This window comes from Anabrus simplex, chromosome 7, assembly GCF_040414725.1.
Source record: "Anabrus simplex isolate iqAnaSimp1 chromosome 7, ASM4041472v1, whole genome shotgun sequence".
Taxonomy (NCBI): domain Eukaryota; kingdom Metazoa; phylum Arthropoda; class Insecta; order Orthoptera; family Tettigoniidae; genus Anabrus; species Anabrus simplex.
This window is the reverse complement of record NC_090271.1, coordinates 63,115,702-63,187,790: the sequence shown is the minus strand read 5'-3', so window position 1 is coordinate 63,187,790 and position 72,089 is coordinate 63,115,702.

Here is a 72,089-nt window from a genome sequence, read left to right as displayed (position 1 = left end):
TGGATCTGAAGGTTGGTTCAAGTCCCACTCAGCCTATATGATTATAATTGAAGAGTTATACGAGAGTGAGATAGCGGCCCCGGTCTAGAAAACCAAGAATAATGGAGCATTCGTCGTGCCAACCATACGACACCTCGTCATCACCTGACCTTCGGGATGAACAGCAGTCGCTTGTTGGTGGGCTCCTGTTGTGCTATAGGATTTGGTTTAATTTTTTCCTGTCTTTTTTTTTTTTTTTTTAGATGCACCGAGTGGATCAGCTACGCCTAGCTTTTCGTAGGCGTATGCAACCTGTTAGAAAGTTAATCTCTCTCAGTCGTATCTTACAATCATTTTATGTACACTTAGCCTGATACAGGCTTAACCGTACAAAAGGCAGTAAGTCAGACCATCTCAAAAACAAAGCAAAATTTTATGTAGAGCGGAGTTCAGTTCTTCACTAATTTTTATGAAATCGTCTTTGCTCCTGCGAAAACCACTATGTGATATTTTTTCCTAGAAATACTGACCCGTAGCACATTGATTACGAAGAGGGCAATATTCGCACAATATTGAACCATAGATGATGGAACTTTACCGGCCTCTATTTCCCCTACTGCTTTTCGCAGGAACAACGACGAAATATTAGTGTACTGTACATCACAAACCATATTCACCCCTATAGTTCTCTCTAGCGAAATGCATACCTGATTGGTCCCAGATGCCATTTTCTTTTGATAGAAAAGGACGGTCGCGGTGTCATAGAGGGTGTGATACGTTGGGCCCAGATTTTTGAATAAGATCAAAATGCGATATATTTACATTAAAATGTAGTGAATATTAGAGAAATATGTAGTTAAATAGTCTGAGTAATATTCATAAAACATGTAATAAATTTGCTAAATTTACAACACAGCTCGTATATTCTCTTTATTAAGAGTTATGGTTCTTATATAAGACAATAACATTGTTTTAAATACCTTCATATTTTATAACAAAGCCTTCGTTGTTGCTGTAGGTAATTTATAGTTTACTGTTTTCTAATTTTGACATTAATAAATAATCAATTTAAACGCATAATCACAATTTTAATGGTAAACAACTTCATAGGATTCACTTTGCAGATGATATTGCATTGATAGCTGATTCAGAGCACAAAATGACTAGGATTCTCGGTATACTAAACAACACGTTAGAGAAGTTCAGGCTAAAAATAAACACAGAGGAAACGTAAATGATGGTTGTTCAAAAGAAGAAGACTGAATTGAAAACAAACATTAAATTAGGCTGTGCAAAAAGAGATCAGGTTAAAGAATTTTGTACCGGGAGAGATGGCCGTGCGCGTAGAGGCGCGCGGCTGTGAGCTTGCATCCGGGAGATAGTAGGTTCGAATCCCACTATCGGCAGCCCTGAAGATGGTTTTCCGTGGTTTCCCATTTTCACACCAGGCAAATGCTGGGGCTGTACCTTAATTAAGGCCACGGCCGCTTCCTTCCAACTCCTAGGCCTTTCCTATCCCATCGTCGCCATAAGACCTATCTGTGTCGGTGCGACGTAAAGCCCCTAGCAAAAAAAAAAAAAAAAAAAAAAGAATTTTGTAATCTAAGCAGTGTTATTACCCATGATAATCAGTGCCTGGCAGAAGTCAAGAGAAGAATTGCTATGGCGAAGCAAGTGTTTCAAAGCAGGAAAAATCTATTGTTAAATAAGCACATAGGAATTGAAACCAGGAAGAATCTTGTTAAAACCTTTGTTTGGATTGTTACGGTTGTGAGACCTGCACTTTGGGAAAACAAGCACAACCAAGACTAGAAGCTACGGAAATGTGGTTCTAGAAAAGACTGACAGGGACTAGTTGGACAGAAAAGGAGACTAATATCCAAATCTTGAATGACGTTAATGAGAAACGGACCTTAATTTATTCAATAGAGCAGAGGAAAGCTAAATTTCTTGGGCACGTCCTACGACATGACACCTTTCTCCAGAATGTCTTCGAAAGCAAGGTCTTAGGGAAGAAGTCGAGAGGAAGACCGCATCTCTCATACCTTAAGAACATAATCACTCAGCTGGGTTTTGCTTCCTATGTCACGATGAAAAGGACTGCTGAAGACCGTGGGATGTGGCTGCAGTGACAATGCTTAGCCTTTAGGTAATGGATGGAATCAAAATACTTCAAATATTTAAAAATAATAATATGCACTGTTAATCCCGGAGTATGTTACAAAATGTTTTGTTGTAGCTAATTATCTGTTGTCTTCATGCCATGAAAATGAAACAAATAAATGTTACTAAATAAAGTTCATATAGAATCTGTCTTTCAACTCTTATTAAGTAACAAACAGTACGGTAACTTTCTTACCATGATGAGCAGTTTGTCACCACACAGGTGTCCGGCTCCATGGTTAAATGGTCAGCGTGCTGGCCTTTGGTACATGGGTCCCGGGTTCGATTCCCGGCCGGGTCGGAGATATTAACCTTAAATGGTTAATTCCCTTGGCTCTGGGACTGGGTGTTTGTGCTGTCCCCAACACCCCTGCAACTCACACACCACACATAACACTATCCTCCACCACAATTACACGCAGTTACCTACACATGGCAGATGCCGTCCAACCTCATCAGTGGGTCTGCATTACAAGGGCTGCACCCGGCTAGAAATAGCCACACGAAATTATTATTATTATCACATAGGTTTTTTGTTTTCATTGTGCTGTTTTGGCACTGATCCGAAGAAATTTATCTTGAAGGCTGAGAAGGACCGTTCGGCATCGCGGTGCAAAGTCCGGCTCGATGGCTTAATGGGCGTGCTGGCCTTTGGACACGGTGGTCCCGAGTTCGATTCCCGGCAGGGTACGGTATTTTAACCATAATTGGTTAATATCGCTAGCACGGGGGCTGGGTGTATGTGTCGTCTTCATCATCATCATTTCATCCTCATCACGACGCGCAGGTCGCCTACGGGAGTCAACTCAAAAGACCTGCATCTGGCGAGCCGAACTTGTCCTCAGACATTCCCGGAACTAAAAGCCATACGCCATTTCATTTCACTTTTTACTGGTACATATTTCAAAAGATAAAACTAGCTGAGTGAAATATCTTTCGGGGGCTCTTCTTGTACGCCATTAATGCTCTTGCAAACAGGTACAGAGCATGAATAACCTAGATTTCGCTTCAAGACTGCAAGGAGTTTATTAGAAACACCAATGAAAGGCACCTAGCCATCCCAGAATCTGAGAACTGATTAGTGATGCTGTGTGCAGTTGAGGCACTCGTATTTAGGCCACGTGCACACCGAGCGCGCTTCGCATAGTGTGTCGCGTGTTGCTCAACGCTAAGCGTCAAGCTAAGCATAACCAGTGCTTTGTTCCTAAGCCAGGTGTTCACACCGTCCGCGCTCTGCTGCGCTGAACGCCTACCTTACAGTTAAGCGAAGCGCCAGACAACGCGCAGTGTTGGTTAATTGCTTAGCGTTACCTAGCTGGTTCTGAAGCTATGCACTGCATGAATAGTGTTTCAAGGAGAAGAAATATGGAACCCAAGACACAAAAACTATAAAAATGTAACTGTTTTGCAAAGTTTTTTTTTTTTTTTGCTAATTGCTTTACGTAGCACCGACACAAATAGGTCTTACGGCGATGATGGGACAGGGACCATCTTCAGGGCTGCCGACAGTGGGGTTCGAACCTACTATCTCCCGAATACTGGATACTGGCCGCACTGAGGCGACTGCAGCTATCGAGCTCGATTTTTGCAAAATAAGTGGACTTAAGAATCTACAACAGTTTTATCGCATTCCTACAGTAAATATATACAGACCGATAGGGCCTATGTACAAACTGTGAGAACTGAAACTCGCCGATATTTTTACTTGTCTTCAAGTAAAGGAATGGAAGGTGTATTACATAAGAATGCGGACCCTAGTGTTATGTTAAGATTGATTACAGACATGTCGAATCACCGCCATTTTGTACAGTCTCGTCACATCTAAATTGATAGAAACATGTTTTTCACATTATTGTATAATTTATGGCACGTAAATACTATACAGCAGATACTTTCGTTAGAGCGTTTAATAAAGGATTAAAGCCGGGCCATAAGACTGTAACACATTAGTATTAACTTTTCGAATCGAAAACTTTCGCTCCTCTCGTGAATACAGAATTATAAGCCTTGAACTGGTACGCTTGAAGTAGTTGCGTGGAATGATGCACAGTGAATATAGAGACTTCATAAAAGTGAGGTCTTGGTATAGGATGGCTACCCGAGTTAAAAGAAACGTGGCATGACTGAAGGACGGTTTGATCCCTTACCGTTCCGAGTATTTGGAAATTATACTAAAATAATTTCCTTCAGTCATGCCACGTTTATTTTTACTTGGGTAGCCATCGTATACGAAGACCTCACTTTTATGAAGTCTCAATTATTGTCGCAATGAATTTATACTAAATAAAGTAGATATAGTATCTAAATTTCGTCAAGTAAGCACTGACTACGGACAAACGCATTATGAATACCACTCTTAACATTATGCTGGCCTCATTCAACCAAGTGGATGCATACTCTACTCGTAGGGAATGGTTGCAACTATCCGGGCTTAAGGGAGACACCCTATGGTGTTTGCAGAAAGGCAAATCTCTCTGCACATTCGAGTCATAGTTCTTGTATAGGAAACCACAATGTATTCGAGAAGCAAGACGTTTGTCGGGCAAACACCAAATGTGTTATCAGATATCTTTTACATGCCGACATCGTAGGACCTGGAGCGTCGAATGCACTTTTTTCCATTCTTAAAAAATACGACTACCTCTGGCGGGTTTGAACCCACTATCGTGGGATCATTACATCACTCACTACTTTAGAATTCCATAAAAAAGTAATATTTCTAAACAGCATTCGTAATTTTAGTTTCGTGTTGATTAGAAGGTCTACCTCTGTGGTGTAGTGGTTAGTGCGATTAGCTGCCACACCCGGAGGCCCGGATTCGATTCCCGGCTCTGCCACGAAATTTGAAAAGTGGCACGAGGGCTGGAACGGGGTCCTGGAGGGTAAACAGATTAGAAAAGAAGAAGAAGAAGTTGATTAGAAGAAAGGTTGCAAGACAATATTAATCACAACTCCATTGTGAAGTGATGCTATATTCAAATTCCAATTATTTTTATTTCCTGGAATTCTTTGAGGCGCTGCCTGGTCGAAGGCTTGCTCGGTTCACCCGGAAGGATGTAGGTTCGATTCCCCGTCAAGAAGTCGAAAAATTTAAGAAACGAGATTTCCACTTCCGAAGATTCACATGGCCCTGAGGTTCACTCATTCTACACCAAAAATGAGTACCAGGTTAATTCCTGAGAGCAAAGGTGGCCGGGCGTAGAGCTAACCAATCTACTCCATCAAGTGCTGAGGTTAAGGATAGCGGAAGCCTTTATCTTTCACCCCTCCAAGGGCCTTCATGACTTAGCTTTGCTTTGCTTCGGAATTCTTTGAGAAGTACTCAATTTTTATTACGTATTTACAAAACTCATATTTACATTAATGCACTATTGAAGACACTTTGCTAATATAGTACATGAACGAGTATTAGAGTAGAAGTCAGAACTGGAAAGGAAAAGTAAATAATCAAAGAAATATAACTTAGTCAAGTGCATTACTTGTGGTTGTAAGTCATCATCACCATCATCATCATCATCTGTTTACCCTCCAGGTTCGACTTTTCCCTCGGACTCAGCGAGGGATCCCACCTCTACCGCCTCAAGGGCAGTGTCCTGGAGCTTCAGACTCTTGGTCGGGGGATACAACTGGGGAGAATGATCAGTATCTCGCCCAGGCGGCCTCACCTGCTATGCTGACGAGGGGCCTTGTGGAGGGATGGGAAGATTGGAAGGGATAGACAAGGAAGAGGGAAGGAAGCGGCCGTGGCCTTAGGTTAGGTACCATCCCTGCATTCGCCTGGAGGAGAAGTGGGAAACCACGGAAAACCACTTCGAGAATGGCTGAGGTGGGAATCGAACCCACCTCTACTCAGTTGACCTTCCGAGGCTGAGTGGACCCCGTTCCAGCCCTCGTACCACTTTTCAAATTTTCGTGGCAGAGCCGGGAATCGAACCCGGACCTCCGGGGGTGGCAGCTAATCACGCTAACCACTACACCACAGAGGTAGACCTTCTAATCAACACGAAACTAAAATTACGAATGCTGTTTAGAAATATTACTTTTTTATGGAATTCTAAAGTAGTGAGTGATGTAATGATCCCACGATAGTGGGTTCAAACCCGCCAGAGGTAGTCGGATTTTTTAAGAATGGAAAAAAGTGCATTCGACGCTCCAGGTCCTACGATGTCGGCATGTAAAAGATATCTGATAACACAGAGGCGGACAGAGGCGGACTACAAATAATTTACACAGCAGTAAAATCGATTCTGTAACATCATAATACTCTGAAAAATTAAATTACAGTGCAGTGAGCTTGTTTTATTTGAATCGTTGATGTAAGTAATACACGGTGTTCGGTAATGGGCATTAAATAAAGATAAGTGAACCATGTGGGAGTTTCACAGGCTAGGCTGCCTAACTACTACACCATTATTGCAAAGCATTTCATGTCTTTCTATGCATATTAAAAGATCGCATAAGTAAGCTTTGAATGAGCGCAAGTTTAATAAATTGACATCTTTAAGTGGACTGTTACCGAGCTCGTTAGCTGCAGTCGCTTAAGTGCGGCCAGTATCCAGTATTCGGGAGATAGTGGGTTCGAACCCCACTGTCGACAGCCCTGAAAATGGTTTTCCGTGGTTTCCCATTTTCACACCAGGCAAATGGTGGGGCTGTACCTTAATTAAGGCCACGACCGCTTCCTTCCCACTCCTAGCCCTTTCCTTTCCCATCGTCGCCGTAAGACCTAACTGTGTCGGTGCGACATAAAACAAGTAGCAAAAAAAAAAAAAAAAAAAAAAAAAAAAAAGAAAGAGTTGACTGTTAGGATATATACGTAGGCTACATGTCTACACGCAATTCTGTAAACATTAGACGTGCATAATCCACACCACTATTTGTCTCGAAATCGAATTTGGCATATCACTGTCATGATAATTATACTAAAGGCAAGGTCTTGTAGCTGAAGCCATATTTATTTTATTAATTTACATTCACTTATGACTGTTAATGCCAGGAGTGTCCGAGGACATGTTCGGCTTGCCTGGTACAGGTATTTCTATTTGTATGAGATGATGATAATGAGGTAGGGAGAGGGTGAATCTCGGTGTTGATTAACACCAAGGAGTCTGCTCAAAGTTTTAACGTCTCCATCCATCGGGCGAATCGTCATCAACAGCGCCATATACCCTCACTTCGTAGATATATTGAACTCAGGCTTTTGGCATGCAATCTAGAGATTGGAAATTGTATAGGATGCAGATACCTCTATTACCGACCTCCACCATGGCAATATAGCCCTGAAGGGCCTTGGCCTACCAAGCGACCGCTGCTCAGCCTGAAGATCTACAAATTACGAGCTGTCGTGTGGTCAGCACGATGAACCCCTCGGCCATTATTTTTGGCTTTCTAGACCGGGCCGCTATCTCACCGTAAGATAGCTCCTCAATTCTACTCACGTAGACTGAGTGGACTTCGAACCAGCCCTCAGTTCCAGGTAAAAATCCCTGACCTGGCCGGGAATCAAACACGGGGCCTCCGGGTAAGAGGAAGGCACGCTGCCCCTACACCGTGGGGCCGGCTCTACTACTCTGCCACCCAACATTCTGATGGTGAAAGTTTTTTCTGTCAACGGGACTCGAACCAGCTAACTACGGTGCCGGACCATATAGACTTGATGCGGATTGCTGCAGCCGTAGATTTCTGTCTTGAGCTGGTCTTTTCAACTGATCATGAGACTTGCAGGTCATCCTCTTCAATACCTTAATAAATTAAGACATTCTCAGCCGTATCGCTACCTCTCATATCAACCAGATCTGCTGGACTCCGAGTGTAGTCATCCCATTCCAGACCTCAGTCCGGGAGTCAAGTTCTGAGACTGGACGGGAATCGAACTTCGGGCCACTGGATAACATGCAAACACGATACCTTTTGTTAATTACAGGACTGATGAAATGTCGGGAAACTTAGACTGCATTATCTCACTATAAAGTTTTGTACTAATTTAATTGTGTAATTATTTCAAAGTCCGCCTCTGTGGTGTAGTGGTTAGTGTGATTAGCTGCCACTCCCGGAGTCTGGGTTCGATTCTCGGCTCTGCCGCCCAGTTTGAAAAGTGGTACAAGGGATGGAACAGGGTCTACACAGCCTCGGGAGGTCAGGTGAGTAGAGTGGATTCGATTCCCTCCTCAGCCATCCTCGAACGCTTTTCCGGAGTTTCCCACTTCTCCTCCATGCAAATGTTGGGATGGTAGCTAACTTAAGGCTCCACCCGCTTCCTTCCCTCTTCCTTGCCTATGCCTTCCAATTTTCTCCTCTCCTCGCACGCTCCCCCTTCCACCAAGATTCCTGATCAGCATAGCATGCGAGACCACCTGGGTGAGGTACCCAGTTGTAACCCTACCGAATATCTCAAGCTCCATGATACTGTCCTTCAGACGATAGATGTGGGATACCTCACTGAGTCCTGGGGAAAAACAACCCTGGAGAGTAAACGGATTAAATAAATAAATAAATAAATAAATAAATAAATAAATAAATAAATAAATAAATAAATAAATAAATAAATAAATAAATAAATAAATAAATAAATAAATATTCCAGGATTAAAATTTAAATATGTAAATAATAACAATAATAATAAGGGAAAATATTAATTCGTAATAAAGTGAAAATCCAAATGTTCCTATTTCCACTTTTGAAATGTACATTTCCAACAAAGTTATAGGCTAAGCTCAAGTGCAAGATAACGTAATTTTGAAGAAAACAAAAACTTGAATGTTCCATCAGGTGTAGGCCTATATAGAAGTCAAGATTAGAAGTAAGCAGTTATTATGAAAGCGTATGACAATAAGATTTAAGATATGAATCAAAAGCATTATATTGAACTACAAGGATGCTAATAAGAATGTAATCTGTAACACTAGCAATGGAGGGAATACAAATGGCAATGTCACAAAGAATATCATTAGTATCTGTGACACCACTCACTATTTAGCGAAAACTCGCATTGTAATAAATTGGAGAAGAAATTAATATGAATATACCTCAATAACCGACATTTTACGCTCTCGAAGGGAAATTGATAAGGTTACGCATTGAATCGTTAGAAAGGAACACGAATGCGATTTTTCTCCTTTGTTGTTATACGAATTTTAAAACAAATTGTAGCCTATAAAGTTTGTAGGAGACATTAACGTATTTGGGGGTAGATAGCTTCAGACAGATATCTTCTACGTTATTTTACACTAAATATACAATCATAGAAATAACGAGTTGCTTTGTTCAAAAATCTGAAGCAGTTGTGGTCATAAATACGCCTGTCGTAAAGTGCCCTTACACCCCATGCAAGAACAAATATAGTCCTAGCAACGTTTTTCTAAGGAATTTCAAATTGGAAGCAAATAGGCTCACGCAATCGTCCACTCCTTTGATGTTTTAATTCTACCTTTACGATGTACCATAAAACTTGTGCTAGCTACTGAGCTATGTAACTTCATTATACCTTGTTTATTCAGAGAATTGAGAACCACCCGAGGGGATGAACCGTCCTTTGTCTGGGGGTTGTTCGGAGGCCTTGTATAAGATGTAAATATGGCCGTCGTGCGTGTTCGTTGTCGATAGTGACCAACAGAGTGAAGCACCAGCGCGGGTTTAATTGTTTTACAGCCCGCCGAGCTCTCGTGTGGCACGCTGCACTACACTGGAACACGAGAGCGACTAATTGAGTCCAAACGTTTGTTCACTTTGCCGTACTTCACAGCTCTCTGGTTCTCATTTATTCGTCCTTGGTTCTCTTTGGCATATGTTTACACAATATGGCCTATTTTGAGCGAGTGCAATGGCGAGGTGTGGGGTGTTAGCAAATGTAAGAGTTTTACGATACTGATTGCTAATTAGCTTTCTTCTTCCTCTTTACAACCTTCTTCTTCTTACTAAACTTCTATGATTTTCTTGATAACAGACGTTTTCTTTTCCGGTACATTCTTAGAAGCATAATTACACGGTTAAATAATCAGGCTATCAAAGGCAATAATACTTGAATACCTATATAACTTCTTCTTCTTCTTCTTCTTCTTCTTCTTCTTCTTCTTCTTCTTCTAACCGAAAGTTCTCCAGTTAGGGAAGGAATATGATGTAGATTTAGCCTAGTATTACGGCCGCATGCCCTTCCCGAAAACAATCCTAACTTATATGGAGGGACGTTTTCACTATTGCATGTTTCTGTAATGGTTGGTAGTGTGGTGTATTGTATATAAATGGATAAAATTGTATGATCCTAAGGAATTAACTATTCACAGTTAAAATCGTCGTCTCAGCCGAGAGTCGAACCGGGGTACTTTGAATAGATAGCCAGTACGCTGACCATTCCGCCAATAAGTCGGCGACGCGTGACATTTTGAAAAAGTGTTACCACACTCCTCCTTGAGGGGATATTGTCGCTCGCACCTTCTTTCTGTACTCTATTCTGAACCTTCCGAACTGAATCATATTGGCAACAGTGTTGATGAGTGCTTGAGACACTTCATGGCGTCTCTTTAAAACTCTGAAACTATATAAATTCTCCATACCGTCGGTTTTCCAAGCATTCATTCCTGAGGAAAATGGAACACACGGCCAACAATACAGTTTATTCATTTTTGCATTACCAAATGAGCAATGCAGATCTCTGTACCACGAGTCATGAAGATATCGTACTGTTCTTTTCGATTCCTTGATTAAATTCTTAAGAGAAGGCGTGGGTCTAACTTTTTTCAATTATTTTTCCTTTATCTTCAAAGTTTCCTAAGGAAATGGGTGTGTTCATTAAACTTTTTATTATACATGAGCATTCTGGTTTCAACAACACACTTAGTTTCGAGGTGGAAGTGACAGCACTCGTTTTAACGTTTAATAAGTTGTGCAGTACTATATGCTATTTTTACCTAAGACAAATTAAATATAAATTCACACTTTAACGAGAACAATTACGTCGTATTATATCGAAAACAATAATTAACGCAAATTATAACACTGCACTTTTGAGCGCGGTGGAAAGAACAGCCAGAACTGCTCAGCACCAGCGTTTTAAATATTCGTTACCACTTTGCATTGTGGTAACATGACGAGAGAACGTACGAGGGTACATCTCAGTGTCGGGGGGAGAGGGGCTTTGCTTGGCGCAGGCGCAGTAATACTCGCCTAGTTGTTAGAAGAGTTTCAATGCGTATCCACTGCCTGGAGTTGGTAACAGTCTCTCTCTCAGCTTTGACAGTGGCTATCTACTGCAATAGAGTTCTCGCGACATGTTTCGGCGAAGAAACAAATATATTAATATTAAAGAGTACTACATTTTTGTATTTTCAGCACGCTTCGCCACTGCTTAAATACCTGTAACCATAGATTGTTTTATATATCACCGTAGAACATTCCCATGATTCTGCAGGTGCTGAATATCTCCAGTCGGTTAGATGGTTAGCTGAAGTTTCTTCAACGAATATTGCTCCGTTAATAACTGGTACGAGCGACTTGATCATGCCGTTTGGGTCACGTAGCTGTGAGCTTGCATTCGGGAGTTGGTGGGTTATAATTCCACCGTTGGCAGCCCTTAAGATGGTCTTACGTGGTTTCCTATTTTTACTTCACGCAAATATTGTTTTCATTCCTCCCCTGAAGGGGGAAGCGGGCCTCTTAGACGGTGACGCCGTCTCTCAGTCCAGGGGATTTGTGGTGGTAATGGAGATGTGTGGAAAAGGTGAGAGGGTTGACGGCCGTGCCCTATAAGCCCTACTAGGAACTGACCTGGCAATCGCCCTAGTTCAGGAGAATGGAAAACCACGGAAAACCATTCTCAGAACTGCCGACGATGGGGACCAACCCCTCTCCGTCTTCCGAATTGTGAAGTGTAGAGCCACCTGCTCGGTTGGTCGGTCGGAGTGCAGAGCTGTCGGACCAGCCGAAGCCCACTCTGCAACCGCCGACCACATCGGAAAGCTTCTTACGTTCTATTATTTGTACGCTAGAAACAAGTAACCGGGAAGGTGGACGAAGTCGTGTAGGGTAATGTTGTATTTGGAAGGTACTGGGTTTGAACCCTTCGTTAACAGTCTTCCATTGTTTCCTGTCTTCATTCAATCAAAGTGCCGAGGCGGTACTTCCGTTAATGCCACGGCCAAATACCTTCCCAGACCGATCACATCTTTGAAAAAAAGCGCCCTCTGTGGAACAGAGGTAGAGTGTCGGCCTCCGAATTGCAAGATCGCGGGTTCAAACACAACAGAGGCAATCAAATTCTTAAGAATGAAAGAAAGTCTATTCGACACTCCATGCCGTACGATGTCGGCATGTAAATGATTTCTGGTGAAACATTTGGTGTTTACGCAGCAAAATTAAGCATAATTCAACCATAGATGGTCCAAGAGCGATCCGGTTTACCATACCATCCGCTAGCAACGTCAAAATTGGCAAGCAAGCAGTCTAGAATGTGTCACGTCAAAATGTCTGACATGGAAGTTGAGGGTATACCATTATTATTATTATTGTTTTATTAAATAATTTGACCAATTATAGACGAATTGCAACCTAAGACTATGGTACAGTATTTTTATTTTCTTCCCAGAACTTCTTTATACGTCGGCTGATCGCCTGCCTCTGCTCCTGTATAACACTCTTCGAGGTTGACGTCGAATTTGCCAAAGCAAAAAATCGCGGAAGTGATCTGTCGCCGGAAGTCCACTCTGTTAGTTAAGATGTAATTTGCGATTTTCAGTCTTTGTAAATCCCTTTGTATCTCTTCCAGTCAGCCGTTAATGTGTTTTAGTTTGGAGATGTAATCAAAAATCTTCTTAGCCTGTCGTTTTTCATTTGTAAAGGCGACCATAAAACTGTAGTCTTCGTCTTTTAATTGTTTCTGTAATGTAATCTATTATTATTATTATTATTATTATTATTATTATTATTATTATTATTATTATTATTTAGTGTGACTGTTTCTAGCCTGGTGCAGTCCTTGTAGTAAAGACCCTCCGAAGAGGGTGAGCGGCATCTGCCGTGTATAGGAACCATGTTTTATTGTAGTGGAGGATAGTGTGGTGTGTGAGTTGTAGGGATGTTCGGGGCAGTACAAATGCCCATTCCTCGAGCCAGGGGCATTAACCATTTAACTTTCAAATCTCTGACCCGGCCGGGAATCGAACCCGTGGTCTTTTGAACCGAAGGCTACCATTCAGCCAAGGAGCCGATTAAACCCGTTCTTCTTCTTTTTCTTCTTCTTATTATTATTCGGTCGAAAACTTTGTGTTAGTGCAACATTAAATATCTAGCACAAAAGCAAAGAATCCTGTGATTAAAGGAAGGGCTCAGACGATAGAGCGTTGGTTTTCTGAGCTGAAGTTGATGGTTTATTCCTTGGTATTTGAAGCTGCTCAGATAAGACAAGCTCGTGTCGACAGATTTACTCATGTGAAACAAAATTTCCGGTACCCTGACTTCTCCGAAAATCGTGCAAGCAGAATTAATATTTTTACAATGATTAGTGATACTGCCGTCTAAAAAGCATGGTATTTTCCAAGAATAATAGCTCAAAAATTCAAGAAAAATGAGTCTCAGTGTGTTTCCTAACCCAGTGCATTTGTAAGTAGAAGGTCGCATCTAATGATGACGTGTTACCATGTCTAATAACAGACATATTTTCAATATGAACTGAGGACTGATTGGGGAGCCTTAGGGACATTTTACGAAGCTGGTTGTTACCAGCCGAGCTGTAGGCTGATTAGTCTCACATGTACAATCAAAACGTACAAAGACGATTCAAATCGAATTGCCTTTTCTAATGGTCTCTAATGCTGTGTTTCCTTCTGCGCAATTAACGACAGGATTAAACGACGCAGTCGATGAGCAAAAATTTTCGATTCGCAAAGCTCGGAATGCACCATCACATTTGGTTATTGATTGTAATAAGCACTTGTTAGAGCCTCCAGGGATATTCGTTTTCTTTTGGAGTCCATTTGGCTGTGGAATTTGTTTCCTTTAAGAAGTCCCAGCCATTCCATCAAATTCATTAAAAGAAGTACAGTTTTCAAACCCTGGATCTATGAAAATAACCAACATGTGGACCAGTGGTGAGAATGTTGAGCTCCTGCGGATTTTTTAAAATAGAAAATTCTTTTATTTCCTATGGCAAAGAAAAGGTTAAATAAATACATTGATGCTTAAACTCGTCATGTTACAAATAAACATCAGACACAACAACTACAGTCAACTAATCTTCAGAGATGCACGACCAATAAGGATATCCATGTTTTAAAAAAATCACATGTGATTTATCACTTTAAAATAAAGAACAGAAAGGCCATTTAGCTTCTCCTGTGTTCTATAACTATCGTACAATTTCATCGTTAAATTGTCCGACTCGTTGGCTGAATGGTCAGCGTACTGGCCTTCGGTTCAGAGGGTCCCGGGTTCGATTCCCGGTCGGGTCGGGGATTTTAACCTTAATTGGTGTTTGTGTTGTCCCCAACATTCCTGCAACTCACACACCACACATAACACCACAACACACCACCACAATAACACGCAGTTACCTATACATGGCAGATGCCGCCCACCCTCATCGGAGGGTCTGCCTTACAAAGGCTGCACTCGGCTAGAATAGCCACACGACATTAATTAATTAATCGTTAAATTAAATTAAATGAAGAAACAAATTAATAGTATTTACGCGCGCTCTATCATCACAAGTTAAGAACAGAAAGTCCATTGAGTTTCTCCTGCGCTCCTGTAGAACTACAAATGCCTTTTTTGCCTTGCTGAGAAACTGCCTAAAACATTGTACAGAGCATCTATCTTTGGTCTGCGCATAATGAAGAAAGCCCATTGTTAGCCATACTAGGGCGAACTTGTTTTGTTCAGACCCTGCTCAGATAGATAATTTTTTAGAAGGATAGAGAAAAGTCCGTTTGACACTCAGTGTCGAACGGTACCGGCATGTAAAAGATCTCTAGTGATATATTTGGTAATTTCCCGACAAACTTCACCCATCTCTCTCTCATAGTTTCCTCTATTCTGAAGATCGTAATCCCCAAGGAGGCTATTGCCCAGTCTTCTCCATCTCTTACAGTCCTCGGCCAGACGTGCTACACCAAAGAGTCCAGTTATATTCTTGAAAATCTTCGACCATCGAGTGGGAACTCTTCCACGAATTCTTTTGCCGGGAACTTTCAATTTAAGTTCAGTTTTTCAATGCTGTCATCCTCACGTCGCATAGGGTGTCCAAAGAATTTTAAAACTCTTTACTGTCCAAGGTATTCACAACATTCTTCGCCAGCACCACATTTCAAAATAATGTATTTTCTTCACATCTGTAGCACGAAGGATCCACGTCTCGCTCCATAGAGGAAAACTGATAATACCAGACTGAATACTACTCTCATCTCAATAATAATAATAATAATAATAATAATAATAATAATAATAATAATAATAATAATAATAATTGTGTTAGACAGATCTAAGTTCAGAAAATTAGTCCACAATCAACGCTTTGCACGGCATCCAAGTTCTACCACCATGGAAACGTGGTTAGAAGATCGCAAGAACAGCCACAGAGAAAAGGTGAAGAGATTTTGGGAGAATTTTGGGAGAAGGAAAAAGGCAAACATCAGATGAATCGCGCTTCTTTGTCGGGCTTAACATAGAAAGAAGGAGAAGATTGAAAGAGTGATAGTCTATTAATTTGACCAAGTTGGAATCGTTACTGTAAGACAGGAATTAATTGTTTGTGTGGTAGCAGTATGACTTAGAAGTTTCCTTCGTTGGTTCTTTGTTTTCACAAACAGGCCAATTTCGTTATGATTGTAATATAACTTGAAATAATTGGCATTGGAATAAATGGAATCCACCAGGGGGTATCTGCCCGAAAGTAATGAATATGTCGGATATCATTGTTTAAATTCAATGAAAATTAATTAAATATATTTTTAAAAGTTTGAACCTTCGTGTTTCCCTAGTATTAGGGCAGCTATCTGCAGTTTTCCTCTCTGCATGATGTTAAACGAAAAATAAAAATCCACAACTTGTTTCTAGTTACAACCGGGTCAGGAATGGAAAGAATGAAGATCCAATCTACCGGCGAGGGTAGGAAATGTGCCGGCTACCGAAGCCTGTCGCACCCCCTCTGGGGCAATGATTAGTGACCGATAGATGAAATTAAATTTTATTGGAGAGTGTCGCTGGAATGAGAGATGACAGGGAAAACCGGAGTACCCGGAGAAAACCCTGTCTGCCACCGCTTACTCCAGCACAAATCTCACATGGAGTGACCGGGATTTGAATATAGAACCCAGCGGTGAGAGATCGACGCGCTGCCGCCTGAGCTACGGAGGCCGAATATGGCGTTTAATGCAAAGGAAATATATAACGACCTTTTCATTTATGGCTTCATAAGCCAAACTCAATATTTTGAAGAAAAAAGTACTGATGACTATCTGAAAATGTATAATTAAAGTGATTCCTTTAAAGCTGGCCGTCTAAAGACGTAACATATTTCTGTAACTTGCGAGTTATCCGGGCAAAGAGAACTACTGGGGAAGGGAAGCGATCTCGTTGAAAGCGAAACCACGTATTTCCCGTCCACTTTGCTACTGTGAATGCTGCTCCATTACAAGACCTGTCATTGCCGTCACATCGCCAGCTCACGGGTGGTCCTCACATCTCAACTAGCTTCTCACTGCCACCAGAAGTTGCCAGCAAGCTCACATGTTTTACGTCATCCAGAAAAGAGGCCAGATTTTCTTCCGTATTATTATAAGCTACTTCTGTTATGAGACTCTTGATAACATTAGTGAAAGTGAAAACAAAAATGGCAATACCATTAACGGTTAATAAGTTGTTTGAGCCGGACAACTGAGCTGAATAAATCTGTATAGATGATCAAAATTTCACACTACATACTGTGATATTTTAGCTTCCATCACAAACGATTCAGAAGCATAAAAACCCTAATATTGTGATATTTTGCCGTGTTAGAAAATAGGTTTGTTGAACAGAAGATTCTGTTCACGTTATCAAAATTTCATTTTTGATATAAAGTGTTCTAATTTATAAGTAGAACTATCTGTATATTTTCTGCAATGCACAAATCATCATCGGATTTCTGTCGGCCACGAAGCTAATTTTCCGCAATCACTAATGAAACTAGCGTTGTTTTAACGGCAAACTGATTATTGCATTTAAATTAGGGCTATTCTTATTGTCCATTCACAGAAGTTTCATTAAAATATATCCGGTAGAATTTAAGCAGTTCATTTTGAGTTAATTCCTCTCCCTAACCCTCGCCACTTATGAATATCGATGAAACTTCTAAAATCTCTATCCCCCAGTGTTCTTCCTATCCATTATTCTCCTTAAGGGTGGTCACACCTCCCAGCCACGTTATGATATGCAGTCCATCAGAACAATTTTCGTTGTGTGTGTGCTTAAACGGAAAGGAAAATGAACCTTAAACACAGTATACTGTAGTAGTGCGTAATTACTCCACGCAAACATACATTCCTATAGTACAATACGGTGTTCATTTTCGTTTACACATCAGCATAGGAAAATAAACACACCGAAAATGGTTCTGATGGATTGCATATCCACATGTGGCTGGGAGGCGTGACCAGTCTTAAGAAAAATAATGGATATACAGATTTCACCCAGAGAACCAGTCGTGATGTAAAAATAAGCACGTGCTTGGGTTAACGTTTATTGGTTAGTGCTGCCGCAGGACACCTACGCGGAGACATTAAACTAGTTCGTTAGCCACATCATGGCTAATGCGATCCTAGGTGCAAAATGTCCGGAATATAATTCCTCAAATAATTTAAGTCAGAGAAATATACAAAAAACTATTTGTATTCAACGTTATTTAATATAAACAAGCATTTCAAATTGAAGAGCACGAGGGACGCATTCGCTCATGCTTGACCCGCCATTTTGTTAAGCTGTGAGCTTAGGAAGCAAGCAGTACAGTGCGTGAGTGAGTGAGTGAGACATTACTTGTTCTTGTGCAATGTGGATCACCGAGTTGAGTTCGTTAAGCATCGCAAAGGGAAACCTTTGAAAAGTGGCGAGAAGGCAATTGCATTGAATGTGTTTCATAAATGTTGTAAGAAATACCCGACTTTAGCTTTAAAGGATTTGCGAAGTTGACATCCGAGTTCACTTGTGTTTCGGAATGGAGCATTAATACCGCGCGCAGCGAACGACTGCACCTAGGATTGGTAAGAACACCTGGGAAATCGAAGAAGCGCTTACTTGGAAGGCGTTCGTCCTTTATCATATTCTGATTAGGTAAAGTACCGGTACTGTACTTTTTATTGTTTTAATATTGCCTCTTCTAAGTTCCTCGCTAGAATTTTACTTGATTAGAATATTAAATGTGTGAAGTTTTACTTATATGCGCTGTTATGATTGATTTATTATGTATTTATGTTTCGGCCATAAATTCAAATCTACCTTTCTTTTCTGATATGTTGAATATCGAGATGCCATTTATCATTCATTGTTGTTTATTTTTCACGGACAGTGAGTATAATTTGTGCCGTAATCCGCATCACAATTGCCTGTCAACTACTGAACATGTTGACGTCAGTGGTATCCGGCAACAGTCTATGTAGAGTTAATCCTGATTTAATCGCTGCAATCAAGCGAAGTAACGACAGTTTCAAGACTGCCCACGTGGTTCCTGTCATGTGTCCGGGAGTAGCCCAGCGATTCTCCAATCAGCGTTTAGACCACGGATGGATACATACGGATACATATTTTTCTTTGTTTACATCAGGTTCGGTTCTCTCGGTGATGACATTCGAGTTTCTGTTTCTCCCACTTTGCTAGGGTCAGCACTTGATGCTGATTTGATCCTCTTTTACGACCGGATGCCAGGAAGTGCCTCATTAATTCTTATTCTTCTTCCTCTTCTTCTCCTTCTTGATCTTTTCCAAACTTACTAGGGTCAGCACTTGATGCTGATTTGACCCGCTTTTACGACCGGATGGCAGGAAGTGCCTCATTAATTCTTCTTCGTCCTCTTCTTCTCCTTCTTGGTCTTTTCCAAACTTACTAGGGTCAGCACTTGATGCTGATTTGACCCACTTTTACGACCGGATGGCAGGAAGTGCCTCGTTAATTCTTCTTCTTCTTCCTCTTCTTCTCCTTCTTGGTCTTTTCCCAACTTACTAGAGTCAGCACTTGATGCTGATTTGACCCGCTTTTACGACCGGATGCCAGGAAGTGCCTCATTAATTCTTATTCTTCTTCGTCCTCTTCTTCTCCATCTTGATCTTTTCCAAACTTACTAGAGTCAGCACTTGATGCTGATTTGATCCACTTTTACGAACGGATGGCAGGAAGTGCCTCATTAATTCTTCTTCTTCTTCCTTCATCTTCTCCTTCTTGGTCTTTTCCAAACTTACTAGGGTCAGCACTTGATGCTGATTTGATCCACTTTTACGACCGGATGGCAGGAAGTGCCTCGTTAATTCTTCTTCTTCCTCTTCTTCTCTTTCTTGGTCTTTTCCCAACTTACTAGGGTCAGCACTTGATGCTGATTTGACCCGCTTTTACGACCGGATGGCAGGAAGTGCCTCATTAATTCTTCTTCGTCCTCTTCTTCTCCTTCTTGGTCTTTTCCACACTTACTAGGGTCAGCAGTTGATGCTGATTTGACCCACTTTTACGACCGGATGGCAGGAAGTGCCTCGTTAATTCTTCTTCTTCTTCCTCTTCTTCTCTTTCTTGGTCTTTTCCCAACTTACTAGGATCAGTACTTGATGCTGATTTGACCCACTTTTACGACCGGATGGCAGGAAGTGCCTCGTTAATTCTTCTTCTTGCTCCTCTTCTCCTGTTTGGTCTTTTCCCAACTTACTAGAGTCAGCACTTGATGCCGATTTGATCCACTTTTACGAACGGATGGCAGGAAGTGCCTCGTTAATTCTTCTTCTTCTTCCTCTTCTTCTCCTTCTTGGTCTTTTCCCAACTTACTAGAGTCAGCACTTGATGCTGATTTGATGCACTTTTACGAACGGATGGCAGGAAGTGCCTCATTAATTCTTCTTCTTCCTTTACACAACAGCATCACCTTAAATACATTATACTGTAGGAGTGCTTAAATTCACCGTGCAAGCAACTTCCCTACAGTACTGTACGGTAGACTAAGTCTCATTTCTCTTTACACACTCGCATAGGAAAATGAACACAACAAAAATTGTTCCGATGGATTGCATATCAATATGTGGCTGAGAGGCGTGACCAGACTTAAGACATATACTGCAATAGATATGAAGAACATTGCCAGATATGACCCTTTGCCCGCCAAACTGAACAGGTGCCTGCGCGGTTTGAATCACGTAGCGATCAGCTTGCATTCGGGAGATAGCGGGTTCGAACCCCACTATCGGCATCCCTGAAGATTGTTTTTCGTTGTTTCTCATCTTCACACCAGGCAAGTGTTGTACCTTCATTAGGCCCACGACTACTTCATTCCCACTCCTAGCCTTTACTATCCCATCATGCCATAATACCTACCTGTGTCGGTGCGACATAAAGTAAATTGTGAGAGAGCAGTGAAGGTACCTGTTCTTCCTCCACGTTCGAGGAAGATCGCTTGCTCAGTCTCCACCCCACAGCGCCCTCCTGTACAAGTCACGCGTAGGAGGGTTGTGTCAGGATAACCCGTTTTAATAGCGGTAAAACACAGTTCGTGTAATTGCGGCGGAGAAGGACAAAAACGAGATGAATGTTCTTTTGTCTCTAAACGTACGTTTTACACGATTACATGTTGAGTAATCAAAATGTTATTTGTGTGATGAAATTGGGTCCTCGTGGACCACAAAAAGCGCGCGGCTAGCCTTTGAAACGAGCGGCTGTCATCTTGTCGCCCGCCAGGTGGTGAAAGCGACCAACTAGGAGCAGAGTGGGAAATTAATACCGAACAGGACACCCTATTCTATGCCGGAGAGTGTCTGACGATTGTTACAACGTTGCTAGAGTGCGTCTGGCATTTGTTACAGCAAGAGGCCACGGTGATGGACGTCTAGTTTCGTATGTCTTGTGAACACTTCATGAAATAACAACCTACACTCGTCTTACTGTTCTTTAGTAAGGTAAGGGTGCATTCTGCCCGAAGGCAGGTCCGAACCTCCGCAGAGGTGTGCCTGAGCCGGAGTTTACGTACGGTAGGGTGGCAAGTTCCTTTCCGCTCCTCCATTCCCTTAACCCCCCTCCCCCCCACCAACAACGCGTGGCAACCCATCCAAATCTTGACCACACCCAATGTTGCTTAACTTCGGAGATCTCACGGGATCCGGTGTTTCAACTCGGCTATGGCCTTTGGTTCTGTGCTTAAAAAATATTAAATTAATACTTGGTTTTTATTAGCATACGTCCATCTCGGGTTAATTTTAATTTTGTCTGTCTACGTGTTCGATACAACTGGGTGCAATTTTATGAAACTTCTATTTTTAAGTATTTTCTTAATTTTTCAATTTGTTTTACGTCGCACCGACACAGATAGCTCTTATGATGACGATGGGATAGGAAAGGGCTAGGAGTGGCAAGGAAGCAGACGTGGCCTTTATTAAGGTACAGTCCCATCATTTGCTTTATATGAAAATAGGAAACCATGAAAATCATCTTCACGGTTGCCGACAGAGGGGTTCGAACCCACTATCTTCCAAATGCAGGCTCACAGTTGTGCGACCCTAACCGCATGGCCAACTCGCTCGGTCATTTAAGATTTTCCGCTCTTAATTTTCCTATCTTAATTTAATATATAGGATATCTGTGTTGTTTGATATGCAGCCTGATTCATCCATTCAGGTAGTGAACTGTATAAATATATTTCATTGAACTTTATAGTTCCACTCAGTTTGAATTCATCATCAAAGTATTCATGTTTCCGGACACACAACGACGATTTACGTTATCAAACATATGTAGATAATTGTAATTAATGTGCAATTAGTAATTTATTGAAGCTAAATTTGGAAAGAAAGCTAGCGAAGTTAATACAGGGTTGTCAATTCGAACAAGCAAAACCCACAAAGATGTAAAGTCAACGCCAAAAATAATATTGTTAGTAGAGAAATGTATACACCATCTCAACAGTTTTCTGTATTTGGAGATTGTGGAAGTGGAGTGACACAAGAGTGATCTCGATTTGAGGCACGAACAAATGAAACATCTCTAAATCATTGTTTCATATCTTCTTGTATTGAATTTCCTCTGAAACAGTTATATAAATTCTATTCGTAATAATGCACAGAGAGCCTCCGTGGCTCAGATGGCAGCGCGTCGGCCTCTGACCGCTGGATATCGTGGTTCATATCCCGGTCACTCCATGTGAGATTTGTGCTGGACAAAGCGGAGGTGGGGCAGGTTTTTCTCCGGGTACTCCGGTTTTCCCTGTCATCTTTCATTCCAGCAACACTCTCCATTATCATTTCATAACATTTATCAGTCATTAATACATCATTTTGGGAGTGGCGACCCCATCGTACTAATAGCCCATAGATGGTTCATTCATTACATCCCTGACCCGGTCAATGACTGGAAAGCAGGTTGTAAGTTCTTCTTCAATAATGCACAGATCGAATTGGGCTAATGGTCAAGTTCAAGGAAGTGAAAAATGTTTAAATAGAACACAGTGTCCTATGCGTATTATACCGTACTCCTTTTTAATGATGGCTTTTATATCCTGTCTAGTTTTCTTAGTCCTTTCCAATCACTCTGTGTAAACCATGCCCAGTCTTCCCAAACTTTTACAAACACATACCCTTGTAGATAAGACACCGTCACACGCACTCCTGGTCACAATGTCTATATCAACACCTTCTCCCCCCATCAAATAGATTACATGGGGCCCATCTGTGACTGGTAGTGCTTCAGGTTAACTGTCTTAGACTCCTCCAATCATCGTTTCTGAAGAATGTTCTAAAATTTTCATTTTTACGTAACTATTACATCCTACATCTACAGAAATCATATTCATACCTTAGAACAAGTCCTGGGTACCCCAAGGTAAACCGCATCATTATATCTCTTCCTCCGGTCAAACTTCGTCAAATCGTTCTTCTCTCACGAATTCGATCCAGTGTCTCTTCATTCTTGATTCGATCTACCCATCTCACCTTCAGCATTCTTCTGTAACACCACATTTCAAAAGCTTCTATTCTCTTTCTTTCTGAGATAGTTATTGTCCGTGATTCACTTCCATACAGTGCCATCCTCTAGATCAGGGCCTCTCAGGGAACATGCGCGTGGTGCATGCACTGTGCACGGTACAAAAGACGACTTGGCTTGGTTGACCAGAGTGCAGACCCCCCCCCCCACTCCTCGATTTGGAGCAATAGCGCTTACTTTCTCTTTCCTCACGCCTGTCTTGCTCGCTCCGCCTGTCTCCCTCTGCCCCACTTGCGCAGTAGCGCTCCAAATCCGGGCTGAGTTGAGCCGAGTATAGCCGAGTAGAGCCGAGAATAGCCGAGTAGCCCAGAGACGAAGCGTTGATCCGAGCCATGCCGAGCGGCACCGATGCACAGTGCACGGAGCTTTTGCGGCTCGATCTGCACGCGTGAGATTTTGGGCGTTTGAGAGGCCCTGCTCTAGATGAAAGTTTTCAAAAACGCCTTTCTAATTTGTATATTCGTGAACTGAGCAACTTCTTAAAATTGTCCTTCCTTGCTTCTACTAGTCTGCTGTTGATGTCCTTGTACCTTTACCATCGTTAGTTATTTTACTATCCAAGTAACAATATTCATCTACTTCCTTAAAGACTTAATTTCCTAAAATAATATTTTCTTCACCACCTGACTTCGTTCGACTGCATTCCATTACTTTTGTTATGGATTTATATTCATCTGATACTCCTTCTCCCAGACTGTTTCCACACCACTCAGCAATTTCTCCAGATCTTTTACAGCCTCACATATATATAAAAATATAATCGACAAATTACCATTAACATTATTGAATGCCTTTTATGGATCTACTATGCACGTGGGCTTGCCCTTCTTTTAAAAAATCCGTACAGGGTTGGTTTTCCCCCCGGGTTTTTTGAGGGATCCCACTTCTACCACCTCGAGTGCAGTGCCCTGGAGCGTGATATTTTTGGTCGCGGATAAAACTCGGGAGAAGGACCAGTACCTCGCCCAGGAGTCCTCACCTGCTATGCTGTCGGTGGGGAGGGGAAGATTGGAAGGGATAGGGAAAGAAGAGGCCTTGGCATTAAGTTAGGTAGCCTACCACTCCGACATTTGCCTGCAGAAGAAATGGGTAACACGGAAAACCACTTCGAGGATGGCTGAGGAGGGAATTGAACCCCTTCTACTCAGTTGACCTTCCGAGGCTGAGTTGACCCCGTTCCAGTCCTCGTACCACTATTCAAATCTCGTGGTAGTACCGGGAATCGAACCCGAGCCCCCGGGGGTGGCAGCTAATCACATTAACCACTACACCAACCTTTAAAAATATCATTTTGACAATAAGATTTATTTCTAAAGCAAATATTATGTTGACTTTAACCAGAAGTTCAATATTTGGAATCAATTTCTGTGTACATTTTAGCCTCAGTCCATTTTTCACTTTATCCTTGGTGGCGTACTGGACTCCACTGCATGTCAACAAGTCTCAGCCGCTCGACGCTGACCTATTTGGTCCTTAATTTCACTTTGACGTAGGGCTCGTAGAGCGTTGACTTTCGGTGGTTTTTCGTATTGTGGTTGGGGTTAAAATTTGGATTGATTGAGGTTGATTGACCTGATTTACTGTAGGTACTTTCGTTAGGTTAGGTTTTGGTTTACGTTGTAGTATTTGCCGCTCTTGACGAGGTTCGAGTGTAGTTGTTAATAGTACGGAGGTTAGATGGTCTGGGTTGAATGGGCATGCGGTATTTAGGATGAAGGGGCTGGGGGCGGGGGTGGTGGGGCTATAAGGTTATCTTGGCTTGTGGTGGGGATTTTCTTGGCTGCCTGTCGTTCAGCTGCTCAGTCCATCAAGCGGTACTGGCGTTGGGATGTGACTAGATTTAGGACTGACTCTTGGGGTGCGGTTCGGATGGCGCTAGTGTTAACTTGTTTTGTGGAGGGAATGTTGAATTTTGTTAATAGTAGTAAGATTGCTTGGTGGGCTTGCGGTAGGTAAGCGGTTATGGTTTCGATGGTGGGTGTGGCTTGGTAAGTGCGGTGGTGACCTGTGGTGGGGTGTGGTGGGGTGTGGTGTGTTGGTTTAGAGAACTGACGTTTGTATTGGGCTATTATGACCATCTTAATGTAGTGATAACCAGAGAAAGAGGCTGCATAATTCCGTGAGAGTCTGGTCCCGAAGTACTGTGCATTCAGTATGACGATGGTTTCCACCGCATCCGTTACATCTAGTGGTAGACTTACAATATGCACCTAAGTGGTTAAGCTTTATGCCGTTGAAGCATTGTATGGTTAATGTGTTTGTTCTGTGTGAACGTTGGGGTGGTTTAGGGGGTGGTTGGGGATGGGTGTGGGTGTTTGTGTAGTCTTGGTGGCTGTGCGTGGGCCTGAGCGTTTAGTGTCTCAGGTTCCGTTTCGTCGGATGTATTAGTCATGGTGGTATTCGTTGGGGTTAGTTGAGGTTCATTTGGAATTTTTCCTTCTTCAGTTTGTGATGTTTAGGCTTCCATGGCATTTGGGACCTTGGTGCGGGTGATTTTGATGGGAGGATACTAGTTACCACGATTTTTGAGATTTTTAGTGGGGAATTCTGGGTTTGAGTGCTCTTGGCCTGTTCACAGTTACCCCACCGGTCACTGATGTAATATGTCTGGAAGGAAAGAGAGCTCAGGCTTATGTGCTCAAGAGTAAAACGAAACTCGACTTAATTGAAGAAGAACTGCATCAGTTGAAAATAAAAAGTGTCTGCTTGAAAGTCTCCAGAAAATAACCACTAGCTTCAATTATGAGTAATTTTAGGTTGTTGTCATATCTGTGGCCGGGCAAAAGTACTGTATTTCTGTTTCTTCATGTTTCTCATCATCTGGTCATAGGTGTGTGCTGCTACAGTTGTGTCGGAGGATTCACCTTTGACACTTGACCAAGCACAAGAAATGCTGCTAGCAGAGGTCTCGCTGAGCATCTGCTCACTCCCTTGTTTGAATAACGGTGCTGATGACATGGTCAAGAATAGTTTCTTGCCACCTTTGATGATTTTGGACACTGTCACGAATTTAAGATTAGCCTGAAGATCTGAAGTGAGGTGTACTCGATCCCGTCACGACCCAGTCTCATTCATCCTATACCAATTAATTGTTTCACAAATTACAGTTTAGCTTTCCGTTCTTCCGCTTGTTATTAGGAATACGTAATCTCTCTTATATTGCTCAGAAGGTTTTTTTCTTTGGATTACCGTACAGACAAATAATACGATTTAATTCTCAGCAAGAATGTAACCAGTCGTTCTTCAAAGGTGTAGCAGCGCGTAACTCTGCTGTGATAATAATAATAATAATAATAATAATAATAATAATAATAATAATAATAATAATAATAATAATAATAATAATAATAATAATAATAATAATAAAGTCTTTCTTCCCAATCTATTGGTGTGTGAAAAACTAGTTCGTATTGAAAGTGAAATTCTCTTTCCAGCGAAACTCTTAATAAATGTGTAGGCAATTCCTCCCTTGATAAGTTCTTGACTCCATCTTGATTGACTGATTTCCACTTTCCTCCAAAATGATCGTACAATAATCAAGATGACGTATTAGGTGGACGATAGTTCTATTCATTCTTTTATGTAAGTGTTGCAGTGAAATGTACCTTTCTCCTACCATTTGTAGTCTATTAATTGTTCTTTCTTCATTTTGGCTGTCCGAGGTATTTCTACATTTTGCATCAGCACGACTTCTCGAATGCTCATAAAAATAAAACCAAACTCAATGGCACAACAGCCCCCAAAGGGCTATGGCGTACCAAACGACTGCTGCTCAGCCCGAAGGCCTGTAGATTACGATGTGTCATGTGGTCAGCCCGACGAATCATCTCGGCCGTTGTTCTTGGCTTCCTAGACCGGAGCCGCTATCTCACCGTCAGTTAGCTCCTCGCTTGTGATCACGTAGGTGGAGTGGACTCCGTTCCTGCCCTCGTACCACTTTTCAAATTTCATGGCAGAGCCGGGAGTCGAAGCCGGGCCGCCGGGAGTGGCAGCTAATCACACTAGCCACTACACTGCAGAGGCCTACAATATAAATATTTGAAAAGAAACAAAAGAGCAGCCTGTATGGGAATGGAAAAGTAATTTAACTGGATGTACCTCCGGACTTTATTTAAATAAGCAACAGTGGCCTAAGCTAAGGCCGATGGCATTATCGTGTTTTCCGGTCAGGTAGGAACATCTGAAATGTACGCTTTCTCCGTCTCTTGTGTTTACTTAAAATGCTGGCCAAAGAGAGGCGGAGGGACGTATAAGGGGGCATACGCTGATTATCTGAAATTATTGGAGTTTGAACTACCTGTGTTAAATAAGCCTCATGCATGTATTCAAAGAGCATGGCTCGCGTGCCACACAGTGTTAGGAATGCTAAATCACAGGCTCGTGGCTTGTTAACAGCCTGGGAATGAACCTTGGGCTGCCTTATTAGGTGTACTTCCTCATTAGCGCCATCAGCTAAATTCGGTGTCATTTGTAACCAAAAGGTGTGCTATTCCTCTATTAAACATACCTACGCGATTGCTCTTCCTTCTCCGGCAGATGCTGAAACAAAGACGAAGTAACTATTGTGTAATTCGAAGGTAACTACAATATTACCGCCAACCCCGTAGTCACTCTTAGAAGGGAACTGTCTGGGCTGGGCCAAAGGGATTTCAATGAAACTTGGGGATGATTAATTAAATAAGAAAATGGCATTTAGCTTTTAGTGCCGGGATATGTCCGAGGACTTCGGCTCGCCAGGTCAGGTCTTCTGATTTGACGCCCCTAGCTGACCTGCGCGTCGTGATCAGGATGAAATGACGATGAAGACGATACATACACCCAGTCCCCGTGCCAGGTGAATTAACCAATTTTGGCTAGAATTCCGGACCCTGCCGGGAATCGAACCCGGGACCCCTGTGACCAAAGGCCAGCACGCTAACCATTTAGCCATGGAGCCGGACGGGGTGATTAATCAATGCGTCCCAAATCTAATAATGGTAATCATCCTTTTCCCGTAAAGTGAGCAGAAGCCTATTGATATCATTAATAGCTGAAAACAAGTTGGACCGGGCGAGTTGGCCCTGCGGTTAGGGGCGCGCAGCTATGAGCTTGCATCCGGGAGATAGTGGGTTCGATCCCTACTGTCGGCAGCCCTCAAGATGGTTTTCCGTGGTTTCCTATTTTCACACCAGGTAAATGCTGGGGCTGTACCTTAATAAGGCCGCGGCCACTTCCTTCCCATTACCAGGCCTTTCCTATCCCATCGTTGCCATAAGACCTATCTGTTTCTGTGCGACGTAAAGCAAAACAAAAAGAAAGACAGTTGAGCGCCTCGGAACAGCTAGCTGACGACGTTGACAATAATAATATTGTTTGTTTTACGTCGTATTTACTACATTTACGGTTTTCAGAGACGCCGAGCTGTCGGAATTTTGTCCCGCAGGAGTTTTTTATGTGCCAGTAAATCTACCGACTCGAGGCTGACGTGTTTGAGCACCTTCAAATACCATCGGACTAAGCCGGGTTTAAAATTGCACAGTTATGCTGAGAAGGTCAGCAATCTACAAGTGAGTATCGCTCGATAGGTCATGTCGAAATAAAGTAGATATCATCTTAGTACATGTTAAAAAATCTTCTTCCTTTGATTGTGCTTGTACTTGAATCTTAATTTTTAGCCGATCACTTGTTGTATTAGGAAGTGTACTCTCTATGTCTATAGCGCGGTGCGAATGAATTCGTTCCTTGAAACCCCCGTTTCGCTCAGTAGCTTTCCTGTTCCTTTGGTAAAAGTGTTTTATTTACAGTTTGAGGTTAGTAAAAGGTCCTTTATGACTAATCATAACATGCTCATCATTAATGCATGTGTTAATAAATTATTAACTGTTACTTGTGTGAGTTACCGTACGTTCTTAACACTTTCTACTTGTTAAAATTATCAACATTTAGACGAGTCAATATATCGCCACTGCTGTGCCAAAACAGCGTATCTGACGACGCTCTTCGTATCCATTATTTCCCTTAAAACTGGTCACGCCTCCCAGCCACATATGGATATGCAGCCCATCATAACAGTTTTCGTTTAATATATTTCCCTATATGCTTGTGTAAACAAAAATGAACCTTAATGTAACGTACTGCAGGAAGGTATGTTTCCAGACATATTTACCCATTCCTAGAGTTTGATGTATTTAAGATTCTCGAAACATGTACTATCGATTCTTGAGTGTTTTACACAATCGATTTGTTACAGTAGACGGAAGCACCAACATAACTAGTTAATACATTCCTACAGTACGGTACAGAAAGGTTCACTTTTTTTTTACACACGCGCATAGAAAAATGAACCGAGTGAAAATTGTTCTGATGGGCCGAATATCAATGCGTGCCTGGAAGGCGTGACCAATCTTAATGGAATACACTGACTGACAGTGACAATGCAACACCAAGGAGGAGTGGTTCGAAAGGGATGAAAGTTGGGGAAAAAACAGAGACGGCACGGACGAATAATTGATGTTTATTTCAAACCGATATGCAGGTTACACAATGCGCACGGCATCGACTCAGTAGGATGTAGGACCACCGCGAGCGGCAATGCACGCAGAAACACGTCGAGGTACAGGGTCAATAAGAGTGCGGATGGTGTCCTGAGGGATGGTTCTCCATTCTCTGTCAACCATTTGCCACAGTTGGTCGTCCGTACGAGGCTGGGGCAGAGTTTGCAAACGGCGTCCAATGAGATCCCACACGTGTTCGATTGGTGAGAGATCCGGAGAGTACGCTGGCCACGGAAGCATCTGTACACCTCGTAGAGCCTGTTGGGAGATGCGAGCAGTGTGTGGGCGGGCATCATCCTGCTGAAACAGAGCCTTGGGCAGCCCCTGAAGGTACGGGGGTGCCACCGGCCGCAGCACATGCTGCACGTAGCGGTGGGCATTTAACGTGCCTTGAATACGCACTAGAGGTGACGTGGAATCATACGCAATAGCGCCCCAAACCATGATGCCGCGTTATCTAGCGGTAGGGCGCTCCACAGTTACTGTCGGATTTGACCTTTCTCCACGCCGACGCCACACTCGTCTGCGGTGACTATCACTGACAGAACAGAAGCGTGACTCATCGGAGAACACGACGTTCCGCCATTCCCTCATCCAAGTCGCTCTAGCCCGGTACCATGCCAGGCGTGCACGTCTATGCTGTGGAGTCAATGGTAGTCTTCTGAGCGGACGCCGGGAGTGCAGGCCTCCTTCAACCAATCGACGGGAAATTGTTCTGGTCGATATTGGAACAGCCAGGGTGTCTTGCACATGCTGAAGAATGGCGGTTGACGTGGCGTGCGGGGCTGCCACCGCTTGGCGGCGGATGGGCCGATCCTCGCGTGCTGACGTCACTCGGGCTGCGCCTGGACCCCTCGTACGTGCCACATGTCCCTGCGCCAACCATCTTCGCCACAGGCGCTGCACCGTGGACACATCCCTATGGGTATCGGCTGCGATTTGACGAAGCGACCAACCTGCCCTTCTCAGCCCGATCACCATACCCCTCGTAAAATCGTCTGCCTGCTGGAAATGCCTCCGTTGACGGCGGCCTGGCATTCTGAGCTATACACGTGTCCTGTGGCACACGACAACACGTTCTACAATGACTGTCGGCTGAGAAATAACGGTACGAAGTGGGCCATTCGCCAACGCCGTGTCCCATTTATCGTTCGCTACGTGCGCAGCACAGCGGCGCATTTCACATCATGAGCATACCTCAGTGACGTCAGTCTACCCTGCAATTGGCATAAAGTTCTGACCACTCCTTCTTGGTGTTGCATTTGCTCTGTCAGTCAGTGTAATTGACAGGAAGTGGATTGTCACAGGAGCGACGATGTAAGACGGTGGTACTGTACATTAATAATTGCCGTATGTCATTTTATGAGATGGAGTTCCACGACTGTTGCAATAGGTCGGTCAAATCAGCAGCGGTCTATGCTGATGTTGGATTACGCTGAATTTGTCGTTCAGTGGGCGAAGGGTGAGGTGAATTCGCAGGCCAAGACTGCTGGTTGACGCTCTATAGAGCACGCTGGCTCACAACAGCAGCTATTTCCAGTTATTTCTTTCTCCATAGATGTTCATATTGAAAACATTTCACCGAGCTCGATAGCTGCAGTCGCTTAAGTGCGGCCAATATCCAGTATTCGGGAGATATTAGGTTCGAACCCCACTGTCGGCAGCCCTGAAAATGGTTTTCCGTGGTTTCCCATTTTCACACCAGGCAAATGCTAGGACTGTACCTTAATTAAGGCCACGGCCGCTTTCTTCCCACTCCTAGCCCTTTCCTATCCCATCGTCGCCATCAGACCTATCTGTGTCGGTGCGACGTAAAACAACTAGCAAAAAAAAAAAATATTCTTAGCAGCCAAACTAGGGATCCCTATACTACAAAAAGCCTAAAATTAAGCAGTTTCCTCAATTGTGTGGAACGTTGAAGGGCCCGAAAAAGTTTCAAATTGTGGGTCTTGGATAGCTCTATCAAACTAAAAAATGTCGAAGTTCACTTACGGCCTAAATGCAGTTCCGGAAAGCAGCCTAGAATCGCTTGTTTCCTTACTCGCTTTCTTCTTTAAACAAATCCTAGCCGAATTAACTTATTTGCATAATTATTTCTGTAATGTATTCCTTGGTTCAATACCCTCAAGCTTTTTTCATTTTTGAAAGATGTCCACACCGAATGTAGTTAAAAGTGCTTAAGTGAAAATTACCGGGCGAGTTGGCCGTGCGGTTAGGGCCGCGCAGCTGTGAGCTTGTAACCGGGAGATAGTGGGTTCGAACCCCATTGTCGACAGCCCTGAAGATGGTTTTCCGTGGTTTCCTATTGTCACACCAGGCGAATGCTGGTGCTGTACCTTGATCAAAGCCACGGCCGCTCCTTTCCCACTCCTAGCCCTTTCCTATTCCATCGTCGCCATAAGACCTATCTGTGTCGGTGCGACGTAAAGCAAATTGTAAAAGTGAAACTTTGCATTGACTCACATTAGCGCTCGTAGTGGTGCTTAAGTGAAACAATGTATTGACTCACATTAGCGCTCTTAGTGGTGCTTAAGTGAAACAATGCATTGACTCACATTAACGTCCGTAGTGGTGCTTAAGTGAATCATTGCTTGACTCACGTTAGCGCTCGTAGTGGTGCTTAAGTGAAACTTTGCATTGACTCACATTAGCGCTCGCAGTGGTGCTTAAGTGAAACAATGCATTGACTCACATTAGCGCTCGTAGTGGTGCTTAAGTGAAACAATGCATTGACTCACATTAGCGCTCGTAGTGGTGCTTAAGTGAAACAATGCATTGACTCACATTAGCATTCGTTGTGGTGCTTAAGTGAAACAATGCATTGACTCACATTAGCGCTCGTAGTGGTGCTTAAGTGAAACAATGCATTGACACACATTAGCGCTCGTTGTGGTGCTTAAGTGAAACAATGCATTGACTCACATTAGCGCTCGTAGTGGTGCTTAAGTGAAACAATGCATTGACTCATATTAGCGCTCGTAGTGGTGCTTAAGTGAAACAATGCGTTGACTCACATTAGCATTCGTAGTGGTACTTAAGTGAAACAATGCATTGCCTCACATTAGCGCTCGTAGTGGTGCTTAAGTGAAACAATGCATTGACTCACATTAGCGCTCGTAGTGGTGCTTAAGTGAAACAATGCATTGACTCACATTAGCGTTCGTAGTGGTGCTTAAGTGAAACAATGCATTGACTCACATTAGCGCTCGTAGTGGTGCTTAAGTGAAACAATGCATTGCCTCACATTAGCGCTCGTAGTGGTGCTTAAGTGAAACAATGCATTGACTCACATTAGCGCTCGTAGTGGTGCTTAAGTGAAACAATGCATTGCCTCACATTAGCGCTCGTGGAGGTAGAAAAAGGCAAACTGATATTCTAATCGACCGCATAACGATAATTGAGGAAAAGGACTGTAACTTTAGGAATAAATAAAGAATGTATTCTCATATTTTATTATACTTTACTTACTTAAAATTCGAAGCTCATATATGCCTACCCAGGATTTTTCAACATTGAATTGCCTGCCTGAAGGATTAGAACAGTGGATTTTTATCCTGAATCTCTGATTCTCAGTCATGGAAATTGTTTTCCCACTTCAGTTACCAGTACATTCTGGGGCTGTATCTAACAATCATAATAACGTAGTTCATGACATTGCCCGTAATATTTAACGCTAACAGCCACAGACGCTGTGTTCCTCTGTCAATAGAAACGAGCTTTGCCCGCCCTCTATAATAACATTATCATGACGAAATGTTTTCTATTGAAAGTAGCAAGAGCTAGACAAAAGCCATGAAAATCTTCTCATAAAAGCAGGACGGCTCATTGTTCCCTTCGGTTCCGCGTATCAACACTCATTTGTCACGCCAGGGAAAACAGGCTTGTATTAATCATGCTGGCTTCATCATATCATAAAAGGCTACAAAACCTCAATTTGTCCTATCAATGCATCTTTTGTGATCATCAATGGGAAGACTCTAAGTTAATAAAGGCGAGAGTGCTACTGCCGTCCGAAGAATGTTGGAATGTGGCCCAGGGATGAGCTAGCTTTATCGGCACGGCGCTAGATCGCTATCACAAGATTTAAAATTTTAAATATGTAGTTCTTTCAGTGAACAGATTTAGAGATAAAATATTCTCACTGCTAAGTCGATGGAGAAGCTTCTAAATGAAAATGAAAATCCACAGCCTGTTTCCAGTCGTTTGACCGGGTCAGGAATGGAATGAAATGAATGAAGCCTCCTTCATGCGGCGAGGATAGGAATTGGGCCGGCTGCCGAAGCCTGTCACACTCCTCTGGGGCAATGCTTAATGACTGATTAATGAAATGAAATGATATTGGAGGTGTTGTTGGAAAGAAAGATGACAGGAAACACCGGAGTACCTGGAGAAAAACCAGCCCCGCCTCCACTTTGTCCAGCACAAATCTCACATGGAGTGACCGGGATTTGAACCACGGAACCCAGTGGCGAGAGGACGGCGAGCTGCCGCCTTAGCCACGGAGGCTGGAGAGCTTTCTAAGCTGATGATAATTAAAAATATTATTGTGTTTACGTCCCTCTAACTATTTTTGACGGTTTTCGGAGACGCCGATGTGCCAGAATTTGTCCCTCAGAAGTTCTTTTACATGCCAGTAAATCTACCGAAATGAGGCTGACGTATTTGGTCACATTCATATACCACCGGACTGAACCTGACAAATCTGATTAGCCCTGAAAAGCTGAGGATCGTAAGTTCAGTCTCGGCTCATTCAAAGGACAATGAATACATACGTGACAGGTGGTAGTGATCAATGTTTTAAGAGGGGGTGCAACTGGGCAGCCACCCTCTATTAATTGTGACCATAAGGAAGGTACCATCCTGGCATTTGCTTGGAATTGAAATGGGAAAACACGGAAGAAAACATTTCGAGGAAGGCAGAGGGTGATTCATACCTATTTGTCTCCCGAGTACAGAACTACCAGCCATCCCTGGCCATGCCGCAACGCACTGACCTAAACTGTTCCATAGTTCGATAGAATAATGAAACAGGATAACGAAAAAAAATCCTTGAAACCTGTGTGGCTCAGGAGGCAGTGCGTCGGCCTCTCACTGCTCGGTTCCATGATTCAAATCCCGGTCACTCCATGTGAGATTTGTGCTGGACAAAGCGGAGGTGGGACAGATTTTTTTCCGGGTACTGCGGTTTTCCCTGTCATCTTTCAATCCAGCAACACTCTCTAGTATCATTTCATTTCATCTGTCAGACATTAATCATTGCCCCAGAAGAGTGCGACAAGCTTCGGCAGCTATCACAATTCCTATCCTCGCCGCTAGATGAGACTTCATTCATTCCATTCCTGACCCGGTCAATGACTGGAAAACAGGTTGTAGGTTTTCATAAAAACATCCTTAAGAGGACGATACAACAACACTGAAAAGTAAACGAAGGAAATTAAAAACAGCACAATGATTTTATCCTCGCAATGAGGTTTCTTCAAAAGTGACTGTCGTTGTTATGAGGAGTAAAATGTACAGCGTGTCCCAATCCCAGCCGGGCCAGGAGACAGATTGCATATTCCGAACGCTATATTCATAACCTCCCGCGTGTTCTATTACGAATATTATTATATTTATTGCTTACTTATACACCCAAAAGCCTTTATCAAGAGTACTACTTTTTTACAGGCGATGTTGAATGTTTCAGCATTCAATAATTCCTGGCAACTTCTAATGAAATTGATATTCACATGCGTAAGTTCCTGTTGCGTATTTGTTTTAATTGCTGTTATTATATTGTTTTTAAGTTCATCTATGGTGTGAGGATTATTTCTGTAAACTTTATATTTTAGGATTCCCCACAAATGAATGTTGCACATAGTAGGCTTAAGATAGAAAGAGGGAGATGGGGGAGGGGTTGGCATAACCCTTTCGATATTATCCTATAATCAAAAACCGCCTCTATATTTTGCAAAAAATTATGTGAAGTTTGGGCTCTGCCATTGGTTTTTGTGGTTTTCCTATAACTCCATAGCCTTTGGTGGTGCTATTTGAAGAACCAGCCAGCCTCTGGGCTGATGACTTAACAGACAACATGAGCTGTGTCAGAATCCTGTCGGAAATGGCCATATCCTATCTCATTATCCGTGAACATTAGGAAAAAATGATACGAGAATATTTATGCGGTATCTCTCGGAATTTGTGGTATCGTTGAAAAATATGGGGCTTTCACGGCTTCTTACGACACACAAACTCGAGTAACTGACCGCCTCGTGGCTATGCAGTGAGTCAGCATGAGGTTGTGAATACACCGCTCGGAGCGTGTATGTGCATGTTGACTGCCAGTCCTGCTTGAAGTGGGACACACTGTACTTCAGGGTAGTTGGACGTAAAAAGCTAAAACTTTCTTCAGCCTATCCCAAGTATTTCTGGGGTGCGTCTTTTCGTTTCTCGTCCACGGTTTAAGACCAGATGCCCATCCTGACGCCTTCCTGAAAATTTTTACCGATGATCTGGCGAGATTCGAATCTCGGCCCACGGGGTGTGGAGCCAGCAGCTAAGCCACTGAGCTCATAACGCCGGAGATTTAGGGTCGGACGCCCTTCCCAACACCATGTGAATTTTGAGATGAAACTCTCAACCCAGGATCGGCCTGGATTCGGTAATTAATTAAATTAATGGTATTTGCTTTACGTCCCACTAACTACCCTTTTACGGTTTTCGGAGACGCCGAGATGCCGAAATTTAGTCCCGCAGGAGTTCTTTAACGTGCCTGTAAATCTACCGACACGAGGCAGATGTATTTCAGCACCTTCAAATACCACCGGGCTGAGCCAGGATCGAACCTGCCAAGTTGGGGTCAGAAGGCCAGCGCCTCAACCGTCTGAGCCACTCAGCCCGGTGATCTGGATTCGGACGTCAACCTCCCAGATTGGAATCGAACAGCTAAACCCACACTCCATCCCCATTTAAGGGTACCTCGTGAAGAAATATTAAAATGAAAACACATAATGGCCAAGGGAAGGACGTCGTAAAGATAGACCTTGCAGCTTGAGGAAGGACACTAAAAAGCAGAGTCATCTGCTATTCATGATGTCCTCTAGTGCCTTAACAACAACAATAATAATAATAATAATAATAATAATAATAATAATAATAATAATAATAATAATAATAATAATAATAATAATAATAATAATAATAATATTCAGAGTAATCTTTCTTTTTTTCTACCGCTTTTCCCACACCTAAGGGGTTGCGGGTGCGAATTTTGTTGCACATGTAGATTTGGCCCTGATCTACGTCCGGATGCCCTTCCTGACGCCAACCCTATATGGAGGGATGTAATCACTATTACATATTTCTATGGTGGTTGGTAGTGTAGTGTGTTGTCTGAATATGAAGAGGAAGGTGTCGGGACGAACACAAATACCCATTCCCCGGGCCAGAAGAATTAATCAAAGGCGATGAAAATCCCCGACCAAGCCGGGAATCGAACCCGGGATCCTCTGATTCGAAGGCCTCAACGCTGACCATTCAGCCAGTGAGTCGTATAATAATAATAGTAATAATTTTTGAATTAGCTTTACGTCGCAATGACACGGAGAGATCTTATGGTGACTGTGGGATAGGAAAAGGCTAGGAGTGAGAAGGAAGTGGCCGTGGCCTTAATTAAGGTACAGCCCCAGCATTTGCCTGTTGGGAAAATAGTCAATCACGGAAATCTATCTTCAGGGCTGACTGGGATTCGAACCCACTATCTCCCGAATGCAAGCTTATAGTTTTGCGCCCCTAACCGCACCGCCAATTTGCTCGATATTATAATAATAATAATAATAATAATAATAATAATAATAATAATAATAATAATAATAATAATAATAATAATAATATTTTGTTACAGAGACTGGTAAGTTCATCTGAAGTGGTAGAATAACTGCGCCTTCAAGAAACGTTAATAAGTTGTAATTTGTGACTTAAAATTCGAATTTTGTTGGTTAATTGTTAGTTATTTCGGCCTTGGGACTTCCCGTCTCACTTATCATGTGGTATGAGTTAACTGCTGCGTTTTAGATTTGTGGTTGCCTTAACTACGCTATACTTAGTCAGCTCTGTGATTCAGACCTTTTCACTCTATCGCAGAGAGATAAGGTCCAGTCGTGTAGGCTACTGAGGACGTGGCATGTGCCAGGACTGTCCCTTGGGGGCCGTGATAGTTGAGCGACATCACCAATGGCTCATCATCAAGGCAGTGGGGTTTCAGATCCTAGCTAATGCATGTGCAACAGCAGGGTCATCTCCGCATAGGCGTGAAGGCCCCTGGAGCAGAGGAAGAGAAATACGCGCACTGTCCGTAACCCAGTAATAAAGAGGAAACTGCCAGACTGATTTCAATAAAATCAGGGTGGGTATCAATGAAAATATCACAATGGTAGAGACGAGGAGCCGAATATCGGATTCTTTTTTAAAATAATTGTTCAGGGTGGCCGGAAACAACGTCAACCGAGTATATGAACATAAGAGAGTTGGTCATACTGATAAATAATTTGAAAAAATAATTCGGATATCTCCTGCCGTTGTCATTCTATCAGCTGCTGAAATTAACCAATCAGATCGCTTCAATCGCGAATTCTGATGAGAAATAAAATCAGAAAAGGTGAACCGGAAAACCTAGAACGTTGGATAGGGAGAAATACATTAGGACCCATTAGAACGGAAGGAACATAGAAGCTCAGAAGAGTGAAGGAGTGCGTAACAAGGTGGGAAAAGTAACAGACATCATCAGGAAAAGGAAGCTGACTGCCTTCGGTCACGTGTTTTATTTGTCTGACAGCAAGCTGACGAAACAGATTCTAACACAAGTTTAGAATCTCAAGGGCAAACCAAGGTCACTTCGTGGGCGAATTCAAATGGGAAAGGGCCGATGACCTTCGATGTTAGGCCCCTTAAAACAACAAGCAAGCATCAAATGGGAAATAAAACTTCAAAACGAGAACTGGAAAAACTGGAACCAAGGTTAGGTAGAAAGATCTGAGGACCCAGTCAGAAAGGAAGGAATATGGAAGCTCAGAAAAAATGAAGAAATGGATAACAAGGTGGGCACAGTAACAGACGTCATGAGGAAAATCATGATGACTTTCTTCGGTCACGTGTTCCGTTTGTCTGATAGAAGGCTGACGAAACAGATCCTAACACAAGTTTGGAATCTGAAAGGTAAACCTAGACGGCACCAAGGAGTGGCTGATGATTTGAGGTTGAACGGGATAACGGGGCAAGATGTCCAAGATAAACACATCTTTAAAAAAAACAATCAAGGATTGAAGGGTACCCGAAGATCAGGTCAAATAAGCGAAACGACCTTCCTGGTCAGAGAATAGACGAAATGCTCACATCAGGAGAATGAAGGACATGTGTGCTAGGATACATAAACATGGTTCAATGAGGCCGTAACGATGTTAGAAAAAATAACCAAGAGGATTCTCTGCTCTGTTGGCCGAAAAATGCAGGAGTTTGGACAATGTCGTCTGGTTCTGGTGATGATGAATGCTCACCCTCCAGTGAGTATTAGTATCAGCATGCACAATCTTCTCAGAATTATCACTATTTCAACTGTAATTCCTCTTGCTTCTTGAGCCTGAAGTAGGAGATTCTGGATTGTCTACGTTCACATTCACACCCAAATTGTTTCAAGATTGCTGAAACAAGGTCACCAAATTACTTTACGACTTTTACTTCCAACTGTTAGAATCAACAGCAAACATGGATTCGTTATCATAAAATATTTTCTTGCGATGAATGGCGGAGGCAATAAAAATGAATGCCAATATCTCTGTTGTGCGTACTGTACCTGGCAGATCCCAGCAGAACAGCCTCTGTCGGCGTTGCCACAGAGACTTCGAAGCTCTTGCACATGTCCTGGGAGCCTGTCCACACGGTGATTTACCACGCAACTCACGCCATAATGTAGCCAGATCAATGGTAGCTAACCTAACGCTTTGAGAGGAAGAGGATGTAATGTCTATGAAGAAGTACACGGTCTCTCCAACAGAGGAAGCAACCGATGCATTGACATTATTGCTTTTAAGCGATCCTGTTCTGAGGGTTTCATCAATGATCCAACAATTAGATTTGAGACCAACGAAAACCAGCCAGAAGAGGTCGATGCGAAAAAAGAAAGGAATTTATGAAGAAACGGTGGACTTATTTCAAATGAGAAATAATACCTCAAAACGAGAACTAGAAAACTGGACCTTAGGACCTATTCAAAAAGGAAGGAACATTGAAAAATGAAGAAGTGCATAACAAGGTGGGCAAAGTAACAGATGTCATCAGGAATTTCTTCGGTCATGTGTTCCATATGTCTGATAGCAGGCTGACAAAACAGGTCCTAACACAAGTTTGGAATCTCAAAGCTAAACCTAGATGTACTTCTATAAGCGAAAGTATAAGCTCTCATCCATCTCTATAATCGGCTTAATGTTATGTGCTCGAGGAATCATACCCAAATGTTTTGTCAACTTCTGCAATACTTTTGGGCTGAATACAGACTTCATCTATAACATCGCCATTACTGCTCTCAAGAAGTCCATGATGATCTTCAAGAACCATACTTGCGAACCTCAAATAAATGTTTTACGTGCCTCACTCTTTTGCCTACACTTAACCTCATATCTACTCTATATGTATCCATTATTGTTGTTAAGATACTCTTTGTCCTTGGGCAACCTGCAACTGTTGCAGGAGGATTCTACAATAACTAAATGGGCTTTTGGGATTATGCCGTGTTTCATTATTGTAGACAACTTCCTCGTGAACAGTCGAGATTTTCTCCTGAAGACGCTGAGCAAAGTTCTCTGCGAAAACGTACTGAGTTCCACCTTGTTTTCTCGACACACTCTAAGCCCATATCATGTCTACAAGTACGGACTGTAAAAGCACCAATGTTAATAATGTTACTAGTTAATAATATAGACATACAAGTTCAAATACCTGGGTGAATGGATCCAACTCAACGGACTGGATAAAGAAGCAAAGAAGGCAAGAGCCAGAAAATTAAATTTGGTCTACAAGCTAAGAAAAACAGGTAGAACAAACGGGCAAAATGTCCTACAAGGCCAAAATCCGATATGATATGAGAATTGATAACTAAGGCCCGGATTTTTATGACATGTCATATTTTATTCCTTTATATTATTTCCATGGAAAATACAAGTTAAGAATAATTTTATGTACGGTGATTAAAATTATGCAATTTTCGTCGGTTATACAAAGTCATATTTTGGCTCTTTTAACATTTTTTTTCATTTTCCGGTAATTTTTCATATTATGGCCATATTTCCCCGTGAATTTTCGTGTGTTTTATATTTTTATTCGATTTTCGCATACCTGCTTTCATTCGACTCAAAGACGGATGTTTACATCTGCTAATTGTTGTCTGCAATATTATACATTATCTTTCTTAGAAATGTATATGTATGTGAATTAGGAGGGTAAGCTGTATAGAAAGATACAGATGCATATAAAGCGACAGAAGTGATCCTCAATTGAACTCTAACAATTTGACGTATTTCAAATATGGCCCAATAATATCCTGCGATGTTGAGGGGTCTTTCTCCCATTATAAGTCAATGTTGCGTGAAAATAAAAGAAAACTTTAAAATCTATCTAATTTGCTATTGGAATGAGTAATTAAATAAATTCTTAATATCAAAATTAAGTTAATATTATTATTGAATTTTCTATATTTTAAAAGTATATTTTCAATATAATGTTAATTTGAACAGTGGCAAGAATTTGAAGATTTCGAAAATGTGTCCGAAAATTTTAAAATTATATTTTCTGTCATATTTCAAGACATTTTTACGTCATAAGTGCTTGTATATTTCTAACATTTTTAGGCCATAAACTTACGAGCTCTATTGAGGAATTGTACGTTTCAGAGAGTCTTATTTAAAAAACTGATCAGAGTATAAGTTAAAGCACTAAAATTTGAAATGTTATTTCTTTCCTATTTTTTTCTTTACTTTAAAATTTGATACTCTGAATAAGCAACAACAAATGACAGTTAACAATGAGCTTGTTAGCTCCCACAATAACACTGACTTAAAGACAAAATTCAGGTACAACAGAGAAAATTATTGATACAATAACTTGCAAGGGTTGAGCAATGTAGCTCAAAACAAGTACGCTTTTACAAGAGCATATTTGCTCCACTCATTTACATTTTAGAAGACTGAGCTCGAAAAGTTACTACAGTCCAGCCTCTCAGAGGCGCAAGCTTCTAACGAAATTACACTTTATAAACTTCATAAACAGTGTTTATCGTCATTTCTGCTCGACAGTCTCTAAATAATGATACTTTAACAGGGGCAATGAGTGCCCATACTAAACGGCCTTAATGTACAAAATAAAAGGTTTAAGACGATTGGCCATGAGCAAAAGGCTAGGAGGTGAAACACTTGCAGACCATTTTGAGAGATACTTAAAACCCTAAAGGGGCTTATGGCAGACACAAAGGCTATACTACAGAGCGGTGACTAGATGCTAGTACCGAGGTAGTATGAAGAACTTAGACATTTAGAAAATCTTAGTTCCATGCATACTGCAGAATGATGGGTTCATACCAAGTTGCATGGGAATTAACAGAGGGTAAACACTCTTTGCTCCCTAAAATTACATGTTTATCCGCGGGGATATGAACAAAATCCTCAGACCTGATGAAAATTTACATTTCAACAGTTTGTTTTAGAACTTAACATTAAGAAAAGGAGCTTGAAACCTTCCCCTCAAGTTCTCTGCCTGGATCTGTCACATGTTATGAGTTGTTTGCCATTGTTGGGCCTTCCGACGACGGCAAGGATGCCCCTACCTCCTAATACGCCGTACAAACACTAGATGAAGATGAAAATACGGCTCTAAAACGCCCAGCTTTTATAGCATCTCAGAGGGGAAAGTTACAGAACTCTCTTGAGCTAGGCAGAATGCCTGTACACACCCCCAATTTTAATCGGCTAGATAAATGTACACAAACATTTCTGTTTTGTTAATAACTAAGGAAGAAGGAAGCTGTAAAAGTCATAAAAACAATGTACAGACACTTAAGGTTTACAAACATTGAAAATTCCCTTAAAAGGTGATTGTCCATCATTCCGCCAGAGGAGGACATAGGCCGATAGTAGAGACATCTAAAGGTTAAAGGTCCAAGTATCTAGTGACACATAGTTCAGGATTCATAGCACAGATAGCCTTCTAGAAGGCGCGCAGTTCAACGGGATGGAGAATGTGTACTCCCGGTACAATTATTATTATTATTATTATTATTATTATTATTATTATTATTATTATTATTATTATTATTATTATTGTGGTAGAGTGGTGAGTGTGTTTCATGAGTTGCAGGTATGCCGGGGATAGCACAAACACCAAGTCCACAAGCCGAAGTGATATGCCATCCTTGGACCCGGCCGGAAATTGAACCCGGACCCACGAGGACTGAAGGCCATTTAGCCATGAAACCAGATTACTTCAAATAGATGGAGGGCTTAAAATTTCAGTACGACATTGTCAGATTTGCAGGCTTAGCACTCAGAGGTGTCTTGGCGGTGGTATGAGGCCCAATATTGATGCAGGGGTACAGAAGAGTACTAGATCGTGCAAAGGAAGTGGCAGCCTTCGCTGTTGTCTGGGACCGATGCGTTAACTTGTTAAACATGGTGTAATGTACGGCTCCAATTAATAGTCTATTTATGAGATGTAGACGACAAGGCAGAATCAATCTCGAGTTCCCTACGGCGTGTCTAAGATCCCCAGATTTACGGGCAGCATTAATTAGGCTCCGTTTGAGCGCCGTGATTTGAGGTCAAGTACCGCCATCAATCAAGGAACAAAGGCGCTGGCTTGCTCCTCGTCTTCACTACCTGAGCGAGTGCTGATAACCACGAGAAGGTACATTCGCCGCCAGACACAACTTATTCCTCTCCACGCAGTAAATACTGCATGTAACAAAAGTGCTTAGTGCTTAACAAATGCAGTATATCATCTTCAATCCTTCTGAGGGTCCCATCAGGTCTTTATGCTCTGACACTGTGGTTAGCCGGTTCGAGTCCAATACGTGGAAAATAGTCTCGCCATCAGAATGCTAGCCGACAAGGTAGGAAAGGTGGTGTATACGTCCTAAACACTGCACTGGTGGCCATAACCCTGGAAACTTCGTAAAAATAATTATGGGCATTCTCTTCTTGGTAAGGTAATGTAAAATCTTTGTCGGATAACCTTAATTGTCATCAATCCCAGATTTATTATTTTTACACTATTTTACATGACTTCATACTGTCTTTATTTGAGAAATGACCTTTTCCTGAATGATCTAATTTCCTTACAAAAGTTCTCGCAGAAACATCAACTCCATTATGTTGTCAACCGGGATGAGTGGCTCAGACAGTTGAGGCACTGGCCTTCTGATCCCAGCTTGACAGGTTCGATCCTGGCTCCGTCCGGTGTTATTTGAAGGTGCTCAAATACGTCAGCCACGTGTCGGTAGATTTACTGGCACGTAAAACAACTCCCGAGGGACTAAATTCCGGCGCCTCGGCGTCTCCGAAAACCGTAATAGTAGTTAGTGGGACGTAAAGTTATTATTATTATTATTATTATTATTATTATTATTATTATTATTATTATTATTATTATTATTATTATTATTATTATTATTATTATTATTATTATTATTATTATTATTATTATTATTATTATTATTATTAAATTATGCTGTAAAATTTCCTGAATTCTGCAGAGGAATTATTGCGATCTCTAGATGATTATCTGCAAATAGCCTTCACATCCCTTGAGGCTCACTTTAGGATATCTATCAGTTCTTGGAGCTGTTTTGTGACATTTGCTAAACATGTATTTTAGCATACTTTTATAACAGCAGGCACTGCACCATCACTAATTATCCTGTGAATCTTCTTGTAGACTATGCGTAGCATTCTTCATTAACCTATATCAATTTCAAATACCACCGATTTAAGGCCAAATTATCTTAATAAAGATAAAAATTAGCTTCTCAATTTCTAAATTATGTTAATCTGCTAATAAGTGCATATGTTGTGGTAATCCAGTGCCCCTAAAGCCAGACTTCATTTTCCAATCTCTCCACAGTTCTCCCAGTGCTTAATCTCCAAGTTAGAAATTTTTCTCTCGTTCTTATTTCCAGGTTTCATTGGTCCTAACTTAAAAATTGTTCGTGGAGTCGACCTCTGTAGATCTTTCGCCACTACTTTCGCCATATGATAGGAACCTGCGTGTAAGTGGAATTGCGACAGTGTAGAGTGTTGAATGTTAAGAATGACACAAACACCCAGTTCCCAGGCCAGGGGTAATAATCATTCACAATTAAAACCACTGTCCCGGCCGGGAATTGAACCCGGGGCCACCGGGTGGTCCTAACTTTAATTGTGTGAGAATCTGTAACTGTCGAAAACTGTTGTGAATGTAAATCTATTCTGTCGAATTTCATCTGTGATGTCCATTTCCTGGAGGTTTCTTTCATTGTCAGTTAGAGCCAATTGCTCTTGATACTCCCTGAGAGGACAAGGTTGAGAGTTCTTTTGTTCAGTCCATTATTGCCCTTTCTGATAATATGACCGTAGAATTTCATTCGTATTTTTGAAAGTGTCCAGGAATTCAGTAATTCAACCTTCGGGTTCGATTTTCGGCTGGGTCTATGGACCGTAATCGTCGCTGCTCTGGCAAAAGTTCATATCTCACAACGCTCTTCCTTTCCATTGTTTTCCTTATTAATATTGGTCACGCCTCACAGACACACATGGATATGCAGTCCATCCGATCAATTTTCGTTGTGTTCAATTTCTTACGCTAATGTGTAATAATTCATGCAAACATACATTCCTAGAGTGCGGTACGGTAAGGTTCTTTTTCCTTTACACGCAATCATAGGAAAATGAACACAACGAATATTGTTCTGAAAGAATAAATATCCATATGTGGCTGGGAGTGGCTCCGTGAATCAGGGGGCAGCGCATCGGCCTCTCACCACTGGATTCCGTGGCTCAAATTCCGGTCACACCATGTGAGATTTGTGCTGGACAAAGCGGAGGCGGGACAGGTTTCTTTCTCCGGGTACTCCGGTTTTCCCTGTCATCTTTCATTCCAGTAACACTTTCCACTATCATTTCATTTCATCTGTCAGTCATTAATCATTGCCCCAGAGGAGTGCGACAGGCTTCGGCAGCCGCCACAGTTCATATCCTCACCGCAATATGGGGCTTCATTCATTCCATCCCTGGCCCGGTCACGGACTATGAAAAAGGTTGTAGGCCTAGGTTTTCATTTTCATGTGTCTGGGAGGCGTTACCAGTCTTAAGGAAAGCAATGGATATGAAGATCACTGGGAGATGTATTTTTGCCCGGGCAGCGGCGATATTACCAGGCCTATTTTAAACTAGCTTTGTGCCCTCGATTAGTTTTATACCTCTTAACTTTAAATCAGTAGAAGCTGATTCTAACCATCGTCATCTTCTGTTACCCGTAATGATAAAGTGTATTATTTTCCTAGGTAACCTATCCTCCTCCAATCGCCTCATATGCTCCCACCAATAAAGCTGGTTTATGTGTACCGCTGCTTCCATAGAGTTAATTCCTAATTTACCCTTTATTTGCTCATTCTGAGTACCCTCGTACCATTGTTCCCATCTGTTTGCACCAGGTCTCATGCTCGCTATTTTCATGTCTGTATTTACTAATGGTAATATACTATGCTCTTTTTTTACAATTACATCCCACTGTCGGCAGACCTGAAGATAGCTTTCCGTGGTTTCCCATTTTCACACCAGCCAAATGCTGGGGCTGTACCTTAATTAAGACCACGGCCGCTTCCTTCCAACTCCTAGGCCTTTCTTATCCTATCGTCGCCATGAGACCTATCTGCGTCGGTACGACGTAAAGCAACTAAGTTAGCAAAAAAATTACAATTACAGTATATTGTATTATACTAATTATGAAACTTAATTGTTGGCCAATAATCAGGAAACTAATAATAATAATAATAATAATAATAATAATAATAATAAGAAGAAGAAGAAGAATTTCGTGTGGCTATTTCTAGCCTAGTGCAACCCTTGTAAGGCAGACCCTCCGATGAGGGTGGACGGCGTCTGCCATGTGTAGACTAGGTAACTGCGTGTTATTGTGGTGGAGGATAGTGTTATGTGTGGTGTGTGAGTTGCAGGGATGTTGAGGACATCACAAACACCCAGCTCCCGGGCCATTGGAATTAACCAATTAAGGTTAAAATCCCCGACCCGGCCGGGAATCGAACCCGGGACCCTCTGAACCGAAGGCCAGTACGCTGACCATTCAGCCAACGAGGACAGGAAACTAATGATTTGAAAAGAAATATTGTGTATTAGATCTTATATTGTGGAGTGTAAAATGGCAATATTTGATTTGTATTGCACTGAGATTTTGCTCCGTCATCATGTTGCAACTGAACTCAGTTCGTCCAGTGTTGCAGAATATCCAGTGCAACTAACTTCCATTATATCGAACGTAACTAAATATAGCTGGTTATTTCCGTGGACAAAGTATGATTTTTCAAGCCTTATTTACACTAGGATAACACACAGTTCGACCCAATTTTATTCCACAGCATGAAAAATCATTTGAAAAACTACACGAAACTCCTCATAAAGTAATGAAACGCATAGCCTGTTGTAAATTGGAATTCTTACAATTCTTTGCGGCGTTTCATTAAATTATTTGAGTGTAATGAAATGAGTCGTACAGCGACTCCATCAGGCATTACAGATCTTAATATTTAGACATGTTAGTACCTTGGCGCGCTGCTGTGTGCACTGGTGGAGGTAATTATCACTAAAGTACTCTTGATTAGGTCGTCGGCACGGCTAATAGAACGTCAAGCTCGTGATTTGGATCTCTGCTCCTCCCTTGGAGCAGCGGGAGGCAGATTGGACTGCGGTAGCTGCGCGCTGGGAGCACAGCGCTTCTCCCTCAAAACATGAAAACTCTCATCAGCATGAGTAAACGAAACAGATGTCATGTTCGTGGCGTGAGAACTGTTTCAACCACAATTACTTGATTTTTATATTGATCCCCATAACTTTTACACAGACCTAGCACCGCCTCTGTGGCCAGAACCCTAACTGAGAAATCCCCCATTATCACTAGAACTAATAAACATTTTTCTCTAAGTTATAGGCGTTTCCCTGCTATGTTACAGTCATGTATTTTAAAACAAATAAGACATGAGAAACAAAGGTAATCATTACATATTTCATATCATTCTACTCAGAAAATCAGCAGCGTTGTCACCATTGTATTTTTGAAAAAATAGCCTTTTGATCGTGTTACAGTGAGTAAGACTCAAAAACCTAAACATTTAAAAAAGAAGAACCATTTTTCAAAAATGAACGTCAGGAAACCACTGAAAAAATACCAGCGTTTACATTTCAAAATATCGACGGCCTAATTCTAATATCACCTATCCAGCAATGTTCTTTCTGTCCATTATCTTCCTTGGCTGTTCACGAATCCCAGCCACATATCGATGGCTTACTTCTAAAACCTCGTATCTTCCAGTCCTCTTCCTACCCATTTTGGCAGGTTCGATCCTGGCTCAGTCCGGCGGTAATTGAAGGTGCTCAAATACGTCAGCCTCGTGTCGGTAGATTTACTGGCATGTAAAAGAACTCCTTCGGGGCTAAATTCCGACACCTCGGCGTCTGCGAAAACCGTTAAAAGTAGTTAGTAGGACGTAAATCCAGTAACATTATTATTATCCTACCCATTATTTCCCTTAAGATTGATCACGCCGCTCATCCACACATTGATATACAGTCCATTAGAACAATATTCAATGAGTTCATTTTCTATGTTAATGTGTAAAGGAAAATGAACCTTAAATATATTATAGGCCTGCTGTAGGTGTGCGTAAATTCGCCATGCAAACAACATCCCTACAGTACGGTAAGGTCCATTTTTCTTTACACATTCCCATTGGAAAATGAACACAACGGAAATTGTTCTGAAGGACTGCATATCCATTAGCGTATGTGACTGGGAGGCGTGAGCAATCATAAGGAATATAATGGGTAGGAAGAGCATTGGAATATACGAGGTTTTAGAAGTAAGCCATCAATGTGGGTATGTAGTCCATCAGAACAACTGTCGTTGTGTTAATTTTCCTAGCTAAAGTGTAAAGGAAAATGAACCTTATCGTACAGTACTGTAGGAATGTATGCTTGCATTACGTGTTTACGCACTTCTAAAGTATAATGTATTTAAGTTCATATTCCTTGTTCTAGGACATCGATATACAAAATGTGCACATTTTTTCACCCTGTCAGATACATATAATTTCGAGACAAAAGGATGTGTTTCACACGTCCACAATGGAATATAACTGATCTCACTCGTCAGAATTCCACGGTTTCGTACAAGGAATTCTTTGGCAATGTCAAGCTCGGTTTAGGCACTTCACTATTTCCCTCGTTTTCATTCTCAGTTTCATCATCAGAGTAATTTTGAACCCTTAACCTCATCATCAACATCACTCGGCAATTCCGAAATGTCGCTATTACTACCGGAAAACAATTCTTCATCTTCTAACCACTCACGAATGTCACTATATCTACAAGGATCCATAATTTACGAGAAAATACCGTAAGAAAACAATATATCTAATACAAATAACCAGCAGCCTCGACAAAAGCGCGGTAATCCAGAACTGCGAAATGAAAACAATGTCTCACTTTCTTTACTATCAGCGCTCAAAATAGCCCACTACAGAAACCAAAATTGCAACAGGTGCGAAGCTTGTAACGCCTGTTTTCGAGAACTATATCATTTGATTCATATTAAATCGATTTTAAATTATTTATATCGATGATTGCATTGCGTCGCATAGTGCAACGCTATCCTCACTAAAGAAAATGTGAATAGCGTTGCCGTTCTACGGTCAACTATCTTCAAAATGTCATTACCTTTTCTCTTTACAGCATCATAATACGAGCTCTGTTATCATCGCTGCCGCTCTCTATTTATTGCAATGGGAACCAGATTATGGAACTGACTTCGCAGCCCGAATTCTGTGGTGTCATTTGATTCTTCGTAAAGTACCCCATGAATGAATAAAGCAACGGTGTAAATCGTGGAGAGAGAACAACATTATGTGGATGTGAATTAGTTAATTCATTTTAATACACGTTGGAATATGAGTAGCTTGAATAATGGTATGCACACTGAGACGTTTAGCACAACCTCTTAAGGTGTATAGAGTGTGGTAGGAAACAACATGAACAGGGGATATGAGTGCTAAAGGGTTGGTCATACTGATAAATAATTTGAAAATAATAATTTAATATCACACGCCGTTGTTCTTTTATCAGCTGCTCAAGTTGGCCAATCAGATCGCTTCGCGGGCGTATTCAAATTGGCTTTGCGAGGGGGTGTTGCTAAATCTGCTCGAAGGTTAAGACTCGCTTGAAGCGCCAAACGAAGGAAAATCTCCACCAGGGGAGGGATTTGAACACGGACCTCCGAGATGAGAGGATCGCGCCATAGTAAGTACGCTCCGGTGATACTGGCTGAAAGCTACCGTCTGTACGAATTACGTAAACTTAAGCGACTTTCTCAACTGTGTCAAACATTGAAGGGTTGAAAGGCCGGAAAGGTTTCAGATTGTGAGACGTGGATACTTCTACAAACTAAAAATCAAATTTCGAAAATCACTTTCGGCCTAAATGAAGTTCCTTTACTCGTTTTATTTTTTATTCAAATCTTAGCTAAATTTATTTACATAACTATTTCTGTAATGCATTCCTTGATTCAATACCCTCAGGTGTTTTCTGAATTTTTTGAAAAAAAATCACACCGAATGTAGTTATGAGGGCTTAAGTGACACTCTGCATTGACTCACATTAATGTTCATAGTAGTAGAAAAAGGCGAACTGTTAATCTAATCGACCAGATAACGATGATTAAGGAAAGGATTGTAAATGTTAGGAATAAATAAATAATGAAGATCCACAGCCTGTTTCCAGTCATTCGACCGGGTTAGAAATGGAATGAATAAATCCCCATCTAGTGGCGAGGGTAGGAATTGTGCCGGCTGCCGAAGCCTGTCGCATTCGTCTGGGGCAATGATTAATGACTGATAGATGAAATGAAATGATATTGGAGAGTGATGTTGTAACGAAAGATGACAGGGAAAACCGCAGTACCCGCAGAAAAACCTGTCACGCCTCCGCATTGTCCAGCACAAATCTCACACGGAGTGACCGGGATTTGAACCACGGAACCCAGTGGGTGAGCTGCCACCTGAGCCACGGAGGCTACAATAAATAAATAAATAAATAAATAAATAAATAAATAAATAAATAAATAAATAAATAAATAAATAAATAAATAAATAAATAAATAAAATTCGTAGCTCATATACTTGGGATGTTTCCAACATTGAATCGCTTGCCTGAAGGGCTTTAAGTGTGGATTTTTGTTTGATGCTAATTTGTCGGCATGACTCTCAAGCCGATCTTAAGCCACGCGCAGATTTCGCAACACCATCTCGCATGGCTCATTAGAATTCGTCCGCGAAGCGCTCTGATGGCGAACTTGAGCAGCTGAGAAAATGCCGCTGAGATAGTGGGTTCGCTCCCCATAGTCGGCGGCCATGAAGATACTCTTCCGTTGTTTCCCATTTTCACGCCAGGAAAAAGTCCGACTCGTTGGCTGAATGGTCAGTGTACTGGCCTTCGGTTCAGAGGGTCCCGGGTTCGATTCCCGGCCGGGTCGGGGAGTTTAAACTTCATTGGTTAATTCCAATGGCCCGGGGGCTGGGTGTTTGTGCTGTCCCCCACATTCCTGCAACTCACACACCACACATAACACTATCCTCCACCACAATAACACGCAGTTACTTACACATGGCAGATGCCGCCCACCCTCATCGGAGGGTCTGCCTTACAAGGGATGCACTCGGCTAGAAATAGCCACACGAAATTATTACACCAGGAAAATGCTGGGGATGTACCTAAATTAACCCTCCGTTACACGCGCCGCGGAGTGAGAGTCCGCACTTTAATATTCTTTGGTATCATAGGCCGAAAATGCAAGGCAGAACTGGCTGCCTTCTTGTAGCTTCCTTCTGCAACAATACAAAGGCCGTGACGGTGTGAGAATGTCTGAGTAATCGCCGAGCTGTTGATTAGAGACGTTTATGTTGTCAACTGCAAACTTGCGGAGTCTGAGTCCGCAGGCGTGTATTGGTGAGTTGTTAATCTTACTCACTCTTTTGGCAAGTCATCCATTCTTCCGTTACAGTTTATCATAAAATTATATACTTTTATTAACTACAAGTGTAGCAGTGGGCTTATTGATATATTTTCTACTTGTGATTATTTACAGTGGGATAAACACGATATTAAAAATGATCTATGAATAATTATTTTGCGTCCTCTTTCCAGGGAGTTGGCGCGATTTATTCCGAGAGTTATTATCAAATCGAGTAGTGGTTGGATGACTACGACGTTGGTGCAAGTGATGATAGTGATCGGGGCGTCGTATACGATAGTGATCTAAATTCTAAGAGCACGGGTGAAGAGAACGTGTCTGAAAGTGAGCATCATGAAATGTATGTTGGAAATGACGGGGACCCAGTGGAATCATCGGCCTGTAATGAACCGTAATAGAAGGGTCAGGCAACTTGAACATAATATTATAAAACCCTTCCCTGAAGTAGTAGGAGTTTGCACGAATGCTGAGACGCCAGTTGAAGCTCTGTAATTGTTCTTTACCGACGAAATGCTACAAGAAGTCTTAACATGCACAAATCGCTATATATACCCTAGTATCATACAAGTCAAGAAAATACAAAGTTGTATTGGTTCTATCTACTTTCCATGAAGACCATTCTATTGATGACGATTCAGATGGATCAAAACCCTCCATTATTACCTTCTATGACGACACGAAGTCGGGCGTTGATAAGGTGGTTGACATGAAATGCACTTACTCCATGGCAAGAACACCACGACGCCGTGATTTCTCCAATGCGATATACATCAATTAATGGAATATAACGATTACAATTTTATTCCAAGAAGTAAATTAATAACCAATTATTGTTAATTTACAATTAGTTTTGCTAAGTCCTGTGATTTGCAGTTGATAACTTCGAATTTACCCTAGAGGACAGACATGTTCTTGTAAATGCATATTATATATAAATTTATCAATACGAATAAAATCAAAATAAAGTAATTATGATGTAAGACAGATTGACAAAAGAGAGAAATAAAGAATTCTTGGAAAAAGAATTGAAATGAAAGAATGGAAGCTTACAAACAATTGCGGACTGTCAGTCCGCGCGCGTGTAGTGGTGTTACAAGAGAGCGCGCGTTTAACGGAGGGTTAAAGCCACGGCCGCTTCCTTCCCAACCCTAGCCCTTTCTTATCCCATCGCCGCTATAAGACCTCTCTGTGTCGGTGCGACGTAGGCTAAAGCAAAAAACAAAAAAAAAAAAACAAAAAAAAACAAACAATCCGGTTCATGTTGTTTCCGACCATGGAACCTTTATTCAATATTAACTCATTGGCATTGTCCGACTCGTTGGCTGAATGGTCAGCGTACTGGCCTTTGGTTCAGAGGGTCCTGGGTTCGATTCCAGACCGGGTCGGGGATTTTAACCTTAATTGGTTAATTCCAATGCCACGGGGGCTGGGTGTATGTGTTGTCTTCATAATAATTTCATCCTCATCACGTCGTGCAGGTCGCATACGGGCGTCAAATAAAAATATCTGCACCTGGCGAGCCGAACCCGTCCTGGGATATCCCGGCACTAAAGCCATACGACATTTCATTTCATTTCATTTCATTGGCATTTATGAAACACTGTTGAGTGGGCCTCTAAATAAGAAGAGGTTAGTGAAGTGCTTTGTGTGGAATGTGGCGCTTTATGGGGCTGAGACTTGGACGATGAGAAAAGAGGAAGAAAGGAGACTAGAAGCATTTGAAATGTGGATCTGGGGGAAGATGGAGAAAATTAGCTGGCAGGAAAAAGTAAGGAATGAGGAAGTATTAAAAAGAGTGGGTGAAGGAAGGAGAACGATATTGGAATGCATTGAAAAACGGAAGAGAAGTTGGTTAGACCATAGCTTGCGACGAAATTGTTTAATAACCGATGCATTGGAAGGGAACATACAAGGGAATCTGACGAGAGGAAGGAAGATGTATCAGTTAGTGGACAGCGTAAAGGTGAATAGAAGCTACTGGAAGACAAAGAGAATGGCTGAAGACAGAACAGCGTGGAGAATTCATGCGAAGACTTGCCGATAGACAGACCACCAGAGATGATGATGATGATGATGCTAGAGGAAGGATTTTAGACACTAACAACTTAGAATATAATCGCATTTAACCACCCGCACAACCGTTTTGCAGTGAGATCTGCATAATATTAGCGATCTAAACTATCAAAACCCCTACAACTTATGCACCCCATTTACATAACTGTAGAGCGGCTAGATGATTCTTGCGCCTTGTTGAATTACGTTTGTATTCTAACGTGTTAGTGTCTATAAAATTCTTTCCCTACCTCATTGCATAATCTTCTGTGAAGAAGCAATACATAATATGCCGCAATGCTCTTCCTACCCATTATTCTCCTTAATACTGGTCACGCCGCGCAACCACACACTGATATGCCGTCCATCAGAACAATTTTCCTTGAGTTAATTTTCCGATGCCAGTGTTTTAAGGAAAATGAACTTAATTGTAGGGTACATTTTCATGAAATATTTACGCACACCTACAGTATAATGCACTTAAGGTTCATTTTTACTTACACGGAACACAACGGACGTTGTTCTGGTGGACTGCATATCGATATGTGGTTGGGAGGTGTGACCTGTCTTCAGAAAAATAATGGATGGGAAGAGCAGTGCGGGATACGAGGTACTGCTCGCGCAGCGACGATATGTTAAATATATATTGAATTTTGTTAAAAAATAACGGTGAACCATAACAATGGAAAGTTTGGATACATCACAGGACGCGTGGCTCATCAAGCTGTTTATATCAGTATTTCTAGGATGTTCGGAAAGGATCATCAATCAGCGCAGGAAGTGGAGGAAGAAAGTGTACAACACTAGTTTAAAATGGTCTTTGGTTTGTGTTGTATTTGATATCGTCACTGCTATGCCAAAACCCTGAAAGTGACAATGCTGTTCCTATCAATTACAGTATTTCCCTTAAGGCTGGTCACGCCTCCCAGCGACGCATTCATATGCAGTCCATCAGAAGAAAATTTCATTGTGTGTGTGTGTGTTGTCCGACTCGTTGGCTGAACGGTCAGCGTACTGTGGCCTTCGGTTCAGAGGGTCCCGAGTTCGATTCCCAGCCGGGTTGGGGATTTTAATCTTAATTGGTTAATTCTAATGGCACGGGGGCTGGGTGTATGTGTTGTCTTCATCATCATTTCATCCTCATCACGACGCGCAGGTCGCCTACGGGAGTCAAACAGAAAGACCTGCACCTGGCGAGCCGAACCCGTCCTGGGATATCCCGGCACTAAAAGCCATACGACATTACATTTCATTTCATTTCATTGTGTTCATTTCCCTATGCTCCGGTGTAAAGGAAAATGAACCTTACTGTTCCATACTGTAGGAAGGTATGTTTGTATGACAAATTAACCCACTCCTAGTGTATGATGCTTCCTTTACACTGTAGCATAAAAATACCTAAGGAGCAATATCTCGCATGTCACTGCTCTTCCTGTCCATTGTTTTTTTTAAAGACTGGTCAGGTTACCAGATGTGTTCACATTTTGATGAGTCTTACGGAGAATAATAATTTCTTCAACGACGAAATATTTTATGTTCTCATTTACTTTCGTCTGCAATGAATTGTAGTAATCAGGATAAACAGATGGAGTATACAATATATGTGAAACCAAACCCAAACCCCCAAACCGCATGCCACTACAGCCCTTGAAGGGCCTTGGCCTACCAAGCGACCGCTGCTCAGCCCGAAGGCCTTCAGATTACGAGGTGTCGTGTGGTCAGCACGACGAACCCTCTCGGCCGTTATTCTTGGCTTTCTAGACCGGGGCCGCTATCTCACCGTCAGATACCTCCTCAATTCTAATCACGTAGGCTGAGTGGACCTCGAACCAGCCCTCAGGTAAGGTAAAAATCCCTGACCTGGCCGGGAATCGAACCCTGGGCCTCCGGGTAAGAGGCAGGCACGCTACCCCTACACCACGGTGCCGGCTACAATATATGTGAGCAGAATATAATAATCAAACACTATAAAGTCCTCCGAAAACCGTGAAAGGAGTTAGTGGGACGAAAAAGTAGATAACCATTATAAAGTAGACAGAATGGTACGCCATCACATTTAATATGAAAACTCTTTATTAGGTATTTTTATATTATTTTATAACCAAATACTTTATCAATCTGTACATCCTGTACGCACGTTGTCTATATAATATCGTTGCTCCTATACCAAAACCTCGAATGTGACAAGGCTCTTCCTATCCATTATTTTCCTTAAGACTCGTCTCGCCTCTCTGCCACATATTGATATGCTGTCCATCAGAACAGTTTTCGTTGAGTTCGTTTTCCTATGCGCGTGTGTAAAGGAAAATGAACCCTAAATACGTCATAGTCTAGGAGTGGGTAAATATGTTGTATAAACATATATTCCTACAGTACGTTACAGTAAGGATCATTTTCCTTTACAGGTTAGCATAGGAAAATTAACACAACGAAATTCGTTATGATGGAATGCATATCCATATGTGGCTGGGAGGCGTGACCAGTCGTAGGGAGCATAATGGATGTGAAGAGCAGTGGGAGATACGAGGTTTTATATGGCACTCTTTCTACATAGATCACAACTATAAATCTGATTTGTACCGCCATATATCCTCAGAACAGCAGAAAGATTACCGCATGAGACATGCCATAGTGTTCTCTCCCTTTTCAGGGTGTTAACTTATTTTTCCCCAATAGGTGACTTGATATTATGGTTCCTCAAGTCCCTGAATTTAGCCTCTGAAACAACCCCAGTTTCAGTTCTGTTCATTTATTGATATATTTTTGTCTTTTTCTTGCAGGTAAGTTCAAGTAAGGAAGGAGCGTTGTGACTACAAAGTCCATTTTACGGCAGCCGTGTATTATCTGGCCGTGGTAAGTCTAACACTGTTTAAAGTCGCAATTTCTTTGTATCTCTATCAAATTTGTGAGATAATTCTCTGCTTGTCTGTCTGAAAAATATAACTATAACTTCACAATTCGTTTATATACTTCAAGCTCTGCAGACATAGCGTATTATAAATATTCAATAATTCAACTCAAAATATTAAGTGGAAATTGCCTACTTGGAGTAATTGACTAAAATAATTTACTACATAACAAAAACGTAATATGCATCCTGAACATATTGGAAATTTATTTTCTTAAGCTGAGATGTTACTGACTCATATGCTATCAATGTGCAGACACGATTATAGGTCTGGTGAAGAATTCTGAATTCTCTGAAATAAAAGCATAATTACCAGTATCATGCGATCGTGTTGTAAAATATTAAAAAGATGAAAAGAAAGAGATGTGCTACGGTAGCCTCACGATTAAGGAACCTACATTATGTCCTTGTTGACTCAATAAATGTTTTTACTCTGTGTCCTGTCGTGTAGACGGCTTGTCATCTACTCACCCTGAACCCAAAGTAAGTTTTGAATAGACAGTGAAGTAAAATGTTTTAGTTAGGAAAACAAGGCATCGTTTGGAAGCTTGAAGGTCTACAAAGGTTCCGGAAAGATGGATGCCAGTTTGGGGAAAAGCAGATGCTAATCCGGACATACATTTTATCGAAATACATTGAGATCAGAACAGGAACATTTCACACCCCGGTAACGTCTAACATAAATTTCGGATAAAATGTTTGTAGTTTACAAATTTTTGTTACCGTCCTATTGTCCCATGTATACACGTTAGCAATGTTTTGTGATATAGGCCTATCATTTAAAACATGACTGTCATCAAAATCCGGGCGCGGGTAATATGAATCGATAGATGTGGATCTACAGAAGACAAGAAGGATTTAGAGGTATGAAAAACGCACCGATCATCTACTCTAAAGCTAGGAAATGGAACTTCGTCATACAAAAATGACAATGACGATCCTGGATCATATCGTGGTAAATAATCACCTTTACTAATTTCCCCCAAAGTTCCACTAATCGTATTATCCCCCGGGATGTCATCTCCTTTAAGCTGTACCTCATTTATGCCAAAAGTCCGGAATCTTAACCGCGAGGAGTGTTAAATGAATCCGCCCTTGTGCTAAATGAGAGGTGCGGAATGGGGTTAGCTGTGCCTTGAGGTGTTCCTCGGCAGTACCTGGGATAACTAAGCCCGCCTTGAGGTCGTACTCCCCGAGAAGTCCGGAAGCTTAACCGGGAGGAGTGTTAAATGAATCCGCCCTTGTGCTAATTGAGAGGTGCGGAATGGGGTTAGTTGTGCCTTGAGGTGTTCCTCTGCAATACCTGGGATAACTAAGCCCGCCTTGAGGTCGTACTTCCCGAGAAGTGGCTAATGAGTTCCACGTTGCACAACGACGAGACGTCTTCTCCGAACTCCTATCAGCTATCGACCATTAACCTAAAAAGGTCAACGTCGTGTCTACCTCTTATCTACTAGCATAGATGCTCTTACACTTGTTAAACATTCCATTCCTTTACTTTGTTCCCTTATTCTAACATGGAACATTTCTTCTTTTAAGTGCAGCCGTTATTGATAATGGTGGCTTCTACACATGGAGTTTATTCCTCGTTAAGTTTCCAAACCATCATCCGACATTGCCCGACACTACACGTTCTATGAAGACTGAATTTTATAACAAACAAACAAACAAACAAACAAACAAACAAACAAACAAACAAACAAACAAACAAACAAACAAACAAACAAAAACACACAAACAAACAAAAACACACAAACAAACAAACATACCCCATGGTGCTACAATTCTGATAGGGCTTGGCCTACCAAGGAACTAGTGCTCACATCAAAGACCTGCAGAAAACGAGGAGGCGACTGGTCAGTGAATGAATTATTTCAGTCGTTCTCACGTAGGATGAGTGGACATCGAGTCAGCCAACAGGTCTAGATAAACATCTTTTCTGTCAGGGAGTCGAACGGATTGTCTCCAAGGTTGTAGTGAAGAGCTACAACTTTAGGGATTTTCGATGAGAGGTGTAAATACCAGCAACTTTTAACTGACGTGATATGTGAATTGGAATATTTTGGTAAAGTTTTAAGAGACGCTAATTTTAATAAAATGATTATATTTTTAGGTAATATACAAGGATGATATCTTAAGTATATTGTAAATAGAATAGTGTAGTTTCAGTGTTCTCTTATGACATTTATGATATATTTTAGTTAATATGTTTGTATTCAGAGATGTGTATAACTTTGGTGTTTGGTGTTTAATAATAAGTGAAGAGGTCCAAGAGATAATTCGTAGTGTGAAAAAAAAAAAAAAAACGTTGAGGAAGAAGACAGTAAGGTCCTCGAAGCATGTATGGTGTTGAGGTGATAACAAATTATAATTAATGAAATAACTCCAAGTATTGATAATTCTGATTTAAAAAATCAAATATGTATTTATTGGAGTAGAGAACCCATGGTCTTTCAACAAATGTTCGGCTCGCCACTCTTGGACCGCGAGGCTGGAATTCTTCTAGGCGCTATATACTGTAGTTTTATTCCTAACTTGTTTATTATTTCATGTCCTTACTATGTTGCACCCTTTGTTGACGGGTTGGCTGTTGTACAATTGCTGCAGTAATGCAGTGTAGTCGTCCAGTTGAGATGGAGGGTCAGAAGACATTCTGCTTACTTACTCGGCTGGGCTGAGTGGCTCAGACTGTTGAGGCGCTGGCCTTCTGACCTGAACTTGGCAACTCCGATCCTGGCTCAGTCCGGTTTTTTTGAAGGTGCTCAAATACGCCAGCCTCCTGTTCGTGGATTTACTGGCACTTAAAAGAACTCCTGCGGGACAAAATTCCGGCACCTGATAGGGCATGTTAAAGGCATGTTCGATTCATCCGGAAGGTTGTTAGTTCGATTCCCCACTCCTGTATTCACCGAATATCAGTTTTCCTGCTCATGCTAGAACCATTCTCTTCTTAAGACAATATTTAATTAAGTTGAGTGAAAATTCTAAAAATCAAAGAAAAGCCGTTTCCCTACAAGATAAAAACTTCCGCTATTCGTAATCTAGCTTCTAAGGGAGATACAGTGGTCAGATTAAAAAAGAGTAAAAAGAGTAGTTAGTGCGATTGGTTGTGGTGGTGATTATTGTTTTAAGAGGAAGTACATCTCGGCAGTCATCCTCTATAGTTAGTGGGTCGCAAAAACAATAACAATAAATAAACTTACGATTATTTCTCGAATAGCTAGTCAACCAGTCATTTTAGTGTTGGGCGGAGGTTTAAGGACGAATGCCCATTCTCACACCAGGTGGTTTTTGAGATGAAAACATAAACCCAAAATCTTCCGGGATTCGAACCTTAGCCTTCCGGGTGGGAAGCCAGCAGCAATATTATTATCGTAAAATTTCAACTACTGTGTAGTAGAATTTTTTATCTGACACCATTTCGGTGGCCTGTGTGCCAATTTCGACTTTCCTTTTTCCTCTATTAGATGGAAGGGACTCAAAATTCAATTGGGTGACGTTTTGAATATGTTACTACAATTTATTTTTAATATGCTGACATTACATGATATGGATCACCCGTTTCAAATACCAGATACATTCTCCTGGGTTTCTAACCCACGTTCTTGGGATTCTGAGGACGACTTTCTACTACTGATCCTCAGTGGGATTGCCGGGGATCGAGTAGTGGTATTTCAATCCCCTTGAACACAGAAAACAGAATTGGGAGTTGTGTTCGGAACGTCGGCGTTCCGTACCCTACAGAATGTAAGTATCCAAAGTAACGTTACAGTTCATTATGGAGAAGAAATATAAAACGTATTAAGTTTTGCAGACCGCAGAAGTTCCAACATAAAGAGCTCACAGTATATACGAAAAATAAATAATTGGGACGTTGATAATCTCCGGTAAATGAGGACTGTCTAAAGGAAAAACAGGCTTGATTTTATTTCACAATTACTGTATTTAAAAAAAGGATGTCAAAACATAAAGTATTTGCAACAAACTGAACCACTGCATCAGGGCATCCTAACTGAAGTGTTAAAGACATGTTCGATTCATCCGGAAGGTTGTTAGTTCGATTCCCCACTCCTGTATTCACCGAATATCAGTTTTCCTGTTCATGCTAGAATCATTATCTTCGTAAGACAATATTTAATTAAGTTGAGTGAAAATTCTAAAAATCAAAGAAAAGCCGTTTCCCTACAAGATAAAAACTTCCGCTATTCGTAATCTAGCTTCTAAGGGAGATACAGTGGTCAGATTAATGCTCGGGAATCAACCCAGTATTTGTTTCTAGTGTAGGCTAATCGAATCCCGGGGCATTGGGCCTCTCCGGGAGTGTAAATCTCGTTCCTGAGTTTTTCAACTTCCTGACAGGGAATCGTATCTTCGTCCTTTCAGTTCAACCGAGCACGACTTCACCGCCTCTGATACGAAACACCGGAATGTGTTAAGTACATATTTCAAAGAAAGGGTAACGAGTGGGGGTCATCTTTTGTTGACCATGGTATTTAATGTGTTTGAATCAATATGTATTTTTCGGTTCTTTCCGTCGAACCTGGTTTGCTCTTGTTCCCCGTGTCAACGAAATGAATCCCTCCCTGATCTTTTCTGGATCACTTAGCCATATTACCATCAGGTTATCAGACAAGTTTGACATACGCTGACGAACGGACAAGTCCATTGAAATGATAACAATATCCACTTTCTTATCAGCCGAAGTTAGTCGATTAGACAATACTTTCTTGTTGCACTTTACTCCAGCCGTATTTACGGTTTGAAAATTCATCCATCAATCCTGTAGCACATAGAGCCCATTAAACCATAGGTTTTCAACCGGTGCGCCGTCGTAGCGCCCTGGGGGCCTTGTATGATCTCCAGGGGCACCATGGAGTTTTTCGCATTAGCGAAGAAGAAAACAGCTGTGTCAACTTACAAAGAAAGTTGAAGGGTTTTTAATTTATTTGTAACATGTTTGAATTTAATATTTATCACCCCCCCCCTTCAATTTTTCTTGGATCACCTGCTCTCAAAGAATTACGTGTTTGTGTGAATTGGATCGCGTGTGCGTTTGCCTCGTAAACATGCGCATTGTGTTGATTTGAATTAAGTTTTGCAAGCTGTCAAATGTGGTGAACGTAGTTAAAACTCGACCTAATAAAGCTAGATTTTCAATAAAATGTGAGAAGATATGGGAATTAAGCATACGTCTCCCTTACTGTATAGCAATACTCTGTGGCTTCCCAGAGGAAATGTAGGCTATTATTGTGCGTTTCTGAACTTCGGCGGGAAATTCGTTGTCTAGAAGAAGAAAACCATGCCATTACCAAGTGCTTTATGTTGAATGTTACTTATTTAGGTTATCTTCTTGCAAAGTTTAACTCTATGAATGTCTCTGCCAGTAAGTACAACCCTTTTGCTTCAGCATATTATGAAATTTTGGCCTTCAGAAAAGAAGTTGCTTCTTTGGAAGAGGAAAATCGGAAAAGGGAGAGAAAAGGTCTACTTTCCATATTTGCAGCATTTCATAACAGAAAATGAAATAGACTTTACTGCAGTTATTGTCTGCATAAGTGAAGGATACTTATCTCAATTCATTGTTTATTTTGAAACGTAATTTCCCGAAAACTGTGACAGGTATCAGTGGGTCCAAAATTCTTTCACTAGCGATGCTCCTTCGGACTTGAATATTGCAGAAGAGAACTGGTAGAACTTTAATCAGATTCTTCACTAAAAATGAACCTTGCATGCATGGCGTTGCCAACATTTTGGTATTCTGTAGGACGAGAGTTACAAGCTTGAGCAGGATAGCACTTTAGATATTACTGTAATTCCTTTTGTAACCTCCTTATCTTTGCAAGTGTGGGATTTAAGTAATGGCTGTCAGAAAAAGCAAGTGCAAATCAAGACTGCATAGAGAAAGAAATGAAGAGTAGCTGTGCCTGTGTCTTAGTTAGTGCCAAGATTTGACAAGCTGAGTAATTAGCAAGCAAGCTAGCTCAAGTTTCAGACAGATACACGTTTCTAAGGTGAAACTTTCATTATGCATAATATTTTGTTTTTCATAATTTTTCTTTAATTTTGTTTTAGTTTTCAATTTTCAAAAATATTAGAACATTATCCGTTCTCTTTTTAAACTTAGTAAAGATTTTTCGTTGTTGCACTTTGTGTGTGAGAGGTTTCTTCTTATACGCTGGTTAGTTTACGTTTTCACAGATTCTTAAAGTAAATGTCAAAATATGGGAAACAATGTTGTTGGTCAGGGGAGACATAAAGTTTGAAAAAAACTGCATTAAACCTTTTGCCCTGCCGAGACGACTGCTGCGCAGCCAGGTGTCTATCAGATATTGGAGGGTAATATGGTCAACATGAACTCCGTTGCAGACCTCACTCCATAATATTACAATTCTTCGACGAGCTGTGAAACGAACCTAGGGCTGTAGGTAAGAGGCAAACACATTACTCTTTCTACAGAGGGTTGGATTCATAGTGTTCAGTAGTATAGTTATTCTTCCGTATCGGGGTATTTTCTTTTAATTTCTTAGTAGCTCTATTACCTCTCGCTTACAGGTCATTGTATAACTCAATCACAGGGTTAGCAAGAAATGCTAATTAGATGCCACTCTATTCACATGAGTTCCCTTTTCACATGCCCAAGGCGTATAGGATGGTTGTATAAATTGTACGATTTTTCATGTTTGATTTTTTTTGAATTTTAATGATGAGTAACAGATATAATTCAAAAGCAGTAACATAAAAATTAGGAAACCGGTCCCTTAAGAGTCCTATTCAAGAAAAAACTTTGACAGGATACTTCACAAAGTATACTTTGATAAAAGTCGAACTCAAAGTCAAACGCTACTTTCTTCATAGTGGACTATGGCTCAAGCAGACTTTGTAAAGTCGAGAGTTCATGAACAGTATTTGAGATTGGTGATGATAATGTCTATAATAATAATATGAAACAAGATATGAGCTACTTCTGCCAAGGATTTTTAGTTATTTCTTATCAGGCCTAGCGTATCGTAATTTATCGTGATTTTTAGCTCAACCTTGCAAGAAAATGAAAAGGTTTTCAGCTTGTGATAACTTGACAAACTGAAGTTTTTTTCTGGCAATCAGTACAGATAGGGCCTACCCTTCTAATTATTCTGCTGATAGCTGGCTGGCTTGTACTTTGTAACTAAGCAGAAACTAGTCGAAAATTGCATATAACACATACAAAAATCCACATTTCTAGCTCTTAAGGCAGGCAATGTTGAAAAAAGCCTAGGGACATGAACTAAGAGTTTTAGGTAAAGAAAAAAAATTAGTAACTTATGACTTAAGTGTGAGACAGGGACACGTGTCTCTATCCTTGCCAGTTAAAATACACTATATCTACCTGTCTACAAGAATATATTCTTTATTTATTGCTAAAAATTGCTATCCTTTTATTAATCAACGTTATCCGGACGGTTAGATTACCTGTTTGCCTTTATCTACCACTACGAGCGCTAATGTGTCAATGCATTGTTTCAGTTAAGCACAACTACGAGCGCTAATGTTTCAATGCCGAGTTTCACTTAAGCCTTTATAACTACATTCGGTGTGTACATTTTTGAAAAATCAAAAAACGCCTGAGGTTATTTAACCAAGGATCACATTAAAAAGAATTTGGATGGGATTTAAATTAAAAAAGAAAACGAGTAAAGGAAAAAGCGATTTTAGGCTGTTTTTCCCGAACTGCATTTACTTTTCCTGGTCCTTTAGCCCTTCAACTTTCGGCATGATTGAGGAAATTCCTTAATTTTATATTCTTCGTGGTATGCTGACCCCTACTTTGTCTACTAAGAAATGTTTTCAGCATTAAAAATAGGCCTATACTATAACAAGAAAATAGGGCTTATTCAATTAACATAACTTCAATCACTTACGTGTAAAAGCTTTACCGGTATAATATATAATACGTCTAGAAATTCACATTTACCCGTGGCATAGGTCTAATAGCTTAAAGCAATTAGGAGTTGTATTGGAGGAATGGGCAGTCCTCTTTGCTTTTCCGTCATTAGTGCTTCTTCGAACATCGCAAAAATGTTTATCGAATCTGTAGCTAATTTTGAAATCGCTATCCCTGTACAACTCACTCGGGTTTTGCACATCTCGCATAACTCGACGAAGAATATTCTATGTGCTGATTATATAATATTCTGAACATCTTTAAAATCTTCCACAAAGTGAAAATGAAAATACACAGCCTGTTTCCAGTCATTCGACCGTGTCAGGAATGGAATGAATGAAGTCCCCATCTAGCGGCGAGGATAGGAATTGTGTTGGCTGCCGAAGCCTGTCGCACTCCTCTGGGGAAATGATTAATGAATGACAGATTAAATGAAATGATATTGGAGAGTGTTTCTGGAATGAAATATGACAAGGAAAACTGGAGTATCCGGAGAAAACTCTGTCCCGTCTTCGCTTTGTCCAGCACAAATCTCACATAGAGTGACCGGGATTTGAACCACGGAACCCAGCGGTGAGAGGCCGGCGCCCTGCCGCCTGAGCCACGGAAGCTCGCTTCTACAAAGTGGATTATTTTTAAAATGTCCGAATTTGTGAAGTCAGAGTACGGGACAAAGCGTACTTTTCGCAAATTCTCGATTATGAAGAGAAAAGGGTCACTTCGGTGGGTACAAATTCGAATTTCCCTCAAAGTCTTGTTCTTGAATACGACCCTAAATTTTACCAGTTGGTTCCTAAATACTGTTCTTTAAACAATACAGTACTTCAACTTACTATGAGTTTAATGTCAATTAAGTGAAACAATATTGGCCTTTTTTTTATTTTGCAGAGTGGGTACTGGAAGTGAAATGTTGTAGCCATTTCAGAATGTATGTATCCTGTTCTATATCATCACTGCCTGCCAAATACGAATATGACAATGCTCTTCCTATCCATTATTCTCCTTAAGACTCATCACGCTTCCCAGCCACATATTGATATATGTATGTAGTCTATCAGGACAATTTTCATTGAGTTAATTTTCCTATGCGCGCATGTAAAGGAAAATGAAGGCGGTACAGATGATCTTCCACAAGGGAGGCAGAACAGCATTAACAGAGAAAATTTACTATGAAAATGGAGGAGAAACTATGCCAATCCTAAACAACTTTAAATATTTGGGCATTACATTACAGACATCAGGAACTACTTACACCAGACACATCAAGGTAGAGTTTCTGCGGCCGTAATAGCAATGAATGGCATCTTGATCTTACGCAAACTTTCGGTTGAGGTCGCTATGAAATTGTTCCATACAGAAATATCCCCGATAATGACGTACGGACTAGAATTGATATGGGGACATCTCACTAAAAGAAATCGTCGCTGCCGGGACAAAACCTCCTATGTGAAATATTTTAGCTTAGAACTTTGGCCGATAAGGTTCTGTCATCTAAGGTGCAATACTGTGTGAATATTGTCAAGGCATTCTCGCTCTTCATAATGTATGTGCTGCTGGTCAGTATATCTCCAAAAATATTATCACATAGGAGGTTTTGTTCCGGCAACGACGAAATATTCCAGACATTGAAAGTGAAAAAGCAATCTATATGAAAAAGGTATTATGTTTGTGCAAATTCACTCCTTCAAGACTATGTTATGGGATGACAAGAGAACTCTTCTATACAGAAGAACTACGTCACAAACTAATATTGCCATCTACAGATGCATTCAACCAGTTACAAACAGAGGTGCGAACCAAGAAGGGAGATGTATGGGAAACATTTTAAACCACAGAGGCTATGACCAGTACGGATTGGATGAAGACAGACTATCAACTCAGGCGCACTGTGATTAGATCAGCAACACACGGTTTTCATCACCACGTGTGAGCTAACAAAACTTTTCACACCCCGAAAAGGAATGTTTATGTGTACTGTGTGAGAAGACTTGCGACTTATATCACGTGTACTAAAAGACAGATGGGAGTAGTTTAACCAAATTCTGTTTAATGTAATTAGTCAAGTAAACATATTTTAATGGCCATTGGCTGCAGTACAATCTTTATTTTCCTTTACACAGGGCATAGGAAAATGAACTCAACGAACATTCGCTGCTGTTTGGACAAAAGGTTTTATCTCAGAATGGTCTTCCTATCCATTGTTTTCCTTAAGACTGGCCACGCCTACCAGCCAGATATTTATACGCATCCCATCAGAATAATTTTTGTTGTGTTCACTTTCCTATTATAATGTGTAAAGGAAAATTGACCTTAAGTACATCATACTGCACGAGTGTGTTAATTCGCCATGCAAACAACATCCGAACAATGCGGTATAGTAAGGTCAATTTTCCATTACACATCAGTACAGGAAAATGAACACAATGAAAATTATTCTGATGGACTGCATATAAAGATATGGCTGGGAGGCGTGACCAGTCTTAAGGAACATGATGAGTAGGAAGAGCATTGGGACATACGAGATTTTAGAAGTAAACCATCGATATTGTTGTATGATCTAACCTACGTTGTGAGAATCGCATAGGCTTTCCACAATATTGAAGAGTTCATATAGTCGTTTATTATTGAATCCTCTCGCGCAGGCCATTCGTGTGCCGTAGAGAACTATTGTTTGCCTTCCAAAACCTGATCGTGATTGAAATTAAGTAACAAATCGTTATTATATGCAAGATAAAAGGAGATTGCAGGAATGTGAGTGACTGCATGGGGATTTAAACGATGTTGTGAGATTGACAGCAGGTAATGGTACGATGGTAAACGGGGTAAACGATTCAGGTTGTAAGTTTGAACATGAGGAGACGTCCTCCAAGTTTTAAATCCTGTATTGATGGAATAATAATAATAATAATAATAATAATAATAATAATAATAATAATAATAATAATAATAATAATATGGCCTCAGCTACCGTGTGCAGATGTTTCAACTTGACGCCATCTGGATATCTGCTCATCAATGTCGACGTTCCGTTTTACTGTAGGCCTACTAAATGGCAGACAGCTTAAACCGAAACCCGCTTGAGCGTCTATGGCTGAGATTTAATGAATTTTGTCAGGTAAACACCAAATGTGTCACCAAATATCTTTCACATGCCGACAATGTATGACATGGAGTGTCGAATGGAATTTTTTCCGCTCTTAAAAAATCCGACTACCTCTGCCGGGTTTGAACCTGCTATCTTGGGATCAGGAGGCCGACACTCTACCACTGATCCACAGAGGCAGCAATTGATGGAGTGAAACTACGTCGTGTTATTATAAGGAATGATCTTCTTTGGGTTAATCGCTTTATTGAGATTTAAGTAATGGTTATAGATCTCTTCATATGGTTACGAAGATAGTATTTAGGGGTTGTAAGAAGGATGTAAAGGAGAGGGCGTATAAGTCTCTGGTAATAGCCCAATTAGAATATGGTTCCAGTGTATGGGAAAGTCACTAGAATCACTGGATACGAGAACTGGAAAAGATCGAAAAGATTTAGGACGATGAGTAAGGGATTGGAATACATTTTTAAGAGAAATGGTCGATAAATTTCCAAGTTCCTTAAAAATATTTAATAAGAAACTAAGTAAACTATATAAATAAATGTAAGTATTATGTAAACAATTCATGGGGAATCTGCCACCTGCGACCACTCTAAATGCAGATAATTGATGATTGATTGGTTGATTGCTATTAAATTCAGGAAACAGAATTCGATGCAATTAGGAAAATTTCACCATTTTATCTTTGTCATATCCTCTTACTCATGTCAGTAGCTACAATATGTGACCATTTTCTTAAGATTTTAAATAATTTTTAGGCTATACATGTTTGTGAACGATGGCATGTTGGTTAAGGTCAAACTTGATATAGATGGCGTCCAAATGCTGCGTTAGAGCTGTCGCTGTACGGAAAGACTTCATCGTTCCTCTCACAGATGATCCAGAAAACCATCTAGGGTGAGGTGGATAGGTTTTTTGTAGCTGCATGGCAGCAGCTGGGAATCAGAGGATTGCATTACTTTTCTTGCTGGATTGTTGTGGAATGTCAAGTTGCAGAATCTCTTGTTGGAGAAGATTACGTCGCTGCCGGGACAAAACCTCCTATGTGGAATATTTTAGCTTAGAGCTTTGGCCGGTAAGGTTCTGTTATCTAAGGTGCAATATTGTGTGAATGTGGTCAAGGCATTCTCGCTCTTCATAATATATGTGCTGCGGGTCAGTATATCTCCAAGAATATTATCACATAGGAGGTTTTGTCCCGGCAACGACGATATTCAGTATCCGTATCCTGTATTTATTTTGTATAACTTTCAGTACCCATTTCCATCTTACAGCAGAAATTACGCAGGACCAGCGCTTACTCACGTCAGTAGCTATGTGACCTTTAGGGCGTATTAATGCCGTTTCAAGTCATACAATTGTATGAAACAATACCGCATATGTGACAAATGCTCTTCCTATCCATTGTTTTTCTAGGCTGGTCTCGTCCCCGAGATGCATATGGATATGCAGTCCATCGGAACAATATTCGTTGTGTTTATTTTCTAATGCGGGAATGTGAAGGAATATTAACCTTAAATTCAGTATACTGTAGGAGTGCCTAAATACGTCACGCAAACGTAGGCTACATTCCTACAGTACGGCACAGTAAGATTCATTTTCCTTTACACGAAAGACAAAGACAAAGACAAAGACACCTCCGTACAGGGCATGAAGGCCCTTGGAGGAGTGGAAGGTAAAGGCGTCCACCATTGTTAACCGCGGCACGTAATGGGGTAGAGTGGTTAGCTCTACGCCCGGCCGCCTTTGCCCCAGGAATTAACCTGGTACTCATTTTTGGTGTAGGCTGAGTGAACCTCAGGGCCATATGCACCTCCGGAAGTGGAAATCTCGTTTCTTAAATTTTACGGGGATTCGAACCCACGTCCTTCCGGGCGGACCGAGCACGCCTTTACCGCCTCGGCCAGGCAGCTCCTCCTTTACACGTAAGCATAGGAAAATTAACACTAATGAAAATTGTTCTGATGGACTACATATTGATGTTTGGAGACGAGAACAGTCTTAAGGAAAATAATGGATAACAACAGCATTTTGACATACGAAGTATTGTTTCTTCACCCACGAAATTTAGGAAATATTGTGAATAGGTACAGTGTATTTCCGATTATTCGTCTTACAGTAAAAACGTACAAAATGTAAAAGAGACATAATTTTATTTAGTGGAACTTCTATTATGAGCAATTTTTCAGTACAACTAATATTAACGACGATGTTTGGCATATAATTTTTGAGCTCTGCTCCAAATATTGCTATGCCGTGTATACTAATTAAATAACATTTATCGCTGTGCAGAACCCAACTATCTCTGAGTTTAGATAAATGATGTCAAGCCGTTTCGAGTGATGTAACAAACAAGCAAACACACAAACACACGAGCAAACAAACAAACAAACAAACAAACAAACAAACAAACAAACAAACAAACAAACAGGTGAACTAATATAAACCTATAACTGAATTTATTTTCGAATTCGGTACGTCTAATCTGAGGTGGAAACGAAACATGTCGCAAAGCTTTGAAATTCATTTAATTTTATTTATGTGAATGTAGATTAGGCTAGATAACAGGTTACCCAGGAGAACAATCGACTCAGTGATGAAGGGAAAGAGTGAAGAGGGAAAACAAGGCGATGATGGTTAGAATATTTAATGATGCAAGGCGTGGAACTAAAACGACAATGATAGTGGATTGTGAAGGCGTTTGTTTAATCCACAGAGGCTTGCAGACTGAACGCTGAAAGACATAGCAGACTTTATGTATGCAACTTTTACAATATTTTTGTTTTTAATTCAATGTGACTATCTATGTTGATCATTCACACCTTTTTCATTTTCCAGCGTTTTTCATTTCATATTACTTGGCATAGGCTATGTTCTTCACTGTAGAATATAGTTTTAATTCTGAACGTTTGACTTGGTAGAATTACGTCAAGGCATCTGGAATTTCCCAGTTTCCTCTTGCATCTATCATCTGTAATTCCTGAACAATGTGTTAATCCGAAACTAATTTCTCATTATGCATTCGCTTTGGTTTATAGCGTTCTCTGGCATTTTTGGCGTTACGTTTCTTCAGACCCTTCACACGCCGACAACACTTCCTCAGAATAATATCATTCCACTAATTCTTTTTTCCTCTTTTTTTCCTTTCACATTAATTATTTCTTAGCAATGAGAAAGTTATCCATGGAACTTATGTAAAATGATTCTATTGGAAATACGACAAATGAATTATAACGAGATTCTTATTTTAAGGGACCTAAGTTTTAAGAACAGATGTATTTAGCTATTAACCAACAATCTAACTGCGCAGTGTTATTACTGTTCTTCGAGAGGATATCAACCGGATTTTAAGTGTTCCTTTTCTAGTTAATGTTAGCTCACTGTCCAGTAGGCTATCAAGTATAATAATATTTATTACCGTAAGTTGAGTAGAGTTATTATTTACTGTTGCTTTGTATTTTTGTAGTAGTTATGATTCGAATACAGAAATAAATTTCTATTTGGTGGTGTAATTTCAATGTAAAGCTGGTAGTAGGCGTAAGTCATTGCACCACTGCTCTCGCAATGCAAAGCCATTGGAAACATTAGAGTTTTCTGTGAATTCTTGTTTAATTGGTAAATAATTGGTAATAATAATTTAATCTGACACTAAAATGCGCTTGTCATGAGCGACTGAATAATACACAAGTGATTTACATGCATTTGTAATAAATTTCAAGCCATAGATTCTTAGCGAAATTTCAAGTGCTCTGACATCCGTTCGGATGGTTTCGGAGGATTGTTGTTACAATCTGACCTGTTATGCCAAATGTGACAATGTTCTTCCTATCCGTGCTTCCGAAACGCTTTCTCCGTTCTACAACAACTTCCAGAAACAGAAATTAGAGATGGAAAGTTGGAAAAAGCTATGAATATATACAACTTCAGATTGAAACAATATAA